Source organism: Cupressus sempervirens, chromosome 9 (genome assembly GCF_028749045.1).
Source record: "Cupressus sempervirens isolate cs-2001-9-10 chromosome 9, ASM2874904v1, whole genome shotgun sequence".
Taxonomy (NCBI): domain Eukaryota; kingdom Viridiplantae; phylum Streptophyta; class Pinopsida; order Cupressales; family Cupressaceae; genus Cupressus; species Cupressus sempervirens.
In genome coordinates this window covers 632329766-632401854 of record NC_143126.1, presented here as the reverse complement: position 1 = coordinate 632401854, position 72089 = coordinate 632329766, and the positions used below count along the sequence as shown (strand labels likewise).

At 34.4% G+C, this 72089-nt stretch overlaps 1 pseudogene; it reads left to right on the top strand.

Annotated features, from left to right (window-relative positions):
• Nucleotides 1–27794: 27794 nt before the first annotated feature.
• LOC149540304 (uncharacterized) lies at nucleotides 27795–28743 on the top strand (annotated as a pseudogene).
• The last annotated feature ends 43346 nt before the right edge of the window (nucleotides 28744–72089 follow it).

The following is a 72089-nucleotide window of genomic DNA, read 5'->3' as shown; positions in this document are numbered from 1 at the left end:
GAGCTCGTGAGGGCTATCAATGAACTGTCAAATGCTACAGGACAGTGATTCTGAGGCCTAAAATAACCTATCTCATTTTCAAGAGATCACATTCCGTTTGGATTCAGCACAGCGATCTCGCTCGATGCCAAAACTTGCAGTGTGCCTCAGTTCATAGGTGCACCATAGCATAACTTTGAAACCGCTGATCTTGGCATCAAATTGTCAGTGCCATTAGCTTCGGATGGGCGGGTGAACCCTAGTCACAACCTTGTTTTGGCCACAAAGAGCATCCATCATTTGCGGGCACCCCGTATCGAGGAGTCTCCAAGGTGCTCTAAGTGCATTTTGAGGTCAATCTTTCAAGGGTCATAACTCAGAGCTCGTGAGGGATGTTGATGGACTATCAAATGCTACAAGACGGTGATTCTAAGGCCTAAAATAACCTATCTCATTTTTGAGAGATCACATTCTATTTGGATTTAGCACAGCGATCTCGCTCAATGCCAAAACTCGTAGTGTGCCTCAATTCATAGGTGCACCATAGCGTAACTTTGAAACCGCTGATCTTGGCATCGAATTGTCAGTGCCATTAGCTCCGAATGGGTAGGTGAACCCTAGTCACACCCTTTTTCTAGCCACGAAGACCATCCATCATTTGCGGCCACCCTGTATCGAGGAGTCTCCAAGGTGCTCTAAGTGCATTTTGAGGTCAATCTTTCGAGGGTCATAACTCAGAGCTTGTGAGGGCTATCGATGAACTGTCAAATGCTACAGGACGGTGATACTAAGGCCTAAAATAAACTATCTCATTTTCAAGAGATCACATTCCATTTGGATTTAGCACAACAATCTCGCTCAATGCTAAAACTTGCAGTGTGCCTCAGTTCATAGGTGCACCATAGCGTAACTTTGAAACCGTTGATCTTGGCATCGAATCATCAGTGCCATTAGCTTCGAATGGGTGGATGAACCCTAGTCACACCCTTGTTCTGGCCACAAAGACCATCCATCATTTGCGGCCACCCTGTACCGAGGAGTCTTCAAGGTGCTCTAAGTGCATTTTGAGGTCGATCCTTCGAGGGTCATAACTCAGAGCTCATGAGGGCTATTGATGAACCGTTAGAGGAGACAAGTTTTTAAGGATGGAGTGGCTTAGTTTTTTTGCTAAAATAAGTTAGTGGGAAGGCTTTATTAGAGGGTCTTGGCCAAACTAGTGGGGTGTTTGCCCACTCTCTAATTTTAGAGACACGTAGGTTTTGGAGGGAGATTAGGGGAGCTCTACTACAACTATCCTTACCCTAGCTTGGACCAAGGTTGGTATCTCAAACTTGCTTCTTTTCCATTTCTTTCTTTTAGCATGGTTAAGCAAATATGCAAGTGTGTAGTTTATCAATGGAGTATGCATTGCATTGCATTGTGGAGTAGCATTCATGTGAGTGCTTGAATGGTGTTCATTCCATGTAGATTAGTGTGACACCATTGCACATCTTGTTGTATTGTGTGGAGTATTGTGAGTATGAGGTTTGGATTTCGTCTATTTCCTTGTTGTATTATGGGTGTTGATATTGTGTTGTGAAAATGTGATGTGCTCTTGAAAATTTCTTGTTTTATTTCTACTAGGTTTTGTTTTCTTGTTTTTTGCTTGAGTATTGTTATGGGTGTGGGACTTACACTCACCCTTGTGGGAAGGGAAGAGAAGTCCAGGGAGAAGGGCTTAATTTGGGTTCAAAAAATGTATTGAGAACCTTGGAGTATGGGCTCCATTGTATGCCATAACATTTCATATCTTGCTAGGGGTGATAAGGAAAGTATGGTGTAGAAAGGAAGTTTGAGGAGTTACAGCTGATGGTAGTGGGTTTGGAGGAGGAAATGTGGAGGCCTTGAGAGGGCATTAAATGGTTCATTTATGACAGCCCTGATAGGGCATGAAATTTGGTGAATTACGATAGCCCCAAGAGGGCATGAAAATTGTTTATTGCAAATATGGTTTGGTATGGCAAGTCTCCATTTTAGAACACACCTTCACCCTATGTTTATGGTTCCATCTGTGAAGCCATTGTGAAATAGTCTTGGGGGGAAATTGTTCAACTTTGAAATTTAATGTTTATGCATTGAAAGATTGTATGTGTATCCCAGTTTGAGCCTTGTTCCCTAGCGCGGGGGTGGTCTCTTTGAGGCCTATAGTTGGGTGGAAAGAACCCATGGTCCTTGTTATTTTGTTGTGTTGCATATGCAGATTTGTGTCCAAGGGAGCAATGGAAATGGCTTGGAATGATCATCTTGCAGATTGATGTTGGATGAGAAAACTTGACATTGTGCCCTCATTTGTGAAGGAGGATTCACCAGCTTGTTCATGTTCTCAATGATCATGTTGGACAATGTTCATGCTACTCATTGTCCATATCTTTCAATATCCGTGTTCCTTATGATTTTGAAAAGTCCCTTATGTTGCCCCATTTTGATAGAAGGAGATTGTATCATTGTTACCTAATGTACGTGTAGAAGAAATAATTGATATGGTTGTATATGCATGTTTCATTTGGAGTTTATATTGTTATGAAAGCATTGGTACGAGTCACAGATTTTCTTTGACATCATTGTTATCATTTGAAAATGTAAAAGAAAGTTTTCTCCTTGTGGTATTGTAAATGACTAGTTGATAATAACAATCCATAGATGTTATGTGATACCATTGATTGTATAAATTTAAAACATCGTAGATTGCTTACAATCTTGTTGTGCACTCAATAATTTGGAAGGAAATTTTTATGTTCATATCACATGCATGGATAACATTGATTTTAATTACCAAGCTTAATGAATTCTAAGCAAGGAAACCATCAAATTAATTTTATGAGATAACAAAATGAAGTTTGTTGTAAGAGAAGACATAATAAAATCTATGATATACATTGCTGTAGGCATGCATTTTCCTCTCTAGAAAATGTATGGTAAAGGCAAATAAATCCCTTCCTTAATACAAAGCAATAAAATATTAAAGAATATTCCCAGATTCTAGACTGCTATCCAATAAAAATAAAAATAATAATAGCATATAGAGACGAATGAGTGTCCTAGAATAATATATTTTCTAAGTGACAGAATGGTACACATTACAATCTTGTGACCTCTAAGTCACATCCAACACTCAAATAATAAATTAGTAATTAAATAAATAAAGGCATATTAGTGTGCATGTTAGAGAATATGACAAATTTAAATATTTAACTCAAAAATAAAATAAAAGCCAAGATTGATTGGATGTACATATAATAGGGTTTTAATATGAAGTAAGTTGTCGGGATGATGGGATTGGAGAATCAAGGATAAGGATGGATGGTGGATTAAAATAATAACTCAAATCTAGTTTTATCTAGTCAATAAAGCACATTGATATATTGATACATATATGTTAGAATGACAAGGTATGTTATATACAAACCTTATTTATATGCTTGCACCTAATCCTTGCATAAACAATTCATCTAACAAATTTAAATTGACACACTCAATACAATGGTGTAGTAGGATGTGTTTAAATACAAATCGTGAATTATTATTGAGTTAAGTACTTTGAATTGGCCCTTAGACTTACTAAGAGTTCCTCATTTTATGTGCTTACTAATTCGTACTATGAAACTACTTTGAATCTTAAAATGCTTTGATAATAATAATATTGATAGTGAGAAAGTCAGCTTATGGTGAATAGTTAGATGTAATTTAATGTAAAAAGGAAATGTAATAGTATAGTAATTATAGTAATTAAAATAGTAAATGTAAAAGCATGGCAATGTAGCTAGATTAGTTAGTAGTTGATGAGCTAGATAGTTAGTAATTGTCTTTTGTTAGAGTGAGTTTAATTTATGTATTGAAATAGTAATTTTTGTGTTTAGAAAACTGTAGTGAGTGCAAGTTTGGTGAGGAAGAAATGTTGATAGATAATAAGGATATATATTTTAATGATTAATGAATGTCTGTACATTGGTAATGAGGATAATAAGTAATTCTGATCCCCTTCCCTTACATGCTAGAATCACGACCTAGTCCATATGATACAACCGACATACCCTAATAGAATATTAGTATCAGAGGCTTGTCAGGATATGAATTACCTCACTAATTTATGAGTGTTGTATCTTGAACTTTCTCGTTTGACTCGTGATGCTAACTTGAACTAGACTGTCATCCAATCTATTTGAAAACCACCTGTGACTAAAATGTTAACACCTTCACACTATTCACACGAGTCTTGAACTCCTATTCAATGATAACCTTGTTTTACAATATGTAATTTCTTATGCAACTTCATAAGCTACAAAAAAAATAAAAAATTGTTGTGTTTTTACTAGTAAAATTTAGGGCATGACACATGATCCACAATAAATTGAACAATACTAGATACTAAATTAATATGTATATCATTGTGCACGTAAATGACAAAAATATATATCAAAATACATGTATCCATAGACAAAATTTTACACAAATATATATCAAAGATCATGTATCCATAGACAAAGTACTCAAATATATATATATATATATATATCAAAATACATAGATCCATATACAAAATGTGGCTGATCCTGCCATCAGAATGTGTATAATATCAATGTTTCTGTATACAATGTGGCATATGCCATCTCAAATGTCTCATGATGCATCTTATGAAATCTATACTATCCTAGGGTACTGGTGGATGATCAAAATGCAGCCTCTTCGCTGCACTAGGCGGATCTGATGCCTCCTACATAAACAAAAAAGGAAAACCCAAAGTTAGACTACTAAATTTATATGATTCTACGTATCTAACATTGAATTACTCAAATGCATAATGGTATTTTCCTATTGGAGATTAATACTATCAAAATTTCATAATAAATACCTCTCTCATCGACCTCCTGCACTGGTCAAGAGTCCTCTCGTATGCCCTCGACAATGCTGGTACCTCGCTGATTGTGGGCTATATATGTTCAAATACCTTTGTCAGATGAATCTGCAATTTAAACTATAACATTATAATTCATAGCATGATAAATTTATAACATATTTAATCATGAATTCAAACTACAACTTACTATTGTAGGCTCCTCTTCAGGAGTGAGTGGCCGCGTCATCAAATCTACATAACTGTCCCGTCGAACCTCATGTGCACTAGGAGTCTCCTATGATATACAAAATAGTAGTTGTTAATATCATGGAAATTAGTTTTGAATTTATTTATGAAGATAAGTGATACAGGAGCATCCCATGCTCATCAGGGGAACATTGAAGATCCAAGGCATTATAGAGGTCATGGAACATCTCTTGAAGTCAATTGGGCAATCCTTGCACCAATTATGGCTCATGGAAGCATACAAAGTTATAATGTTGGACTCATATGTGGAAGAAAGTTGTAATTGGGCATGAGATATGATTTTAGGATTTCATATGATAGATGATTCATTTGATAGGTTCATGTAGGTTGTCATGATCATATCTTGTCATTAGACAAGTCAAAACGTTCTAGAATTGAGTTTTGGAGTTTGAACAAGCAGGCCTTGGTTTTTAAGCCATTTTAAGGAGGGTTTTGAAGTTTGGGTGTTTAGGAGTGTGACCAAGACCTATAATCTTGAAAATCCTTAGTGTGCTAGTCCCTTTGTTGAAGCCTTGGTGTGTCTAATTCCTCCTTATGTGTCCTAGAGTTGAAAGGTACATAAGTGGTGTCCAGAGATTTCTTGGTGAGGAAAGAAAGATAATCAGTGAGTTGGCCCTTGGGAAGGAAGAAAACTTGTTGTGAAAATGCCTCCTAAAAATCAAATGGCTAGAGAACTTGAAGAATTGAGAGAAGAGTTGGAAAAAGAGAAAAGAGAGAGGAGAGAACTTGAAACATCTAGAGTGAGGGAAGAAAGACAGATGAGAAGAGAGAGGTTGAAGCTTATTGCAAGGATAGAATCCTTAGAAAAGGAAAGGCAAGAACCTAGAGGAGAAGAGGTTAGAGGAAGAAATCATGGAGAGAACCATGAAGAAGAAGAGGTTGGTAATGCAAGGCAAGAGCATGAGACAACAGATGATCCTAAAGAAAGGAGATTTATGAGAATCATTAAGGTAGTACAAGGTAATGGTGGGAAGAACCATATTGATTTTCCAAAATACCAGGGTAAAATGGATAGTGAAGAAGTTCTAGGGTGAATAGGGGCCCTTGAGAACTACTTTGATCTTGAAGACATAGAGGCAGATAAGAAGGTAAAAGTAGCAACAGCAAGACTGAGAGGAACATCACTCACTTGGTGGACTAGTGTTCAGAATGAGAGAGAGGAAAGGTGGTGCAGGGCACCTAACCTATGTGGCAGGGGGGAACACGTATCTATGTTGTCGAACACCTTGCCACTCCATGAAAGTGAGGATTCAAGTAGATTAGGAAGTTGGAATAAAGGTTTGGTCCATATTTTACAAGTTGTTCTATGTTTTGTAATAAAGGCACATGTAAGGCCCACAAGCATTTTGGTGTGGTTATAAACCAAGTGACTCCATGGGACCAAAAGGCCTTAGAATAGGGTATTTAGAGTCTAAACAGTATTAGCAAAAAGTGGTTGTTTGTTTGTTTTATGGTTGGGAACACCTATATGGTTGTTCCAACGGTCATGCAGACCTTTATATATGTCATATGTGATCTCAGTTGAAAGGGGGAGATCAGAGTGTACGGTGGTTTGGAGAAAAAACAATAAAAACTTCAATTTTCTGAAAATTTACTTAGTTGCATTTAATAAATACATATGACCAATTTTGAGTCAATGGAATAGTTTATAAAGTTAGGGAATGCATAAAAACTATAGTTTGAAATTTGAATTTCAAATTCAAACGGTCATATTAGTTTTGGAGGGAAAGTAGTAATTTGGTATTTGTTTGATTAAATAAACCTTTGTAACCAACTTGGTCGGTTGGACAGGTGCATATAAGCCTATTTAAGTTGTAATGAACATATGCAAGACATGAATCATTATTGGTACAGAAAAAATCACAGAAATTGTATATAACAACAATCATACTTTCCTCTACATCAATTAAAAAAATAAAAAATAAATGATACTTATACATACAATGGGGCTCTATGTGCGAATGAAAATCCCTGATGATCTAGAACGTCAAATCTGTACAGGCTCATCTGCAGTAGCCACACCCTATATACAATAAATAATGTAATCAAATGAGATTACCAAAAATATTTTACAAGAATGCATCAATATTTAATCAATTAGAAAACATCTAATTACCTTTCTTTTGTCAATGCATGTTGGCTCACCTCCCGCACTTTGTCCCCTCGGGGCAGGTGGTATCTGCAAGATAAAAGAAAGATTAGCAACCATATATGCTACAATATCAAATAGAAAAAAGAAATGCAAACACAACATAATGTACCGTAGATGTCTCAAGGCCAACTGAAATGGCCGAGAGTGTAGCATCATCTATCTGTCTAAGCTCCTCCTCGGTCATCAACTAAACATGAATGAAGATCACATACATGTAAAAGTTAGTATGGCTTAAAAATTAAAATTATTCTATTATAAAAATTAACTTTAAATCACATATGTCATAACAAAAAAAGTATACACGTACCGACACCGAAGGAGTCCATGCCTTTGCATTCTCCTCCTCTCTCGCATCAGGGTCTGTAGCCTCTACACGTGCGTCTGGTGTATCCTCGTCTAATACAAAATGATACTCAGGAAGATCACCTATGGGACCCAGGAAAATATTCTTGCATGTAATGCAAGTGTGAGGTACACAAACATGTGATGAGCTAGCCGATGATGAACTGGCACCAACATCATCAACACGAGGAGGCAGGACTAACCTAGCCTAAGATATCATTAGGCTACTCAGCCTATGAATGGCTCTGATGGTCTGAGAGCTAGCCTCTGCCATAATATTTGGATGCTGCACTCGAGGAGGGGGGGAGATATCAGGGGGGGGGGACAAAAGTGCCAAGTTTCTTCCGCTGGGAAGAGGGTCTATCCTGAGGAGCTCCTAGTCCTAAGCCCATGTTGGGCTTCATGCTCCAATAGTTCACTTTAAGTTTCAACACAAATTCTGCATATAATTTTCTAAGGAAATAAAATGGTATGTCTAAATTTCCATGTGGAGGGATATCAAAGACCATCCACCAACAGTCCCAAAAATTTGCACGTATTGCGTCATTTGTGCACCATTTAATCGATAGTTTGGTTTTTTTTGGGTCAACTGGTATACCCGTTTTTGGATTAGCAAAAAGGCTTGCCAAATCGTCTTTGGTTATGTTGAGGGCTGCGAACTCATCATAATCCAAACCATCATCAAACATCTGGTGCATTTCATCATGCCAACGAAGAGCGGCATTTTGTTGGTTTGTAAGGGTTTCAATGTTATCCACTATGGTGTTTAACGTGGATAACATAGGAGCCAGTGCAGGTACATTATTGTATGTTCTATGCAAACCTCTCAACTCAGTGAGATTTTCATTTATCAAATCCTCGATTCGAGGAGGGTTTTGAGGAGGTAGAGGATCATTTGGTGGACGGTTTTGTGGGGATACTGGATCGTTTGGTGGTGGGTTGCGAGGAATATTATTCCCTGCCTCAGTGTCATCATTTTGATCAGCCATTCCTATTGAATTGCAAAACGTAATATATATTTAAAAAAATCTAAATTTTAACCATTTTTGTCAAAAAAACCCTAGATTCAACTAAAACAAACAAAATCATGTTAAAATCTATTAAATTTAGGTTAAAAATGAGTCGGGGGGGGGAGCATACCTGATATCCGATATCCGATTTGGTATCTGATATCCGATCCGCGATGGCAATACTGGCCCAACTTTGCATAAAATAAGGGCTCACGAGTCTGTGATTTTATTTAATCCAATGCACAGGTATCGGATATCTGATACAACATCGGATATCCGATGTTATATCGAATATCCGATATGACATTACAATATATATAATATAACATATAATATATATTACATTTTATATATTTTTATATTATATTTTATATTTATTATATTAATTTACTATATATTATACTTTTTTATTATATATTATATTATAAGATATTACTTTTTATTATTATATTATATCTTATATATATATATATTATATTACATTACTATATATTATAATATATGAAATATTATATTATATTATTATAATATTATTATTATAGTATAATATTATACGATTATAATATAATAATAATAATATTAATATTAAATAATATATCATACTATTATATGAATTTAGTTATTAGTCGAATATTTCATTTAAAATCGGATATCCGATATTATCAGATATTCGATGTCAAATCGGATATTCGATATGATATTGGATATCCGACAAGGCTCAGCTTAACCTTCCAGGTTTGGTTTCTAGATAGGTAAAAAAAAGTCAGAGCGGATTTTGAAGCGCTTTTAGGCGTCTTCAAACTCTCTTTTTTTTCACATCACCACTTTTTGGCACACCATGATCCTGCACATACCCTATAGCTCAAGTGCACTATAGGGAAATTGTAGTATATTTTGAATTTCTCGAGCTTGTGGCTCAAGCTATCCAACCCATAGTATGACCGCCCTATACTATGATCATGTTATTAGGTGATTGCGCTATGCCTTGGATTGGGAAAAAAAAGTGACATCTTCTTGGTACTACATCTTTGTGCACTTACATTTTTTTTCCCCTTCCACAATTGTTTGATGTACCCATTACATAGGTTGCTAGTTTAAAATTGCATGATAAAAACTCTTGCTATTTTATCACTTATCTTACTATATAGTAATACTCACACAATCTACAAATGATAACAATTTGTCATAATTACCTACATGGAGATCTAAAATGTGTCTCACATGAAAAGTAGGAACTCCTTAAAGATGTAAGAGGATAAAGATTATGATTGTTTAATATAGTACCATGAGCACCACATAATTCTTATTGAACATGTGATCTAGAGAAAAAAATGTGAAAGAATAAAATATCCCCTTGGAAGGTGTATAATATAATATTGGGTTACACTTTTTTGCCTAAACTAATACTAAACTTTGAATTTTTGAGAAAACTTTTACTTTCAAATGCAAATTTCCATTTAACAGTTAGGAATTTGAAGATGAAGTAAATTAGAGATTTTAAGGATTTTCTATCTAGATTCTATATATATATATATATATATATATATATATATATACATATATATATGTATATATATATATATATATATGTATATATATATATATATATATATATATATATATATATATATGTATATATATATATATATACATATATATATGTATATATATATATATATATATATGTATATATATATATATAGTTTTTTTTAATTTAAAAAATTGGCTTTTATTGATTTTTTTTTCTCCCACGAAAATTGTATGTTATCAAAAACCTTATTTTGAAAGAGTGATGTTGCTTTTGAAACACAGTTTTTTTTTTTTTTTCCCAAACTAGATATCAATTTGATTCTTTCAAATTTAGTTTTCTAACATTCATATTGAAACTGTGGATGTGGTCTAATATCTTTATCCTTAGCATTTCATATTTTATCGGAGTTTAAAGTTGACATAACACTAATTTGGACATATGTGGCTTTTGACACATGTAACTTATTATATATTTACTCAATTTCAATTTTTGTATCTGATTGAAAGAGGACTCAAATACAGAGACTGTAGCTATTTTCAAAAAAATATTCTTTTAGTTACTATTTTTCCATAAGCGCCCAATATAGAGGTTTATATTTTTATAACGAACCTCTGTTCAATTCATGTAAAAAGATGTATACCTAAAAATTTGAAATGTATCAAATTAATAGTCATTAGAAAGGTCATTTAAAGTACTTCTCTAATGAAAAATAACATGTCTTAAGTTCTCCATCTGGATCTGGTAATTGAGCCTAGAAGCCATGAAAACACTAAAAATCTTCTAACATTTGGAGAAGAGTTGTAATTATCTTGTTTCGATAGAAAGTTAATTTCTACCAAAACTATAAACATTAGTTTTGATAGAAACAAAATCCTAAAGTTATTTTTAGAAACTAAAAGTGCGAAAAAATGTGGGTTGCGCATGTGGTTAATTAGCCTTAGGTAGCGTTGTGAGGTTTTCATACCATTGCCCCAAAATTTTTGGAGACCCCCTATTTTGGGCAAGCCTTGGCAATTTTTGCAGGTGTTGGGGAATTTTTCAGTTGCCTTAGCAAAATTTGGAGTTGTCTAGAGGTTTTTGAATAGGCAATTTTACACCTTGGATGCCTTCAGGCCACGAATGGATTTGGTTTGTTTTCACCTAGTGCGAAACTAGATTTTTTGAAACATGTAATTTCATCCTTAGGCCTAACAGGTTTTTAAAAGAAAACATTTTTTTATGGTTAAAATAATACCTAGCAGGATGAAATTGTAAATTTTGGACTTAGATAAATTTTGAAATTTTGATTGAATTGAACAAGCTTGAACATTTTCAAAAGAAATTTTAGATTTAATTGTTTTGGAAAGTTTTGAAATTTTTTCGTGAAAAGAATTTTTTATAGTAAAATTAAATTTAGAGTTTGAATTTCGATTGCCAGGAAAATGATTTATTTTGTTAAAAATTTGAGATTGTATTGCAAAATTGAAATTGGATTAAACTGCAAAATCTCATTAATTTGGTTGAAATTTTGCCTAGAAGATTTTAGAAATGTTGAAGGAAATTGGTAATTTGGAATTGAAAATTGATTTTTGGCTTGCTAGATTTGATTTTAATTATATTTAAATTACCAAAATGTTGTTAAATGAAAAATTTGACATCTCTTAGACTTACCTTATTTCTAATTTGCAATTCTGGGTCAAACTGGCAATTAAAAGGGTTAATTTTGCTATGAGGCTTAGTTGTTTTCATGTTCTATTTAAAACTAAGCCATTTTGGGTGTTTTAAGTTTTTGTTTCCCTCTAGGTAGATTACAAAAGTCAAAAAGAGGATATAAGAAGGGGCTTCCCCTCTCTTATTTCCTCATTCCATTTCCACTCCTCTTGCTTGGTGTTGAGCGATTTCTTCTTTTATAGTGATTTTGGCTCGAGGATTTCTATTTTTGGGTAGCAAATTTCTTCCTAGAGGCTAGGAAATTTTTTTGTAAGGAAAATTTATGGGTGAAGATCGGATTTTAGGCAAGACTGGATGCTTTTGGAGGTCTGATTTTCCTCCTAGAGTAGTGAATTTTTTCCTTCAGCTAGGGTGATTTTCTTTGATGGAGAGACAAGGTAATTTAAGGTCTAATTTTGCAAGTGTGGATGAATTTAGATGGAGAAATTTTTTATTTGGAGAAGACTTTTCTACTTAGGGCAATGACTTTCCTTCTAGTTGGGTGATTTTGGGAAGGAGGTTGAAATTTGGTAAAAGGAGTAGATTTTCATAGGTAATCCATTTGCTAGGGCATCACATTTTGGAGGATTGAAATTGTTGAGATCATATCTAAATTTGAAGAGGCTCGATTGTTGGTAGAAGACAAATTTAAGGTAAGATTTTTGTTCATCTTTAGAGGTGAAGATTGGTTTTAAAGGTAGATTTTATTTCTTGTTCTTACTTGTTTCATTTCACTTATTTTCCTCTTGCACTTTTCATCCACCACCTCATCTCCATTGATAGGCTAAAGTTGGGAGATATAAGTGTAGATTTCATGATAGGACATTTGGAGAGGCAGAAATAAGCTAGATCACCCTAGGATTGAAGTTGGGAGATATAAATGTAGTCTATCCTAAGGTAATGAAGATGCAAAAATAAGTGGTAGTCCCACCCCTAGGCTAGAGAAGCAATTATAAGTGTGGAGATACGATTCGGAGAGATAGAAAAAAGTTAGATTCCATCGATAGAAAGATGTTAGGAGACTTATAAGTGTAGTCCATATCATTTAGAGTGAAGAGGTAGAAATAAGTGTTTAGGATGGTGGATGTTAGTACAAGAAAGAATCCAAAGGGAATGAATACCAAAAAAGACAAGGAAGACATGATACCTAAGACAACCTTCTTCTAAAAAATGAGGCGAATAAGTGACACCAATATCAACACGATGAACATGGTATAGTTGAATGTTAGATTAAAGGACAATCCCCCCATGGCAAAGAAGATCTACAAGAGGGGAATTGTACACATAGCAAATTTCCCCCCTACTTTTCCTTGTCCATAATTGGTAATGGAGTGTGCATCCTAGTTTGATATTGTGAACAAGTCCATTAATTTTGATGAAGGGAAGAGAGTGTTAGCTAACATCAGTAGACAAGTGGTTGAAGAAGTAATCAATATTCCCCAGCATAAAGGCATGACAATGGTAATGATGAATCAAACAACCAAGTTCTTTTGGGATAATAAAGATGCCTACTTCATTCATCTAAAGAAAAATTGGTTACACGAAGGAAAAGAAGGGAGTTACCAAATCATCAAAGGTCACCAAGTTATCAAATTAGAGTATTGTGACCTTATTGTGCTTCTCAACCAAATTATGGGCATGGATCAAGATATGCAATTTGAGAACTAGATGTACTATTTTATTGTTGAAATTGAAAATGGAAAGAAAATTTTTGATTGGGTTAGAATTATAAGTGAAAATTTAGAGTTCCAACTGAGGACAATACAAATTCAAAAGCCATTCTACATGGGGTCCTACCTTTTCTATCTGATTATGAGACTATATGAACATCCTAGACTTAAGGCCTTAGGAGTGATTGACAATGGGCCAGGGCAATGTTTGGTGCATAAGTGCTATCTGTAGCTTCATTTGAACAACACCAAAGATTATAAGATGTTTTATGTTGTATTTTCTATGAAGACAGTAACAATATTACAAGGGACACCTCCTAGGAGGCTCTCATCGAAAGAGGAAGCAAAAGTTAAGAAGTATGGGAGTTGGTTCATCCAATTTCCACAATTCACATATATTAGAGTAGTAGGAAATATAATTTGTCCCAAGAGACTTCCAAGGTACCCACCCAAAGAAATAGTTTTGATGGAGTTGGCCAAGAACCTTGAGCATTATGACAAGATGATGAAACTTAGAGGTGAGATAGGGATTACCTTCTCATTTGGAATAGGCAATGATACTTGACCCAATGCTATCACCTTTGTAGTTGTAGAGAAGGAGTTAGAGCAGTATCATCTAGGATGGTATAGAGCAAGATAGGGATTCAATCTTAATTGTCTTATCAAGGCATCTCATGAAAGCACATTCAAAAATATTCCTTCTATAGAAGATTTTTGGACCAATGCACATGATGGCTTTCATGTAAGGAAGCTATCTTTCTCAAGGTTGTCACTAGGCATGATGAGGGCAATCAGATTGAGAGGCCTTGATATTCTCGATTAGCTAGAAGATGATGAAAATTTTCTAAGAGAAGATTATGATATAGTGGATGGAAAATAATTTGGTCCAATGGATTGGGATGATCATCAAGATCCTTCCTTATAGGTAGTTACAAGGACAATCGATCAACACGCTGAGTCATGGTACAATAAGAAGTCAAGACAATTACAAGGTCAAAAGGTAAGCTTTACTTATGCAAAGATGAAATCGAAGAAAGAAGGTCTAGCAGAGTCAATTGGACAGAAAGGTGGGGGTAGTAGCCAACAACAAAGAGTAGTTAAGAGCAAGAAGAGAAATTTGGAGGTTGAGAAAAGTAAAGAACATTAAGAGCCTCCAGGAAAGAGACATGATACACCACCATCAAGGGAGGGTTTAATTGAGGCTAGGAGCCAAGAGGTTAATACAAGTGGACAAAGGGTCGCAGTAGAGGTGAGCTCTAATTCAAAATCAAGTGGTTATAGTAGCAGTACCAAATACTCTCCTCTCTCAGAGAAACAACATGGAGATGATATGATAGTCACTACACTAGTAAAGAAAAGGATAGGCCAATTAATATTGAGGAAGTAAACTAGGTGCCTAAGGTTGTTGCTAATGTTTTGTTAGTCAAATTAAATCTAGATTTGGGGAGATGCACTGCACCACTATGGTTAAGGAAAATGCTTATGCCAAGAGGTGAGGCAGTGACTATCCAAACAACTGAAGATATTCAAGGGTTAGTGGAAAAGAAAAATAGTAATAAACATTAAAAAAAAAAAAAAAATGGTGGCAAAGGTAATCAGGAGTGATGATGAGGGTCATTGAAAGGTTCCTATTGCTATACCAAAGGTTAACAAGGCAGTGGATGAGATTGTAGCCCAAGAGTATGAGATAATAGAGTATGAATTGGGAATAATCATGGATGACATGGAGTGTGAGGAGATCCAGGAAGGCATGGTTTCAATTAGAGAAATGTTAAGAAAGGAAAATGAGAGGATTGTAAAGTTGGAGGTTAAAAACAAGTACTAGAGAGATTGCGAACCTATCCAACAGTTCCATCAGGCATCCCTTCCATAATACAGTGGGAACAACATAGAAGAGATATATGCTTAGCTACACAAAATCAAAGATTGGATCAGTGATATAATTCAAGATGAGAAAAATCTCTTGTTTTTCTCTATCTCAACATTTAGGTCATTGGTGGCTATTAGAGACAAATTCAAAACATTTGAAGGGGAGTGGAAGTATTTCCCTTCAATTAAGGACTTAGTTATTCCCAAGCTACAAGAAGTTATTAGGCTACCAGAGAGATATTTGGAGGGAACCAAGTTGGTGGATGAAGGAGGAAGGAGTATGATGGAGTCTTGGTATGTTTCCTTGACCATTAGATTGAGGATACTTGAAGAGATACAAAATGAGATTGCACAACATAGCCCATGCATTGACACTTCCACTTCAACCATGATGACTGATTTTGGGGTTGCACTTGATTTTAAAGATATCAAAGAGGAGAACATGAATAAGACAGAGTTTGTATCGAGATTGGATGAGTTTGGGAAGGTTTCCATTAAGAAGAATTAGTTGGAACCCTTGCCTCCCTCAATGTCTTTATTGGATATGTGAAATAATATGAGAAGGATCATGAGAAGACACTGCAAGCAGCAAGCAACATGATGATTTCAGCTTAGCTTAAGATGAAGCACATGTCTTGCCCTCCCATGAAGGAAGTCAAGGAAATCCTAGCAAATTTAATTGCCTTGGCTAAGAAGATGAAAGAAAAGGGTAGAATTATATTAGAGGATCAATTGATGTAAGCCCAAGTGGCAAATTCTCTATTCTTCTTGGGTAGGAAAGGTGTCTAATTTTGATTGGCTATCATTTTAGTGCCTTCTCATTGGTTGCCACTTTCCTTTTTTTTTTTTAGTGGTCCATTGATGAGGTGGCATCTTCTCATTGGTCGATGGGGTAGTAACCCTATTTAGGGTTTCTAGGATTTGATCTGGATCATTGATTTTTCCTCTTAATCTCTACCATTGGTTGTATTTTTGGCCCCTATATAAGGCCATTTGCCCTTATTTGTTAGGGTTGAAGAAAATTGTTGCTTATATAATACCAAAATTGTTTCTCTTATCATTCTTGTGTCTTGCATGGTGATTAAAAAGATTTGGTGTTATTGCATGATTTCTACTTTCAATAGTTTAAATTAAATTCCATTGAACTTGTTAAAGTAGATCTTATTTCAAGAAATTTGTTAAGCTAGAGTAAGAATAGATGGATAGTTGTATGGTGATATTAGTGGATTTTTGATAGGGATCCATAAACTAGGCCACTAGCATCCTAGCGGCTTGTTAGGAAGTCTTGCATGGTAATCTAGTCTTTTTACCCTTGAATCATTGTATCTATGGAGCTAGCATCACTAGCAAGCCTCATCAAATTTGATCCCCATCCATCTAATAATCTTTCCATTCATAGGAGTAGAAGTAAAGAAGAAATTAGTTTATTAGTTGGAGTTTGAAGGGAAAAGCTAGAAGTGAGATAAATTGGAAAATTAAATCGAGAAAGTCAAGTTAGTATACATTGCAAAGCTAGATTTCATCACCATCACAACAAAAGTCTGACATCCTTGAAGAACAATGTAAGCTTGCCTATGTGATTAACTAACAAATCACATTATATAGATGAGTTAGTATCCAAAAGTGTAAGGAACCTTGGATTTTTCTCATGTTCTTCATGAGTATTTACTTTTCAAGAGAGGGTTGAGTGTTTGGTATTCTATATCAAGTATTTAATTGCTATATGTTATGTAGTGGTATAAACTGACATCAACAGGTAGTTTCTATAAATCTTTTAATGTGTGTTTTTTTGACATAAATCATATTTCATGTTTGGCTTGGTAACTACAATAATTGTGTAGCTATCCTTAAAGAACTATAAATAACACTAAATAAATACTCCTTAATGTTATTGAATAAAGATGATAATATGTTCATTATATAGGGTTAAAAATTTAGGGTTTTTAGTTGAGGGCATATAAATTTGAGTATAGAGAGAGATGATGAAAGAGAGAAAGGAGATGTTTAAGTCATTAAAGCTTAGGGTATAGTGTTTCTAAGAGATTGGTAATGGTTTAGGGATTGGAGTTGAGGGATTAAGTCTTTGACGTTATAGAGGGATAGAGTGATAGGATGAGAGAGGGAAAGGGGATTTAGGGTATAGGGCTTAAGATTTAGGGTTTAGTTTAGTGTATATTAGGTTTATGGCTTAGGGTTTAGGGTTTAGAGAGAGAGAGAGAGAGAGAGAGAGAGAGAGAGAGAGAGAGAGAGAGAGAGAGAGAGAGAGAGAGAGAGAAAAGGGTGATAGAGTTAAGATATTAGCTCATATGATATAGTTTTCAGAGATTAGTATAAGATTTGAAGAATTATATTTTTTGGGTTGAGAATGGATAAGGATAGAGGGGTGTGTACATGAGAGTGGGGAGGGTTAGGACACGTAGCTTATGATATAATGTTTAGATACTAGTATATAGTTTGAGGTTAAAAGCTTAGGAGGGGGAGAGAGAGAGAGAGAGAGAGAGAGAGAGAGAGAGAGAGAGAGAGAGAGAGAGAGAGAGAGAGAGAGAGAGCTAGTATAGGATTTAGGAATTGGGATTGAGTTTGAGGGTTTTGGGATTTAAACATAAGGAGGGATAAAGTGAGAGGATGAGAGAGGGAGAGGTGTTTTATGGTTGAGAGAGATGTTTCAAGGCTTAGGACTTAGGATTTAAGAATTAGGGGGCATACTATATAGATTTTAGGGTTTAGAGGGGGGGAAAGTGGGCTTAGGGTTTTAGGTTGATGGCTAAGGTATTTGATCTTAGAGAGATGGAGAGAGATGATGGTGATTATTAAGGGCTTAAGACTTAGGATTTATGGTTTATGGAGTACTATTTAGGGAAGGAGTTTAGGGTTGAGAGAGAGAGAGAGAGAGAGAGATCAACATTACTCAACATTACTTACATAAATTTGTTCACCATGCATTGGTGAGATCAATATGGTCTACCCCAAGAGAAAAAGGGGACATAAATTCATCATAACATGTGTTACTCATTTCAAATAAAATGCTCAATCACAACATTCTTGAAAGATGACATCAAACATTATGCTTAGAAAAATATGAAATAACATTAATCAATTTGTAAAAAATATCCTCTAATGTAAACACCATGGTAATACCCATAAAAACTTCTTAACTCGTCCTCAAATGCATATTTGAATAAAAAAAGCATTATTCAATTAATATATTCTATTGAATGAATGAAATTGTAACATAGACAATGATGTGATAACTACATAAACCTTCTAAGCACCTCTACCAATTTGCATACCGAGTCTTGACAAACAAACTCATTGTCAACAAACAACAAATTACAACTTTGACCATTGAACCATTGAAGACTTGAAAAGGTCATACTACAACACTAATACATAGGCATCAAATTTAGAACCATAAGCCATCAACTTCTTGTGTAAAGGTATACTAAACATTCTCCCATAAGGACTACAAATACTCTATTAGACATAGTCTAGCTTCTCCTATTTTTATTTTCTTGAAGCATCACATACTCATCCAACATCATCATGAGACATCAGAAAAATATTTGAACACACATTTTTGAATCTCTATCATCTTTACACATAAGATAACTAGGCTTTCCATCATGACTTCATGCAATAAATGGACATCAATGTGAACACTAAATTCACATTACTAACAAATTATAACGTTTAAACTAATAATACTAATATACAAAAATATTTAAGATAAGAGCCTACCATACAATAGTAATTTGTGAGCTTTTCATGTGAGAGATCTTAGATTTGAGTCTATTTGAATTTAACATATAATATAATTAATTACAATAAATAATTATAATTAATGTAGTCTTCCACCCATTATCAATCTAAAAATAAAATAAAATATACAAGAATATTTAATAAAGTAAAAATTAAATTAAATGATTAAGCTGATAGGCTTATTGTGGGAGCTTTCCTCCCAAAAATTGCTCTTTTGCTAGAGATGTTGTAAGACCAATTTCTGGTTGATTTTTCAGTGATGTAAAAAAATTTCATTTTTAGAAATTTCTAAAATTTAAAGCTTTGTTTTAGAAATATAGTTTAAATTTCTATTTTTAGAACCAAAAACTTCTAATGTTTTACTACCTTAAATACTTATGATTTGAGCCTTTCATGGGAAATATTGTAACAAAAGTTTTCTCATTTAACACCTCTTACCTTGTGGCTCAATGGAGATATGTATCATGCTTTCCAATGCTAAATTTCAATCAAAAATTCCAATTGTGTTTCAATTTAAGATCTTTTGATTTATTTGGACTTGACTCTTAGAGTTTGTATTTTCTCTTCTAGTTGGCTTAAATCAATTTGAAATAACTTGGCATGATAAGTATTTTAATTGATATTTATGAGATTTAGACCATAGAGCATTTAATTTCATGGTAAATTAATTTTTAGGATTTATTATAGGCATATTTTATGAAAATTAAGTGCTCCATTTTATCATGGAGGCACATACTTTTTTCCTTGTCTTATTAAAATCTTAACTTGGAATAGCACGGAAAGTATTTTTGACTTGATTTGTATTCACTTTGTCTTATTACAACACCAACAATTTACTAACTAGCGCACTCATTATGCATAAATGGATAAAATTTTGTTCAAAGATGTCAATTTGTTGTGAAACAAAGGTTTTTGCATGATGTAATATTTTTTTCTTCTACATTTCTATATTTGACTTGTTTGAATTCTTTATGAAATCTTTGAAATGGTAACGGTTATTGTAATTTTCATCTAAAAAACAATTGAATATAGTAGCATCTTTATGCACATTAGATGTTGCGTATAGTGATAGTTCACTGGTCAATTCAATTTTACATTCAAACAAATTTAGCTTAATTGGATTGTAGGGCTTTTCCAAGATTTTTTTAAATTTTGAACATTTTCACAAAAATTGTACATCTTGTATTTATTTTAGGTGACAATATTTTGATATTTTGCAAATAGGAGATTGTCATATTTGTTGAAGGAGGATCTTAGAAAGATTTTTATTTTTTTTAGAAACATAAACAAACTTCATATTTCAACTATTTTATCTAGTTTGTGTTTATTTTTAGTTAATTTTGATTGATTTCGAACTTTAGATTGGTTCATTTCTAATTTACATTAGTTTTTTCCTTATTTTATAAAACATTTTAAATTACTTATTTTTTGAAAAAAGAGGGGTAAAAAATTATTATGACAGAAAGAAATACAATAAGGAGAGCTCAACAAGGAGCTCTATTCTGAGCAACAAGATCATCAAATTCTTGCACCATCTCAAAAGGAAGTTGCCCCCTATCCATAATATTCTAGCCCGAAGCATGACTAGAAGCCCATTTGGCTAAACAATTAGTAGCTTTGTTCTATACATGAGGAATGTACGTAAACCTAATGAACTCAAAAGAGGTACAAAAGAGAATAATTTGATTAACAATAGTGGCCAATTGCTAGCTAACATCCTCAATCTCCTATGAGGATTTAAGCAAGTTCACTACCACTTGGGAATTAGACTCATAGATAATCTTGCTCCATCCCCGCAAGAAACATTATTCCACAACATATAAAATAGCGTGAGCCTCCATGAGATTGTTAGTGTAATCACCCTTGTGTATTCAGAAAAGGAATTCAACATCACTAGAACTAAAATGAGCCACTCCCCCAATACTAGCAGTGCCAGGATTCCCTCGGGAAGAACCATCAGTGTTAATTTTTAGAAATCCATGGAGAGGAGGAGTCCAATGCCCATCCTAATTCACCCAACCTTTTGTCTAATGCCAAGGCAACCTAGACACTCTTGGTTACCTTTAAATTGCAACCCCATCCTAAAGATGAAATTGAAGAAATTGCATATAGAAAGATCAACCGGATCCATACCCCCATCTAGCATACACTTCACTTGAATAGTTTCTTGAAGAGAATGTGAGATCTTCCACCAAATATGTGCAACACCCAGTTGAACATCTTGGAAGATTTGACGATCCCTCTCTAGCCAGATATGCTAGAGCATGAATGATGGGCCAGCAATCCAAGCAGCATGGAGAGGGGAAGACTTGGAGGGAGCACTGCCCAAGCAGGCCCAAAACTTAGGAAAAGAGGAAGCATGTCTCCACCAAAGGTGCCATAGCTAAGTAGAAAAGGAGCAATGGAAGAATAGATGGGAGACAGACTCCTCCCCATTACCACACAAACCACAATAAGAGGGCCCCTGAAATCCATGTTTACAAAGATTGTCCCACGTAAGAAAGTGGTTGTGAGGCACTAGCCACATGAAAAAATTGCACTTGGACCAAGAAACTTTATTCCAAACTTGCTTCCACCAAGGGACCTCATCATTCCTAAATAGTTGTCTAGTTGTCTCCTGATACCCAACATAAACATAATATTTACCAGACAAGGTACCTCTCCAAGCCAAAACATCTGGACCTAGCAAAGAGGAACACTCTCTAGAGGCCAAAATCTAAGAAAGCTCCTGACAATCCACATCTATGCCTCTAGGAGGCCAATCAGAAGAGTGCTTCCATCTATAACCAACAATAGGTCCCAATTGATAAGAAGTCTTGTAATGAGCCACTTTATCCCATCTAGCAGCATAAAAAGAATCAAAAAGAGTCTGAATATGAGGGTACATGGATAATATGGATGGGAATCCATCCCAATCATCAGACCAAAACAAAGCCTCAGAACCTCCCTTACATATCCAGAACATACCTCTCTTGACTAACACAACACTAGTCTTCAAAGTATGCCAGACCATTGAGCCACAACCTTCAAGAGGAAGTGCAGAAACAAAGCAACGATCAACACCATGAAAATATTTATGGGTGATAATACGAGATCAAAGTTGATTTTGTCTAGAGCATCATCACCAATAAAGCTTAGCGGCCAATGCTTGACTACTCAAGAGAGCTAATCAAAGACCAAGACCACCCTCTTTTTTGGACCTACAAATAGTCTCCATCTACTCAAGCTCCATTTAGTGCTGCAAAAATTAACACTCCAAAGGAATTGCTGAGAAAGAGCATCAAACTCCTTGAGAAAGTAAACAAGAGCAGCCTGAACCATGCATCTATAAGTAGGAAAAGCTTAGATAATAGATTGAAGAAGAGTAACCCGAGCAGCAATAGAAAGGTATCTATGAGTCCAATGATTTATCTTATCCTAAAGCTTGGTAATCAAATTTTTCTAGAAGAGATGTGGTTGCCTAGAAACAACAATAGGGATGCCAAGATAACTCAAAGGAAGCAACCCAATTTGAAACATGTACAATACCAACAATCTTGTGTTGAGGATACCAGCAATCCTGTGCTGAATAGAATTAGGAGTGTTAAAAAAGTAAATGGAAGATTTGTGCTCATTAACTTTTTGGCTTCAAGGTGCCAAATAAATATCTAGAGTATGTCAAAAGGCCCCAGCTTCCTTGATCCTAGCAAAACCCACAAGAGTAGAATCATCAACAAATTGAAGGTGGGAAAGAGTAGGTAAACCATTACCCCACTACCACCCCTAAATAAATTCTAGGTGACCTGATACTTAATGAATCTAGCCAAGCCATTAGCCAAAATGATGAAAAGATATGGGGAGAGAGGGTCACCCTGGTGGAGGCCTCTAGAGGCATGAAATAGATGAGAAGGTTGACCATTAAGAAGAATAGAAAAAGAGACAGAATTAACACAACTCATAGTCCAACTCACCTAGTTAGAGCTAAAGCCAAAGGTAAGAAGAATACTCCTTAGGAAACTACATTTAACTCTATTGTAGGCCTTAGCCATATCTAGCTTAATAAACATTTCTCTCTCTCTCTTGAAGTAGCCATAGAGTGAATAGCCTTAGTAGCAATAACCACCCCATTCAAAATTTGTCTTCTAGCAACAAAACCACCTTGTTCTTCTAAGATAATAATGAGGAGACACTTTTTAAGTATCTCAACAATCAACTTAGTAATAACTTTGTAAACCACATTACATAAAGCAATTGGTCTAAAAAATTTCAATTGATTAGCACCCTCTCTTTTTGGAATAAGAGTTAAGAAAGTAGAAATCAAAGCCCAGAGCATCTGCTTGCTAGAATAGGATTCCTTAACCACCTCCAACAAATCATGATTAATGATGTCCCAAAATTCCTAAAAGAACTCAATTGGAAAGCCATTAAGACCAGGAGCCTTCCCCTTAGGCATGCCAAAGACCACCTCCTCCCGCTCTTCCAAAGATATTGGTCGCATGAGATAATCATTCATTTCTTGAGTGATAAGGGAAGGAATACAAGACAAAATAATATTTTCTTCATTATTAGCAGGAGGAGAGTCCTCAGAGAAGAGGGTAGAAAAGTACTGAGTAGTCTCCTGGAAAAAAGCTGGCAAGGAAGTCAATTGGATACCTTGAGAATTAACCAAAGAAGAAATATTGCTCTAATTCCGGCGAGATTGCACCATTTTATGAAAAAAAAACAATGTTTTGATCACTCTCCTAGAGCCAATCAACTCTAGCCTTTTTCTTCCAAAATTTTTTCTCTCGAAGTTCCCATTCTTCTAGAGCTTTAGAAGTAAGGGATTCAACCCTTCCAAGATCCTCTAAGAAACCTTGATCTCTAATCTACCTTGTGATGACATCAAGATCTTCTTGAGAAAGCCTCTTCATAGAGTGAAGGTTCCCAAAACATTGTCTATTCCATATCCTAAACTGGCTTTTAATAGACTGAAGCCTTTTAGAAAATGACAACATAGTAGTACCATATGTAGGAGCACCATCTTTCCACCAACATAAAACAAAATCATGAAGAGAGAAGTCACAAAGCCACATCAACTAGAACTTAAAGGGAGAATGCTTTGGAATATAAGCCCCAATAGCAAAAAAATTGATTGGCCAATGATTAGAACCCCTCTAATCTAGGATTTCCAAAGAGAGAGTAAGGGTTCACCTAACCTAGAAACCAGAAACAAGAAATCTGTCGAGACGTTCTGAGATAGTATCAACCCTAGTCCTTTGATTATTCCAAGTATAGAGACCATTAGAAGGCTTGACATCAAAGAGATGCAAAAGTGATATGTGTTGCCAAGAAGAGAAAAAGAAGACCCCAATCTAGCTAAATTGCCTTGCTTCTCCTCTAGAATTTTTTTTGAATTAGAGTCCCCTACTAATACCCATGGATGAAAAGGGTGACAATTCTTAACATATTGAATATGCCTCCAAAGTTCCTCCTTTCCCACAAAATCAAAAGGCACATACACATTAGTAATCATGATTACCTCTCCTAAGTCTAAAGCAGCAGACACCATAGAGAGTTGAGTGAGAAGACACCCAGCCAAGGGGAAAAATTTTCCACGGATCCCAAAAGATAGCTAAACCACCAGCACTACCCATAGCCCCAACACACTGGCATTGCCCACAAGTCCAAATACTAGAGGCATGTTGGACCATAGAATCCATAGAGAGCTTAGTCTCTTGGATATAAAAAACATCAAGAGAATGATCAACCACCAGATTCTGAATAGCCTTTTGTCTAGGGATGCTATTCAACCCCCTAACATTCCACGAGAGAATAATCATCACTGGGTAGAATGGGGAAAATGAGCATCCAATAGTTTCACTAACCCAGAGTATACCAATATATCTCCTATGAGTTTAATCTTCTCTTGGTCTGTTTTGCACCCATTCCTTAGAGGAGGAGTAAAGGAAACCTGCTTAAAGGGTCTATGCATCAGCCCCAAGGGGAGAGAAGACCCCTTACCCTTACCTGATTCTAACACATCCTTAACCAAGTTAGCCAGAACAACATCATTAGCCTCTGACACCATAGGTGTCACTAGAGCATCTAAAATAGGAGCTGCAGGAAAGTCATAGTTCTGATATACCACAACTTGAGATGCCCCACAAGCGTCATTAGGTACAAGTCCCTCATTTGGGAAAACTAGGTTAGAAGAGATAGTAGGAGGAATACCCTCCTCTAGAACCATACTATCTAGCACCTCAAAGCGATTAAAACCTAAATTAGATATTCTATCTTTCAAAGGCCTCTTCTGACCATGCACCTTAGCTCGTGGGCAAACAGGAGTAAATCCATCCTTATCCTGCATTTGAGCCTTTCCCTTTCTTGTAGTATCTTGTTGATTCTTCCCCTTGGTTGTATTATCCATCTGGGGTTGTCTTCTCCCTATAGTATTTGCCAAACCACCATCATTGCCAGCCGTAGAACCATCCACTCCTTTGGAAGTCAAATTACAAGGACACTGACACTGTAAATGGCCATACTGTAGATGCACTTTTAGTACACCATTTTCACCTCTCATGAAAAGAAATACCCTTAATGTGTTCCCTGATTTTGCTAACATGTTCTTATGAAGATTGAATTGGCTTGAAGATCCAAAATGCAAATTTCCAAATTCTTAAAGTTTGAGGAGTTCAGGATTCAAAGATTAGTCTCATGGCTTAAATTACCATAATCAATACAAGTTCCAAGATCAAGTGTGTTTGATATCAGGTTTCAATCAAAGGCTTCTAGTTTTGATGATCAAAGGATAATGATTGCTGATATGTATTCAAATTTCACTTATAACAGTGAAAGTGAAAAATGAACTCCGAAGGTAAAATTCTGCCAGTGAAGTCAAAGTCTCATTTTTCCGCCTGAAAAGAAAAAATGCAAAATCTCAATTTTAAGCGAAAAGGCATGAGTTTATAAGATCATGCTTGCATTTTCAATGTGACCCATGAACCAATTGATGCAAAATAGTGATCACAACAGAAAAAGCAGAAAACCTGATGTCATAGTCCATTCCCAATTTTCTCGCCATGGGAGAAGCTCATTTGGGACTTCCCACAAAGAAGAGGCTTTTGGATAGATGGTTCAATAGGGCCTAAATTTAAGCATGAAAACAATTTCTGCCATGAAATTCCTAGGAAAACACCATCCTCTAATTTACAAGAACATTTTCCTTTACGGCCTTCACCTTTCTCGGAACATTATTCCTCATCAGCATCAGATTATTCTGAAGATTATAACTCAACAGCATTAGATTCATTGGAAGTTAACTCCTTTGCTGCATATGATAGTCATTTTCAAGATTATTTATCATCGGCCTCAGAAAGTTCATCAAACTTACACTCATCTGAAGTAAAATCCTCATTGGCATCACATTCATCCCAGTTTTCTTACTCGTCATGGTCTGATTCATGTACGGTCTATTCCTCATCAAGTGAGGATAAATCTGAAAGGCAAGATTTGAATGAATTTAAAGACTGTGAGGAAATACAGCCTCCTCAGTGTTCATCTTCGAGTATGGCAAATACAGAATTGGATGACTGTCTTAAATCTCTTATTGGTATTGGTGTTGAATCTCTTCCACAAATCATAACACAAGTTTGTAAAGAGATTCCAGACTGCAGAATGTCACAAGGTGTGCAATTTATGCATAATTTATCGGTTTTGCTGCTCAATAATTCATCCAATTCAGGTAATCTGAGAAAATCTGACTTTCAAATTCTCCAGTCTATCATCTGCAATTTATCTCAGTGTCTTATGAAAAGTACAGTTGCTTCAAAATCAATAGACTTAGCTGCCTTCATGCTTGATAAAGAACTGGTTGCTGCCAAAATGGAGGAAACTGAAAAGGGCTGCTGTGCTGCTGAAGAAAAGGAAGATCTTGTTGAACAAAGGATTTTTCAAATGCCTCCAGAAGTTTGTCAGTCGCAAATGGCTAATATAGAGATGGAATTAAATATAATAAAATTTGAAATCAGGCGTCTCAGAACATAGCTTGAAATGGAGGGTTTAAAGAAGACTTGTGCAGGTACACATGAAAATGGAGAAATTGAAAATTTAGCAAACAAGAATTAATTAAACAATGGGACTTGTCCAGAATAGAATTTATGTATGTTGGAAAATGACTTTCTCTGCACACGTACGCTATATTCACAAGAAAGTAATCGGTTACCTGATTTGAACTTGGATCCAATAATAGATGATGGATCACTCATAGGTGAATGTCGCATGAAGAAATGTGAAGATGGTGCTATTTGTCAAAGCAATATTAGTGAGGAGACCATGACACCCATAGAGGATGAAGCCGAGCATTACAAGAATCGGCACTTAAATCTGGCACCTAAAATACCAAATGGAATGACCCAAGCACGAAGAAGTTGCTTTGGCGGAAAATGCCCTCCCATGTTCATTTTCCGCTGAGGAGATGCTATTTTCTAATTCTCCGCCAAAGAGGACATAGTCAAAACTCCGCCAAAGGCTTCATTTTAAGTGCATCACATGAAGCCAGCGAATAAAACCAGTGATGAGTTAAAGAATGCCATTTGTCACATGGACAGACGGGCCTCACAAGTTAAATTCAGACTGAGCTCAAACCATGTTCTCTCCGGCATTTCCGCAATGGTTGAAAGATGTGTTTCAGGAAATGCAGACCAAAAGGGGTCATTATCAACATCACAAAGAGTTAAAGGCAGCACAGGGAATCAAGTCAACTGCTCAGGGTCTTGAGCATGCCATAGCAGGAACTCAGTTATATGTTGTTGGACCTGATGATGATTTAGATGATGTTAAAGAAGAAGCAATGCAAGATATAAACAATGTAATGTCCCAGATTGACAAAACCGGGGAAGGAGTTTATGTTCAAACTTCAACTCTTGGATCTTTAGAAGCTTTACTTGAGTTTTTGAAGACCCCCGCTGTGAGCATCCCAGTTAGTGCAATTAGTATTGGGCCTGTCCATAAAAAGGATGTCATGCGTTCGTGTGTAATGCTTGAGAAAAAGAAAAAGAAAAAAAGAGTATACTACAATTTTGGCATTTGATGTCAAAATTACTCCTGAAGTTCGGGAGCTAGCAGATGAAGTTGGTGTCAAGATATTTGCAGCGGACATTGTTTATCATCTGTTTGACCAGTTTAAAGTATATATGGAAAATCTTAAGGAGGAAATTGAAAAGGAGGCTGTAGAAGATGCTGTTTTCTCCTGCGTCCTGAGTATTTTACCAAATTGTGTTTTCAACAAGAAGGATCCTATAATTGTTGGTGTTGATATTCTCGAAGGCATTGCAAGGATTGGTACACTATTATGTGTCCCCACAAAAGATTTCATAGATATTGGCAAGCTAGCCTCAATTGAGATCAATCATAAAGTTGACGACATGGCTAAGAAGGGTGAAAAAGTGGTCATGAAGATTGCTGGGAGCAACGCTGATGAAGCACATAAAATGTTTGGTAGGCATTTTGAGTTGGAGGATGAATTTGTGAGTCATCTCACTAGAAGATCTATAGATATATTGAAAGAAAACTATTGGGATGATTTTTCCAATGCTGATTGGAAACTTGTGGCGAAATTGAAAAAGTTGTTAAAAATTCCTTAATCTACCACTAATGGTGCATTCTAGGATGGACCTTTGGAGTTGAGCAAAACCTTTTGATGAAAAGGAGAAGATGAACTTGCAGGTGGTAGTGGTACCACCCGTGACCTCACTGCAAACTATAGTCAAACGCCCAAGCTGGGTATGACACCTTCGAGAATGCCAGGTGGGAAAGGAGATGCCATTATGATAAGAGGCTAAAAATCAAGCACGTTTAAGAGAGTCACAAACTCCACTTTTTTTTGGGAAGAAAACCTCGAGTTGCATCCTTCTGATTTCACGGGAGTCACTCCCAGAAAAAAAAAAGGCTCAGACTCTGAATCCTATTGGAACACTTCTGCATACTCCTGGAGCAATAGGTTTAACTCCTAGAATTGGAATGACTCCATCAAGAGTGATATCTACCTTTGGCATGACTCCTAGAGGGACTCCTATTCGAGATGAGCTTCGTATAAATAAAGGTATGGAAACTACTGACAGTTCCAAAACTGAAAGTCGAAGGCAAGCAGAGATAAGGAAGAGCTTGCAAGTTGGTTTAAGTGAACTTCCTGCACCACAGAATGAATATCGGATAGTTGTCCCTGAGTCTTCAACAGATGATATTGAAGTGACACAACAAATGGAATAAGACATGTCTGATAAATTCGCTAGAGAGAAAGCAGAAGCAGCTGCAAGACACGTAACATTGCTTAGAAAAGATATAAAAGGCTGCGGTAGATAGAAAATGGTCAAAATGTTTGACCATATGCAGATAACAAAATGAAATAAAGAACCCGAGCCCAAAGTTGTATTACCAAATCATTATCCCAATGGAATTATATATATTTGGGTACTGACGGCAAAGAATAAGAGCAAATCATTATGTCCATGCAGTGAAAGGAATGCATACAAAGGAAATGTGTCGAGCCGAGGATCTTCACTCGGATAAAACAATAAGGGCCTAAGCCGTATTTGGAAAGTGATGAGATCAAATGTGGCAATTAACATTTGAGAAGATAAAGAGTCCGAATCGAGCATTAGATGAGAGAAACATAAAGCATCCAATTGGCTCCCAATCATATGGTTCGGTTATCATAAAACCTATCAACTTAAAAGATTAGAGCCATTATGACATATTACGGATTACTCATCACAAGTGTCCAATCAATATTTGATTGCGTGTCAAATTTAGAGTTTCCTTCTCACATAAAGAACATCATCCACATCCATTGGAGGGAGGAATATGAATCACCAAGAATAGAAGTAAATATTTGATAATATAATTAATAGGATTGATTCCCAAGAGTTAAAAGTCATGGAAAATTATTTATTGGTAATCTTTTTCTATCAAAGGGGTCTTCTTTTTCTGCAAAAGTAGGTATTGCTGGAGTAGAGGGGAGGGCATTTGATTTTTCGATATTTTTGTTTATGCATTGGAGATTGATAATGAATTTTTGTAACAAATTTGGCTGAGATTGCGAGCAAATGTATTCAGAGTGTTGTGTTTGTTGTGTTTAAAACAAGAAAGGTTTTATTATGAATTAGAGTATTTGAGCATCACTTTCTCTGATTGCTTTCAATCGGAGTATTGTTATAATCGGTATTGAGCACTTTCTTGCATTCTTAGCTAAATGGTGAATGGGTGATATATTAGAGTACTGCCATTTGTTCCTATTGCAAGGATTAGTATGTTTAATCTTCATTTTCATTTCATGTTATTGCATTTGCATAATTAGCAACATCATTGCATTACCAATGTCGAGAAGTTATAGGAACTGTGGGTTCTTGGTATTGACTAGGTTTAGAAACTAAAATATGCCTGAGTTAGATCTACTAGTGTTGGCTTGGTTTTCCTCTTCTGCTTTTGGGTTAAGAACATACCTAATTAGTTTAGGAACTAGTAAATTCATTGAATATCATTTGATAAGGGAGCTGTACCTTTCAATTCAGAGAAAATCTATCAGCCTGAAGATAGATTATCCAACTATTGGTATCTGGTTGTTCTTTTAGATTTGGGCATTAGAGAGTTAAATTAAAAAGAAAAAATATGTTTACCAACACATACTCATGAAAAATCTGATATCAGAAAGGGAGGGATTCATAATCTAATTATTGCACACAGGGAGAAGCCCCAAGATAAATTTTCAAAGAATCTAGTAATGGGTTATTCAAATTAATTTCAACAAAAAATTCTAGCATAAGAAATAACCTCTCTATCAAGGGATTGATGCACAATTGTAGTTGGCTTTCCTAACAAAGCAGCAATTTGTCAAAGTATGTCTTCTCAGTAGAATTCTAGGGGAAGGCAAGGCAAGTGAACCCAAATTGGCACTATTGAAGGGAGATCCTTAGCAAAATTAAATCCTCAATGCCAGGGTTTGACAAATAACCCCACATGATTGTAGACATAAGGGGCTCCTTCAAAAACACGATCACGATCAGACATGCAAGAGAATACAACACAAAAGTAGCTATTCCCTACCAGCGTGATCTCCATATCACCTTCCACTTGCCATGAGCGACAGATCCATGTCTCAAGAGCAAATAGGAAAATTCAAATTCCAAGAAATTTGCATATCAAAGCATGCTTGGTCCAATATTCAATGTCCTCCATCACAGTCGCTGGAGGAATAACCAAAATAGAGTGATCATGGCTATGTGGAAAACAACCATTAATTTTTTTCATCTTGGAGCTCTCCCTTGAATAAGACAATTCAAATCTCATTGCATGCACAGTTGGAGAAGAACCATCTATCCTCACCAACACAGAAGAAATCCCAGGCCCTGCCATGTAAACAATAAAAAACCCCAATCTAAATTGTCTACAAAAGATTTCCAAAAACCAAAACCCACACAAACTTTGTCTAACAGTCGGCAATCAAAAAAGAATAGGGAATAATATCAGTAAAGGCAAAACAACAACCACAGGCTAGGGATTGTGCCCTAGCTCAATCAGCAGCCACCACATCTCATCGCTCTCTCCAAAAAACTTACTTTTTAATTTTAAATTTTTTTTTTTTTAACTTAGTTTTATTTTTAAGAATTAGTTTTATTTTCTTATTTAGATTTGTTTTCTTTCTAATCCACATGCAACCTCTTATGCATGAGACTTGGATCAATTAGGAGTCTTAATTTCTCTACCACTTTTTTCTATGACTCACCCCACATTTTGTAAGTTGTTACGGTTTTCAATTACATGTACTTTTTAAACTAGTTTGTATTTAGTATGTCTTTTATTTTATATTTTAATAATGAACATATTAGTAGCATTGATATTAATATTATATTATTATGTTGAGAGGCATATACAATGGGAAAAGCAAATTCCAGCACAAGAATATTTTAAGGAATAATTTGTGTAAGGAAAAAAGATTTGATGGGAGTTACAAAACAAATTTAATTTTAAAAATCAATTTAAAATAGTGAAATCCATTTGTCTTTCACAAAATAGTTTAAAAACAAATTAAGATGTGTAATGCCATTTTTTTGAAAAAGAGGGGTAAAATTTTATTAAGATAGAAAGGAATACAACAAGGAGAGCTCAACAAGGAGCTCAATCCTGAGCAAAAAGATTATCAAATTCTTGCACCATCTCAAAGGAAAGTTTTCCCCTATCCATAATATTCCAACCCAGATCATGACTAGAAGCCCATTTGGCTAAATAAGCAGCAGCTCTGTTCCATTCATAAGGAATATAAGTGAACCTAATGAGCTGAAAAGAGGTAGAGAGGAGAATAATTTGATTAACAATAGTGGCCAGTTGACAATTAACATCCTCAAGCTCCTACGAGGAAAGCAAGTTCACCACCACTTGGGAATCAAACTCACAGATAATCTTACTCCATCCCTGCAAGCAACACTGTTCCACAACATATAAAAAAAATTGAGCTTCCATGAGATTGTTAGTGTAATCACCCTTATGAACTGAGAAAAAGAATTTAACATCACCAAAACTACAACGAACTACTCTCCCAATACCAGCAAGGCCTGGATTCCCTCGGGAAGAACCATCAGTGTTAATTTTTAGAACTCCACAGGGAGGAGGAGTCCAATACCCATCTCGATTTACCCGACCTTTCCTCTAATGCTGAAGCTGGCTGGACACAGAAGGAAACCTTTGAGTTGCAGCCCCATCTTGAAGATGAAAATTGAGACGATTGCATATAGCAAGATCAACCGGATCCATACCCCCATCTAGCTCACACTTCACTTGAATAGTTTCCTAAAGAGAATGTGAGATCTTCCACCAAAGATGCAAAACACCAAGCCAAACATTGTAGAATATTCAACGATTCCTCTCCAACCAGATATGCCAAAGCATGAATGATGGGCCAACATTCCAAGCAGCATGAAGAGGAGAAGACTTGGAGGGAGCACTACCCAAGTGGGCCCAAAACTCTATCAAAGAGAAAGCATGCCTACAAGAGCAACCCCAAGCACTCCACCAAAGGTGCCATGGTTGAATAGAATAGGAGCAATGGAAGAATAGATGGGAGACAGACTCCTCCCCATTACCACACAAAACACAATAAAAGGGGCCCTGAAATCCATGTTTACAAAGATTATCCCATGTAAGATAGCAGTTGTGAGCCACTAGCTACATGAAAAAATTGCACTTGGACCAAGAAACTTTATTCCAAACTTGCTTCCACCAAGGGACCTCAACATCCCCAAATAATTGTCTAGTTATCTCTTGATACCTAGCAAAGACATGATATTTACTAGACAAGGTACCTCCCCAAGCCAAAACATCTAGACCTAGCAAATAGGAACACTCTCTAGAGGCTAGAATCTAAGAAAGCTCCTGATGATCCACGTCTATGCCTCTATGAGACCAATCAGAAGAATGCTTCCATCTATAACCAACAATAGGTCCCAATTGATAAGGAGTCTTGTAATGAGCCACTTTATCCCACCCAACAGCATGAAAAGAGTCACAAAGAGACTGAAGATGAGGGTACATGGATAAAATGGAAGGGAATCCATCCCAAGCATCAGACCAAAACAAAGCCTCAGAACCTCATTTACATATCTAGAAAAGACCCCTCTTGACTAACACCACACTTGTCTTCAAAGCACACCAAACCATTGAGCCACAACCTTCAAGAGGAAGTGCAGAAACAGAGCAATGATCAACACCATGAAAATATTTATGAGTGATAATACGAGCCCAAAGTTGATGTTGTCTAGAGCACCATCGCCAAGAAAGTTTAGCAGCCAATGCTTGACTACTCAAGAGAGTTGATCGAAGACCAAGACTCATAATTTTTAACAAATAGAAATAAAAAAGAAATTTAATGGGAGTTACAAATGAAATTTATTTTTAATAAAATATGTAATGCCATTTGGAAATCATAGTTATTAACATATAGAAATAGAAAAGAAATTTAATGAGAGTTACAAATGAATTTTTTTTAAAAAAAAAAATTTCAAAAAGCGAATGTCATTTGGCATTCACAAAAACTATAAAAAGATATATTTAAATATGCAATGCCATTTGGAAATCATAACTATTAAGAAACAAAATAGAAAAGAAATTTGATGGGAGTTACAATTTAAAAAAAAATCAATTTAACATAGAAAATGACTTTTGGCATTCAAGAAGCTTAAAAAAATAAAATAAGATAAATTGTCAAATAAGATTCTCAAAAAAATAAAATAGATAAAAATAAATATAAAATATGCCAAATGGCATTTTTCTTTTTTGGACTTGATGTTTCAATTATTTTATATTTCTTTTTTCTAGATTTTCTATTCTAGAAGTTAGAAAAGTATATAGGTAGATTTAGTAAGAAAATAAAATAAGAAATTAGATACATCTTAGTTTTTGAATTATAATTAGGATGTTTCTATGTTTTCTTTATATTTTTCTGTAAGAAATGTCATTATACTTAGTTATAAAAGAAAATATAGTAATATAGAAATCATTTAGATAACTATTTCTTGCCTTTTATTATTAATCATAATTAATGAGTTCTTTGAAAGTAATAGGAATACCATGAATGATAAATCGTATAGAAAAATAATTAAATATGATAAATATACAAATTCATCATCAAATTTTTGAATTTAATATTAATCTATAATCTATTGTGTATATGTATTTTAATTTCTTTTTCAAATATAATTGTGTTGTACTTTTTGACTGAATGTTTCAAATCACAACTTCTCCCTTAATTGAGACTTTAACTCTAAAAATAAATGTTCATGTTTCAAATCACAATATTACCTTAAATAAATTGAAAGTTACCCAATAAAATTGAGACTTGGCACTAATACTAAATTAAGTTGAAATTTAAATTTAATTATAACTTGAGAGAGAGAGAGAGATATCATAAGTCATGTTTAGTTAACTTTGACAGAAAGAGAAAGAGAAGGTACACAAGGGTGAGAGAGAGAGAGAGAGAGAGAGAGAGAGAGAGATTATGTTTTTAATAGAGAGTGAGGGTAGAGGGAGATTGAGTAGAGGAATAGAGAGAAAAACTCATATAATGTTTCTAATAGAACAGGGAGTAGAGCGAAATATGGGTGGAGGAGGGAGAGAGAGAGAAGGGGGGGAGGTACGGAGGGGGCATATCTAGAGAGAGACAAGGGATCCTATTATGTTTTCAATAAAGAGAGCTTAGCGATAGGGTTAGAGAGCGATATGAGAGTGAAATAAGGGGAGAGAGAGAGAGAGAGAGAGAGAGAGAGAGAGAGAGAGAGAGAGAGAGAGAGAGAGAGAGAGAGAGAGTAGGGACGGGGTAAAAGAGAGAGGGAGAGAAAGGGAGATAGATATTAGAAAACATATCTAGAGAGAGAGAGATGATAGTGAAATAAAGGGGGAGAGTGAGAGAATTTTATTAGAGGGAATAACTAGAGAGAGAGAGAGCGAGAGAGAGAGAGAGAGAGAGAGAGAGAGAGGCATATCTAGAGAGAGACAAGGAACCCTATTATGTTTTGAATAGAGAGAGAGAGCTTAGAGATAAGGTTAGAGAGAGTGATTGTGATGGTGAAATAAGGGAGAGAGAGAGAGAGAGAGAGAGAGAGAGAGAGAGAGAGAGAGAGAGAGAGGCATATCTAGAGAGAGACAAGGAACCCTATTATGTTTTGAATAGAGAGAGAGAGCTTAGAGATAAGGTTAGAGAGAGTGATTGTGATGGTGAAATAAGGGGAGAGAGAGAGAGAGGGGGGGGGGGGGGGGGGGGGGGGGTAGGGGGGGGGAAGGGTTGGGGAGGGCAGGAGAGATTGGGAGAGAGTAGGGAAGGGGTAAAAGAGAGAGGGATAGAAAGGAAGATAGATATTAGACAACATATCTAGAGAGAGGGAGATAATAGTGAAATAATGGGGGAGAGTGAGAGAGGTTTATTAGAGGGCATAACTAGAGGGAGAGAGAGGGGGGGGGGCGGGGGGATGATTAGGGGTCATATATAGAGAGGCAAGAGAATGGATAGGGGAGGGGGAAAGATTGAGAGAGAGTGGCAAAGGGGTAAAAGAGAGAGAGGGAGAAAGAGGGAGATAAATACTAGACAACATATCTAGAGAGATGGGTACAATAGTGAAATAATGGGGGAGAGTGAGAGAGGTTTATTACAGGGCATAATGAGAGAGAGAGATGAAGGGGAATTTCTAGAGAGTGACAAGGCACCCTATTATGTTTTCAATAGAGAGAGAGCTTAGAGACAGGGTTAGAAAGAGGGATCATGATAATGAAATAAGGAGGGGAGAGAGAGAGAGAGAGAGACAAAGAGAGATAGGGAGAGAGAGAGAGATTGAGAGAGAGTGGGGATGGGGTAAAAGAGAGAGGAATAGAAAGGGAGATAGATATTATAATACATATCTAGAGAGAGAGGGAGATAATAGTGAAATAATGGGGGAGAGTGAGAGAGTTTTATTAGAGAGAGAGAGAGAGAGAGAGAGAGAGGCAAGGGAAGGGGTAGGGGAGGGAGGGAGTGATTGAGAGAGTGTTGGGAAGGGGTAAAAGAGAGAGGGAGAAAAAAGGAGATAGGTATTAGACAACATATCTAGAGAGAGAGGGATAATAGTGAAATAATAGGGGAGAGAGAGGTTTATTAGAGGGCATAGCTAGAGAAAGAGAGAGAGGCATATCTAGAGAGAGACAAGGGACCCTATTATGTTTTCAATAGAGAGAGAGCTTAGAGATAGGGTTGGAGAGAGTGATACGATGGTGAAATAAGAGAGTGAGAGAGAGTGGGAAGGGGTAAAAGAGAGGGAGAGAAGGGGAGATAAATATTAGAAAACATATTTAGAGAGAGAGGGATGATAGTGAAATTATAGGGGAGAGTAAGAGAGGGCATTGTGTGTGTGTGTGTGTGTGTGTGTGTGTGTGTGTGTGTGTGAGAGAGAGAGAGAGAGAGAGAGAGAGAGAGAGAGAGAGGATGGGGTGATTAGAAGTCATATATAGAGAGGCGAGGGAAGGGGTAGGGGAGGGAGGGAGAGGTTGAGAGAGAGTTGGGAAGGGGTAAAAGAGAGAGGGAAAAAAAGGGAGATAGATATTAGACAATATATCTAGAGAGAGAGGGATAGTAAAATAATGGGGGAGAGAGAGGTTTATTAGAAGGCATATCTAGAGAGAGAGAAGGGACCCTATTATGTTTTCAATAGAGAATGAACTTAGAAATAGGGTTAGAGAGTGATGCAATGGTGAAATAAGGGGAGAGAGAGAGAAAGGTAGGAGGGAGGGAAAGATTGAGAGAGAGTGGGGAAGGGGTAAAAGAGAGGGAGAGAAAGGGAGATAGATATTATAAAATATATTTAGACAGAGGGGGATAATAGCGAAATAATAGGGAAGAGTAAGAGTAGATGGAATAATGTGTGTGAGTGTGTGAAAGAGAGAGAGGTAGTGGACAATAGAGGGAGGGAGGGAGGGAGGGAGAGAGAGAGAGAGAGAGAGAGAGAGAGAGAGAGAGAGAGAGAGAGAGAGAGAGAGAATAACGGGAAGATATATATATATATATAGAGAGAGAGAGAGAGAGAGAGAGAGAGAGAGAGAGAATGTTTTTAATAGATAGAGAAAGACTTTCATAGGTGGTAGCGAGAGAACATGATTAGGGGACATATCAAGAAAGAGAGGCAAGGGATCCTAATATATTTTTAATAGAAAGAGGACTTAGGGATTGGAGTAGAAAATGGGTTATTAGGGGTATATGTATAGAGGGATGTAATGGATAGTGGGGGGAGGCACAAATTGAGAAAGAGATGGGGGATGGGATAAAAAGGGATAAAAGAGATGGAGAGAGAGATTAGGGGGCATATATATATATATATATATATATATATATATATATGCCTAGAGTCATCCTTCTCGAGGCACCTATTTTAATTCAAATCCTAACCCACAGAATAAAAACCATAGGATTTAAATTAAGATAGGTTCCTCAAGAAGGATGACTCTAGGCACACACACACACACACACACACATATATATAAAAGCTAGTATTATAAATTAGTCTATATTAGTTTTCTTAAAAGATGTTCTATATTAATTTTTAAAAATTATTAATTTTAAAACTATTTAAAGTAGACATTATTTTTAATTGATTTTTTTAATTTAAATATGTAAATTATATTATACAATAAAATATATAATATATGTACATGTAGTCCTTAAAACAATAATCAAAGTAAAAAATAATATAAATTTAATATTCTTGATTGGCTATCAAAATTTGTTAAGTAAATAAAATTTAATATATATTCAAATAATGTAAAATATTTCATTTATATCATTTTTTCTTACAACTTATTATGAAGTCATATTGGAAATACTTTTGTTTCTTACCAAAATTGGAAAAATTATCATTTTTTTAAGTGTATCATGTGTCCTTAAATGAGGACTCATTTTGTGTCTCTTATGTTTGATTGTAATAAGATGTAAATTGGAGTAGAATGGTGAAACTAATCCTAATCAAATAAAATTTAAACATAATATGTAGATTAAAACATAATATGAAGCTCCTTCCAAATCCATTGAATATCATAGAGTTACAATATTTCTCATAAATTTTTAAAAATTTGCATTTAACTTCTACAAAGAATTATGACTAATCTATATTGATTTTTCAAGCTCTACTTGCATTATAGCGAACCTTATGCTCACTTGGTAGTCAAGCTACATTTTGTTTTTGCACATTTCATTTTGTCCATGTTCATTAAATTCCTTCTACATTTCAATTCTCAATAGAAATTCAATCTAGGATATTAAATATTATTTACTTTAACCAATTACACATCAATAAAATCTAGAGTTCCATTGTTGATCAAAAATCAATAAAGGAAATGAATTTGGAAAAGGAAAATGTAGATTAATCAACACTAATAAAAAAATGAACTAAGTAGTTATGCTTGAAACTTTCTTTGTATTTTATTTGATCCTTTTTAAATCTTCCTTAATATTATTTTATATGCTTGAAACTTTCTTTGTGTTGCACATACTCAAAAAAAGATGCAATAGGAGAAATCACCCATCTCACTCAACCAAATAACACAATTTGGTATCCACCTGCCTTGCATGGAAGTTGAGCTACTTAAAAGTGTTAGTCCTATAAATGATTATTGGTGTAGGTATGAGTTCCAACAAGAAGTTTCCACTCATATGCATGGTTTTCTATGGCTTCCAAATACACCAATGGACATGATCAACTAGAACAACTGATGCAAATTAGATTAGGCAAAGAAAATCACATTTCCATGACCAATGGTTACACTTCTATTAGTGGGCTGACCTTTTATTTGTTGATCTTATGTGCTAACTCTGACAATTTTTGGAGCACTCAATTGTAGCATTTGAGAGATTCAAAAAACTAGATTAAAAAATTTCAATTTCAATTGTAAGTTTATTTTTCATCAAGTTTATACCATATTTTTGACAGGATTGTAATAAATATATAGATTTTGTTTTCAACTGTTTGGTAACACTTTTTAAAGATTTAAATGGACGATTATTAAATTACCTTTACTACAATAAATGTTTTTTTTTTTTTTTAATGTTCCATTTATCACATGAATGAATGTCATTTTGTATTGATAACTTTATAATAAATACATGAGGTTTGATTTAACCCCCATTAGGTTGAAGTGATCCAAGCATCATATGTAGGCTTCCTGAGTTTAAGCCCAAAATTTAATTTTACAGGTATATTGCTCCATATCTCACTCATCACAAGGCAATTGGAAAAATCAAAGGATGAAGTCTTCTAGTCAAATTTCAAGGATTTATGCAACTTAAAAAAAAAAATTGCAATTGCCATCACAATTGAGGAAGTTCATCTTGACTTCCATTTTCAAGAAGTCTAAAAAAAAGTCAAACATGATTCTTTTTCAGATTTACGAAAAAACAGCAAAAGTTTCTCAAAAAAATTGTTGTTTTCGATCACAAAATATAAAGATCATGAATATCAAATGCTGAATTTTTTTAAAAAAAATCATTGTATTTTCGTTTTTTTTTTTGAAAAATGGTGCAATTTGTAGAGAGGATAGCCCTGTTCCATGAGATCTTGGTGAGAACACTACGAAGCAAAACTTATTTTTCAAAAAATATTTATTGGGTTGATAATAAAATCTCATGCTTGTGCTGTACGTCAATAGCAGAAGGCAAATCCTACCATTATGCCATTGATGTGATTGAAATGAAGTTTTAAGAGTTAATGTTAGTCCGAATTGAAGTTCTTAACAGCTGTCTTGAGAATCAAAGAAAAAATGTGCGTGGTCTGATAGAATCTCCTTCCACTTTCTCCTGGAGCCAAAGCAAAATAATTCATGATGAATAAGGTTGGAAAATCTAGTGACGTTTCAGTTTCAACTCCTGAATCAGAGCTTGACAAAACAATATGGAAATGGTAACATTCTAGTTTTAAAGAATTTGCAGAGGCGGCCGGAGAGAATAGGAATATGCACGCGGGCGGTCCCTGACGCGGCCTCGCTTCTTAACTGCTTTGACTTTTCCGATCTCTCTGTCGTTGGTTCCATCGCTAACCAAGAACTGAGCCCTCAAAATTTATTGCTCGGGGAATCGCTGAAACCGGCATACACAGCGCGGTGCATTCTTGTATGCCTTGTTGTGAATTGTGAATCTCCAGAGGCTTTATTGTTGTCTTTGACTCGTCGTAATCCAATTTTTTGGATTGATTTTGTGGAGTTGGAGGGGAAATGGGTATTTACAACTGTCATAACACAACATTGTAGAATTTTCAATAACAATAATCTTTATATAGCTTTAGAATTTGAATATCTTAGAGCAGATTATAAAGGAGAAGTGGAGAAAGGATTGGTGGTGACGGGGGAAGAGGAGAGAGTTATGGAGGCTTTCGCCCATTTATGTGCATTATTATCAGATTAATACATATACTCATGGGAAAGGTATTATTAGTTTCTGCCTACATAGTATAGCATCCAGTGTTAGTGAGCATTAAAATCAAATAATCAATTTGTAGCATAGTTTTAATATATTAGATTAAGAAGTGAACAACAATGAATATGGAGGATCGTATGTGGTTGGCTATCTTTCCTGTTGAACAATTTTCAAAAAATCAAAAACATCATTGATTTATTTGAAAATTTGAACATTTGATCTTATGATCTGCATAGTTTGTAGTAAAAAAAAACACAATATTGACTTTGTTTTGTCTTTATTGCATTTTGTAGAATTAGCTTGTATCATAGTATTATCTCTTAAGAATTAATTTTATGTCACATATGATGTGAACATATATTCATATTATCTGTTATTGTCAAATGACAACAACTCATTGTGATGAAAAGCAAATAAAGCTTTATGTTTCCCAGTTACAACTATAGAGTGATTATTATATTTCATATTTTTTGCACTAACTATTGACAATATAAGCCAATAAAAAAGAGCAAAATAAAAGTTTTTTAAATTGGAAGAAAATTGTAATTATAGACTTTTTGTTCAAATTTATGTTTTATTTTTCAACTTTTTTTTTTTGTATTTATGTAGTTTTAATTTATGTTGATTTATTTATAATCTATAAGACATTATTTATCTAGCATGTTCATAAAATAAATTTATTGATGTTTAATAATATTCTATTTAAAGTAATAAAGTGTTGGCATTAAAAATAGATATTTAATAAAAATAGATAGGTAAAGAAGAATGATTTTTTATTTGACTTTTTTTATTAAAGGTTTAGAAGTTATGCATTATGCAAGATTTGATCGGGGGCTTGTTTAAAATTATTTAACTTAATCAATAGGTCAAATGTCTATTGACTTCACTTGCATTTGAGTAAATGTATTTTTGGACATATTGTCTTACTCTTCAGTAGCCATGTTGTAATATAATTTCTCAGATGTAAATTGTACATTTTATCTAATTAGAAAATGTCATTTAAAAGATTTTTTTATAAAAAATTGCTATTGAATATATTTATATAAACATTTATTGGAGATCTCATTGAATGGTTTCTTTGGGTAGTTTCTATAGGACTACTTAACTTATTTACCTATGAGGTTAAAACTTAGTTGTTTTAAGAGTGTTCATAGATGACATTTTTAGATAAATTCTTACATTTTGGAGATTAATTAAGATGAATTAAATGAAAGAATTGAAATGGAAAAGCCATGTATTTTTCTTTCAACTACATTTTCTTTCAAGTTTTCTAAGTATACCAAATTATATGTATTTATGTACACCCTACAACTATATTAGTAAATAGCACTAATATATTTTTCCAAATTATTATGGGAACTAATGTTTTCTTTAGCCCTTGTCTATTAATTTGTTTAAGAAAAAAATTAATTTCTAAAGTTTGAAAATTTATTATTTATTATTTATATTTATGTTCATTAATTCCTTATTTTTAATTTTGCTCCATGCGAATTTTGTTAGGATTTAAATTATTTTTTTCATTTTAAAAAAAAGGGAAAAAAGTGGATAAACACTTAATTATATTTATTAGTGACGTTAATGGTTGCCATCCTTTTGAAATGCATGCACATGTAGGTAAGAGATTTTAATTTTAATAGTGATAGAGGGCCACACCACTCTAACAACTCACAACCAAGAATGCAACAATATAGAGACCAAGAAAAAAAATGCTTCACAAATAATTTTATTATACTTGAAAAATCCTTACAACACCCACAAGATGATATCAAGCTTCTCCTTCCACAACTTCTACTTCTCAAGTTTCTACTCCTCAAGCTTGATTACAAATGATAATAAGCCTTGCTTAAATAGGCACTTCTAACCCAAGACATTACAAACACAACCAATGTGGGATAAAAGGTAAATACAACTATCTTTAAATAAATATTAAATTCCCACCTAAGCACCCAACAAATACTAAATACATGATTTATCCAAAACCTTCTAGAATTTCCACCTACATACCTCGATTAATGGAATGACAACTATTTTCCTATTTATGCCACCCATGCACCTCGAAAATAGAAATTCCTCTTTTCCTTTATTCTTATTTTCTATTTTCAATTATTTCTCCTCTAATTTTTGTCACTTTCTCTCTCCTCCAGATTTTTTTTTTTTCAATTTTTTTAATTTTACATTCAACATGTCTCCCCTTTATTTAAGATGCTCCTGCATTAGACTCTCCAGGTCTGAAAAGATGTTCTAATAGCTGGAAGAACATCTTTCGAGATTCAGCACATAAATCCCAAATTGGTTCTTCACATATATGTCCTCCAAATCTTCAACTTGCACACTCTTTCCCTTGTTTTCTTCTTCTCCTTTACATCCACCATAGGTGTTCCATAGGTCTGCTTCCCATGCTGATTTTCAATCTTCTCAAAATTTGCCAACTCAACTCGACTGCCAACACTTAGGTTTCTCCTACCAAGCACTTCATTCTGCAAAGGAATCAAGGAAAACTTCCTACCACCTTTCTCAATAGTAAACACATTCCTAACACAATCATGCATAGCCCTGCAATCATAGTGCCAAGGTCTACCAAGTAACACATGACAACTATTCATATCCACAATATCACACAATACTTGATCCTTATATTGCCCAATCTGAAAATCAACAAGGCATTGCTCCCTCACTTCCAAAGCATGCTCACCTTGCAACTAGCCAATCCTATAAGGACAAGGATGTCTCAATCTCTTCAAACCAAGTTTTTGAACCTTCTCCTCAGCAACAAGGTTATCAGTACTACCACTATCTATAATCACCTTGCAAACTTTCCCACTAGACTTACAACAAGTTTTGAACAAACTAGTCCTCTGACAAGAATCCAATGTCTTCTTACCCATTAGTACTCGTCGAGCCAAAAAACTTTCTCCTTCCTCGGGCTGATTTTCCTGGACTTCAACCTCATTCACAATAGTAGTTGTCCTACCAATAGAACATTCAAAAGATCTATGCCCTTCTTGACCACACTTGAAACAATTACCTCTGAATACACCTCCACTTGTCCTTCTTCTTTGTTCCATAGGTTTTGGTTCACCTTCTGCTTTTGGTTTAGCTTGTACCGAACTATCCTGCTTCTCCTTCCCTCGAGAACTACCTTGATTCTTCCTCTTTATCTTTTCCTCCACTCTCAAAGCATACTGATAAGCATCCTCCACTGTGGAAATATTTAGCATACCAACCTCATCCTGAATATTGAATCTCAAACCATTAATATACCGTGCTACCTTCTCCTTTGACAATTCTCTATGCCCAGACCGAATAGTCAACTTGTAGAACTCCTCAGTGTAATCCTTCACAGTCATATCCTTCTATTTTAGATTCTGCAACCTCTTAAACAATTCAAGTTCATAATTAGCTGGAATGAACTTTGCCTTTAACTTAGTCACCATCAATTTCCATCTAGTGATCTTCATTTCACCTTCCTCTTCTCTATCTCTTTGCAGTTCCTTCCACCAAAGAGCAGCATGTCCCTTCAACTTAGTTTGTGCCAACCTTACTCTCAATGGATCTTCAATACCCTCAAGCTCAAAGTAGTCCTCTAATTCACCAATCCAATCAATCAGGTCTTCAGGATTCAAAGTACCTGAAAAATTAGAAACCTCCATCTTATGCTTCAGCTTCAACTGAGATCCAGGTTGAGCAAACTGAGTAGTCCTAATTCCAATAGGTCTCTCCTCATGATCACTTTTATCCTCACTAGCAGCTTCAAAGTCTTCGGCAACTTCGTCATATCTGTCTTCAGTACCCACATGCCTAGGTACACCACCCAAAGCACTCACAATTTTTAGCAATCATGTCACTCTTCATCAATGCAATCTCTGATTTGACCTCTGCTCTTATCTTCTCTAAGATTCTTTCTTCCATCGCTTCACTAAGCTCATCATTTTTCTTGGGGTCCAATCTTCTTGGAGGCATCTTCCAAAAATTTAGAAAACCCTAAGCAAAACAAATCCACCAATCTAAAAGATCAATCAGCCACAAGATCAACCTTCTCTGCAAATCCTGGTGTAAACTGCCTCATGTTCGGCGATCTGTCCACACACTCAAGAACTCCTGCTCTGATAAAATTCACCCAACCAAGGTCCTGGTACAAACTGCCTCACACTTCGGCAATCTGCTTGTACACTCAGGATCTCCTGCTCTGATACCACTTGATAGAGGGCCACACCACTCTAACAACTCACAACCAAGAATGCAACAATATAGAGACCAAGAAAAAAAAATGCTTCACAAATAATTTTATTATACTTGAAAAATCCTTACAACACCCACAAGATGATATCAAGCTTCTCCTTGAGCTTCTCCTTCCACAACTTCTACTTCTCAAGTTTCTACTCCTCAAGCTTGATTACAAATGATAATAAGCCTTGCTTAAATAGGCACTTCTAACCCAAGACATTACAAACACAACTAATGTGGGATAAAAGGTAAATACAACTATCTTTAAATAAATATTAAATTCCCACCTAAGCACCCAACAAATACTAAATACATGATTTATCCAAAATCTTCTAGAATTTCCACCTACATACCTCGATTAATGGAATGACAACTATTTTCCTATTTATGCCACCCATGCACCTCGAAAATAGAAATTCCTCTTTTCCTTTATTCTTATTTTCTATTTTCAATTATTTCTCCTCTAATTTTCGTCACTTTCTCTCTCCTCCAGATTTTTTTTTTTTTTTTCCTTCAATTTTTTTAATTTTACATTCAACATGTCTCCCCTTTATTTAAGATGCTCCTACATCAAATAGCTAATTGCTTGAGGATTTTGAGCTAGTGCTCAATCTATAAAAATTTTCCTTTCTGAGGACTTCTAGCCTTTATGTGATAATTCAAGAATATTTGTAGAGAAGTGAGAACTTTTCTTGCAAATTTACTTTTGAATTTATTAGGTACATCAAACCTCCACTATTGTAATAGTGGAAAACATTAAAACTTTTTTCTATAACTTGTGCTCCCTATGTATATAAGGTATTATGGTGGCATCTATGATCATAGTCTATCTTCTCTTGTTGACTTCTTTCTATGTTAGTGTAGAACTAGCATTGGCCAAGGATTTAAATTTCTAATAGTTATTTTCTTTTGCGCTTACAATTAGAGTGAATCCTATAATATTTTGGATTGTTTCACTTTTGTGAAGTTAGTTGAAAGTACAACGTGAAAAAAATAGCAATATGAAATTAAACACACAACACAAGTGTTGATCATGGTTCACCACAACTTATGGTTATGTCGACACTGATATGGGGAAATCTCTTATTTATTTAACTTGTATTTACATCACAACTATAACTTCAACTTGTTGAATACAAGGTATCATGAAGCCTCCAATTACATACATTTATAAAGACTCTCAAGAATTGAAGTCATAAAGATTTGGAAGGAAACATAATAAAAATCATAATGATAAAATATCAAGGTTGTTGGGATTCACACATATACAAAAAAAACTCCCACTTCAAGTCCAACTATTGTAATGTTAGACTCCCCTACATTCCCCTATTGTTATTTCTTTGCAATGTCGAAAGAGGTTAAGAAAAACTCAAATTTTCCTAATGGAACAACCTCTATAAGTGCATCAATTGGATTATCCTTGGTTTTAATCTTAATGACTTAAAGTTTTCCCTCCTCAAGTTTTCTTTGAATGAAACTACAACAAAATTCAATATGCTTAGTCTTGTTATGAAACACTACATTCTTTGCTAAATCAATGACACATTTATTATTACAAAACAAAGAAAACCTTACTATGGACAATCAAAATCACCAAACAAATGTTGCAACTAGATCAACTCTTTTTCCCCTTATAGTGAGAGTAAGATATTCAACCTTAGTAGATGAAAGTGAGACCACTTGTTGCAACTTTGATGCTCAAGTGATTGTAAATTGCTCCAATAAATGTATCACATAACCAGTAATAAATCTTCTATTATCTTAATTCTCAGCCATATCTAAATCAATGTATCCTTGTGATGATGCATCCTTTCCACCAAACCACAACACAAAATTAGAAGTACCCTTAAAATACTTCAAGATCCATTTAACCACATCCTAATGATGTTTACCTAGATTACTCATAAATCTTCATAAAACTCCCACTACTTGGGCTATATCCAAATGAGTGCATACCATCACATGCATAAGGTTGCCAACTATTGAAGAATATGAAATGATCTTCATACAGTTTTGTTTCTCTTATTTCTTGGGACACATGGTTGAAGATAATTGGAATTTATTAGCAAGAGGAGTGTTGAGCTGTTTGGCATTTTCCATGCTTAATATTTCCAAAAGGTTAGTCTCTACGCTTATGTTGCCTATTAGTGTCCAAACACTTAGTCATTTACTAAGCAAGGATGAAACGTCATCATTGTGATCGAGTCATCTAGTAAAGGTGAAGTACACAAGGACTTGTTTATTTTGCATCACATGTCGAGCAAGTTAGAGATTGTCCAGCACACCAATTTAGACCAAGTGCATATATAAGACAATCTATTATAGTTGAGACTGAGTAAACATAAAAGATCAAACATTTAAAAGTTGAGTGCCAGCATGACTGTTAGTTATGATTGAGTATCAGAACATTCAAATGCTGAGCAAACCAATTTTGTCATATGAGTTTGTAATTGCACAAACACCTATGTAAACCATTTTTGCCTAACTTCTTCATGCATTTAATGATTGTAGAGATATTTAAGATGGATTTAATGCATCTTTACAAGAGGTAATGATCCCAAGGTAAGAAAATTAACCAATCAAAAAATTAGAAGGGAAACGATAAAATAGATGAATTGTGAACCATTGATTATGATCCAAAACTTTAAAAGATTGTTTATTTGAAGAGGGTTCTAACCCTAGGATTAATATAGAGGGATGAACAAGTCTGTGTTTGAATGAATGGGTGAATGTGCAAGTGAAGAAGTGAACAAGGATAGACTAGAGCAAGAAAGGCTAAGTCTAAAAGGAGTTCAGACAAAGCAATCCAAGAACTGACGGACAAAATGGAGATATCAGATTAAGAGATCAAATTAAGACATTGGACAAAGGGGATCTAGAATCTTCTTTCAAAGCATACCAAGGTCAGGTAGTGAATCAATTTTAATAGATTGAGTTAGGGTAATTCTCTTAACTGAGTGATCCTAATAGATCTATGTAAATATCATAATAGAGTCCTTACTTGATTGTAAGTGTAAAATCCTTTAATAGGGTAAGACCTAACACTCCTAAAATCTTTTAATAGGGAAGACCAATCATAAGGAAGATCATATATTATGACCAAACATTATAACACTAATAGGTAAACTTTATTGTTGTGACAGAGAAGATTTGTGGGTTTTATCGCCACTCTAGTTTTACCTTCACATCAAAGTGTTTTTGGGTAACCAAATCATTTGTGTTATGTGTTGAATCTTTCATGGATATGATGTTTTCATTTACATTTTAGCATTACAATTTTGATGTTAGATCTAAGATATGAGATGTATTAGGTGTGAAATTAGTATTTTGTTATTGTAAATGAAATTTTGAGATCCTAATTCATCCTGCCCCCTCTCAATATGTTGTTTCCCATTAAACCATTCCAACAATTGGTATCAAAGCTTAGTTCTCTTGGAAGAAGCCTAACAAATTGAGAAGATCATATATTGGAGATGGAAAAATATCTAATGGGAAAAGCCATTAAGAACCAAATTATTTAAATCCAAATCATATTGCAACAACTTGAAGAAGTGAGAGAAGAGTTAAGAAAATCCTTAGTGAAAGGAGAGTTGGCAATTCAACAAAATGATACAAAATACCAAGAAGTTCATACAGAAGAATTAATTAACAATAGAAAGACCAGTGATAGAAATGCAACAATAGCATAATTACTAGAGCAGAACAACATTCTAAGAAAAGAGGTAGAAGAACTCAAGAGAGAATAAGAAACCCAATCAGTAAGACTATGTGAAGTGATAGAGGAAAAGAAGAAAGCAGATGAAGACAATATCATGGCTAAAGAAGATAAAAGATAGATGGCAACCAGACTTGAAAAAAAATCATTTGAAGTACAAAATCTTACAAAAAATTAGTTAGATATGATGGATTTTATGTTTTCTTCTACTAGGAAAAGCCTAGAATGTGAGACAACTTTTGGATTTCAAAAATGCTATGCCATTTTAAAATTATTTTCAATCAATATGGCAATCAATACTTTACAGACATCTTCATTAGAAATTAACTAATAAATACTTATCAAACTCATAATTTGACACCAATTATATCGATGGAATCTTGAGAGTGTTCTCAAAAAACCCTTTTCGTTTCATTGAATTTGGATGAAAAAAATATTGTCAAATGGCTAGTTGAAGTTTGAATGTTAGCAAAACATGGCTCAAGCACATTTTTTGAGTTGACCAAAAAGGTTTAGTAAATACCAAGCCTAATCAAGTACCCACTCTGAGATTGGGTACTCGAAATTTGGCAGCAAAATATAAAATTTCAAATTTGAGGTATTCGGGACCAATTGTAACTTTTACACCAAAAGTCTTACAAACATAATTAAATATGTTTTACATTTAAGATACAATGATATTTGAATATTATTATTATATATTTTATTATTATATATCATATAATAAATTTTATTGTTGTAATATTATATATGGTATTAAATATGATTAGATAGTATATTAGGATCATAGTACTATATATTAATATATAGTATTTTATATTATCTGTAATATTCTATATTATCTATACTATTATAGATATTATATAATATTTAAAACATATCATTAAATATACTACTATAATATATATTTTAAAATAGTATTAGAAATTATTACATAGTATTATATAGTTTATTAGATTACAATATGTCCCAAGGTGTCCTAGGAATCTAGGCACATATGTTGTGATGATATGGGTTGATGAGGGTCGTAGGTTACCTTTGACCCATATGATTGATTACAATATGTCCCTAGGGGTCCTAAGACCACCAAGGACACATCTTGTGATGAAATGGGTCGAAGGGGGTCATAGGTTATCCTACAACTCCCTTTAACCCATACAATAAATTTCAAAATGTTCCCAGGGTCCCTAGGAACCCTAGGGACACATGTCATGATGAAATGCATCAAAAGGGGTCATAGGTTATCTTACGACCCTTTTTGACCCATACGATTGATTACAATATGTCCTTAGGGGTCCTAGGACCCCTAGTGACACATGTCATTATTAAATGGGTCAAAAGGGGTCCTAGGTTAGCCTACAACCCCCTTCAACCATACAATCAATTACAATATGTCCCAAGGAGTCCTATGATCCCTAGGGACACATGTCATGGTGAAATGGGTTGAAAGGGGTTGTCCATTAGCTTATGACCCCCTTTGACCCATACACTCAATAATGATATGTCCCTAGGGGTCCTAGGACCCCTAGGGACACATGTCATGATGAAATGGGTCAAAGGGGGTCATAGGTTAGCCTACAACCCTATTTGACCCATACAATCAATTACAAACCTATTCAACCTGTACAATAAATTACAATATGTCCCTAGGTGTCTTAGGACCCCTAGGGACACATGTCATGATGAAATGGATGAAAGGGGGTCATAGGTTAGCCTATGACCCCATTTGACCCATACGATTGATTATGATATGTCCCTAGGGTCCTAGGACCCCTAGGGATACATGTTATGATGAAATGGGTCAAAAGGGGTTTTAAGTTAGCCTATGACCCCATTCAACCCATTCAATTAATTATGATATGTCCCTAGGGGTCCTAGGACCCCCGTGAACATATGTCATGATGAAATGGTTCAAAGGGGGATGAACACATGTTAAGGAAGATCAAAAGAAAAAGATATTTTTTACTATTATTAATGCTAATCATTAAGCCCTATTAGATAACCTAAAGTAGAAAGAGGACCCTACAGGAACACATGACAAGGTATATCTACTTCTTATGTTCTTTTGTTAATAATAATTAAATAAACCAATGATTATCTTATTTAAATTTAATTAACTTATTATTATGTAGTCATAATACTGATATTTTTTATGATATTGAAATGTAGGTACATCATGAAGTAAAGCCATGCATGAAGATAAAAACCAAATAAGGAGCAAAATGAGGAAAAAATTATTCTATTTTTGACACTATAATTTTTGGTAGTTTTGTATTGATGTGATAATGATGAAACATTAGAGATATTGAACATACAAACTTGTTGATTTAATGTAAGAAACATGAATGTTTTTTCTTAATGTTATTAATGTGGAGGGAGGTAAAAAATGATGTTTTTAATTAATAGTAACACAAAACTTGCACTACGCCTTATGCTAAAAACTTGAGGGAGCTAAAAATGATGTTTTTACTTAATATTAACCCTAGTGACAACCTGTTCTGACCATGAAGATCCTATAGTGTTCATGGCCACGCCATATTGAAGAGTCTTCAAGATGCTCTAAGTACGTTTGGAGATTGATCTTTTGAGGATTGTAACTCAAATGTTGTGAGGGCTATTGGTGAAACATTGAATGCTACGGGATAGTGATGTCAAGGTCTAAGATAAATTATCTCACCTTGGAGAGATCACATTTTGTTTGGATTTGGCATAGCAATCTCACCCAATACTGATACTTGTATTGTTCCTTAGTTCATTGGTCCATCACTATGTAACTTTGAAACCACATCTTATTGTGGCATCAAATCATCAGTGTTATTAGCTCTAGATGAGTTGGTGAAAGCTAGTGACACCCTTGCTCTGACCATAGAGATCCTACAATGTTCACAACCAACCCGTACTAAAGAGTCTCTAAGATGCTCTAAGTGCATTTGGAGATTGATATTCCAAGGGTCGTAACTCAAAGCTCATGAGGGGCATTGGTGAAATCTCAAATTCTATAGGATGTTGATGTCATGGTCTACTATAACTTCTCTTATTTCAAAGAGATCACATTCTGTTTTGATTTGGCATAGAAATCTCGCCTGATACCAAAACTTGCAGTGTGCCTCAGTTTATTTTTGTATAACTACATCACTTTGAAACTGCTCATCGTTGCATTGAATCATGAGTGCCATTAGCTCTAGATGGATGGGTGAACCCCAGTGACACCCTTGTTCTGACTATGGAGAGCCTACAACATTTGTAGCCACCCTGTACCAAAGAGTCTCTAAGATACTCTAAGTGCATTTGGAGATCAATTTTCTGAGGGTCCTAACTTGGAGTTCATGAGGGCTATCCACAAAATTTCAAATGGTACAGGATGGTAATATCAAAGTCTACAATAACCTTTCTCATTTCAAAGAGATCACATTCTATTTGGATTTGGCACAATGATCTCACCTGATGCCAAAACTTGCAATGTGTCTGAGTTCATCAATGCATCAATGTGTAACTTTGAAACCACTGATCATGGCATCATATCATCACTATAATTAACTTTGGATGGGTGGATGAAACATAGCGACACCCTTTTTATGACCATAGAGAGCCCACAACATTTGTGACAACCCACTACTACATTTGGGCCTGAATTGTGATGATAGACAATAACCCATTGCCCAATTGACATCATGAGGAATTGGCTCCTATCAAATGGGTGTTAGTCTTTTGCTATCACAAGTTGTGATAGGAATGCCAACTATCACAATTATGATAACTAGAGATCTCATAAATTGGGCTAATGTACTAGCAAACTATTCATTTTCACCATCATAATTATGACAAAAATATATCAAAGACACCATCGCAATTGTGATGTCTGTGTGAAAGAAATGCTATGGGCCCCATGGTAGGCCATTGGAAACATCTATCATAATTGAGATGGGAATGTGGTAGGAATGTTGTGGGATCGACGACATGTTGTATTAATAAAAAAATTGGCAACAAACATTGAATAGCTATGATGCAATCATAGGTGTGTTGGAAGCATGAATGCTGATGATATTCTTGTGGGGGAGTATTGTAGAAACATGATGATATGTTACATTCATGACTATGTTTCTCATTGATGTCAACATATGAGTTTTCTATGGTATCTAACAGAAGAACAATGGTAAAGATCAAGTTGTTATAGATAGATCATTGAGTACTTTTAGTAGCAAGGTTAAGGGGAGAATGTACTATGCACCTAGTATACATATCTAACCTTGAAATCATAAGATATTAAGTCTAGAAGAAGTTATGCAATTTTTTCTGAAGATTACTCTGAGATAGAGTTTACAAAGGCATATTTTGGTAAACTTTTTATATCTCTTAGTAGATTTGTTATTCTGAGAAGCCGAAGTTAAAGAAGTGAAGAAGACATGTTGATGATAATGTGGCTAAGTTTTCTCATCATAATGTTACATGTACAAAAAGTTATTTAAGTTGCAAGGCAAAAGGTTAATGTTATTGCTAAGTGTAACATGTTCTTAATGTGGTCCTATAGTAATTAATTGAGAAGGTGTAACATCCTCAGGGAACTATTTTATGGATTTAGTATAAAGGAAGAACATTTTCCTTTATCATGTATGGATGAATGTGAATGATTGTAAGCAACACAAAGAGAGAAAGTGAAGGAAACGTCATTGCCAAGGTTTTATTATGTGATATGAAGTTTGATACTTAGATCTGAGGTTTGTGACCTAGTCTACAAGGTCTGACAGTGATTGGTCTAGTTGACAGGACAGAGGAAAGAAGTTAAAGTATAGTATATACATCTATTCTACAGAGGAATAGTTGAGAGATTAGTTGGATAGTGAGTTCGGTGGTCTTGCCCCAGAAGCTATTTTGTTAGTGGGTCCTTTTGTCTTCTACAACTCCTAATAAGGTTAGAATCTTCTAACAAGGATTCAAAGTCTCTTAACAAGAACTCATATGTACTAAATGTTGTAATAGAATCCTAACAGGGTCCATCCTCCAACAAAGAATATTTATATTAGTACATCATCTTGTGGGCATCATTCCCACCAGGGTTTTTCCTCTGATCAAGGGTTTCGCTAGTTAACATATTTGGTATAATTTTCTATGTGCATCTTGTTATGGTTGTTGTTTACTTTGATTGAATGGATAAGATTGTTTAAGGTTGATAAATGTTTTAATTATTGGATAACTGATTCACCCCCCCAAGTGATCTTGGTGGACTATTATTTCTAATAATTGGTATCAAAGCATCAAGTCCTAGAAGATAAAGTTTAACAACTTTGAGAGATCCATGGAAAACATGTTTAGGAAAGATAGTCTAAAGTTCAATGGAACAATTTATGATAGCTAGAAGGAAAAGATGAAGACACATCTATTATGTATAGGTCGATGATATTGGATCTTGACAAAATTGGCAAAGACAATCATTGTTGAATGTGATTTGGAAACTTGTACTTAGGAAGAGAGAGATCTTTTCATGTTTGACATGAGAGCTAGAGAAGCACTATTGTCTGCACTTCCTGAAATTGAATATAACTAGGTAAAATCACTTGATACTTCTCATTTAGGAAAGATTTGGAAAACAATTTTGAAGGTGATGAACATTCTAAGAAATTGAGGCTACAAAGTTGCATTTGTGCATTTCAAGATGCTAAAATGATGGAAGATGAATCTATAAGAACATATGTAGGAAAAATATCAAAAATTATTATAGGTGTTAGATCTCAAGGAGGAACCAAAGAAAATGATGAGGTAATATGGAAGATATTGAAGAGCTTAACACCACTGTTTAAGTCAGTAGTTCAAATGATATAGTTGTTGATATCTTGTACCAAATATTTCACAAAGGAGACATTGCTTGGGAGACTTTAAACAATTGAGAATGAGTTTAGACAAATCGAAGAACTAACAAGAACATGAACAACTTTCAGTGCCTTGAATATTCAACCTAGTTTATCAAGGAGCACAAGTACTAGAGGAGACTTTGCTGGCTATAGAAGATTTGACAAGGATAGAAAAATTGAAGGAGTAGCCCTTCTTGTAAGAAGAGAAAAGTATGGTAAGAAAATCTTTAAATGTTGGACTTGCAATTATGCATCAAGCATCCTAAAAGAGAGAAAAAGTATAAAGGAAATTTCAAACCTAGAAGAGATAGAGAGTGTCTGTATGCAAATGAAGAAGATGATTCTGATGAACAAGCAATAAGTGTTAGTGATGATGAAATAGGATTTGTAGCAATTAAAGAAGAAAGTCTAGAGAGAATAGCTTTGGTATCATAGGTTGAAAAGAAATTTGATTGGATAATGACAATGGTTTTTCACATCATATTATTGGTGAGAACAAGTTTGTTGACTTCAAAAGTCATGATGGAGGCATTATTGGAGTTGGAAACAATGCAACATACCATGTTAAAGGTACTAGATCTATAACTCTTGATGGTAAAACTAACACTAAGGATGTATATTTTGTTGATACTTTGAAGCACACTCTTTTGAGTGTTGGACAACTAGTGGATAAAGGTTATTAGTTGCAGTTCACAGAAAATAAATGCATGATCAGAGACAAAGATGGAAAGGTAATTGGAAAAGGAACTAGATCTAGAGGTAATGTATTTTAGTTGAATCCTTCTGAAATAAAATGTTTGGTTGCAAAGGTAGATGACACTTGGTTATGGCATAAGAGATTGTTTCATATAAACTTTGACAGTATTGTGAAGATTAGTAGTATGTTTGCAGTTAGATATTTTCCTAAGATTATAAAGACTACTAACACATTTTTCAAGGAATGTGTTTTGGAAAAGCATAATAGAAGTTTTTTTCCTAGCAAGAAGTTTACTACTACAAAAAAATTGGAGATTGTACATGTTGGCGCTCAAAATTGTAGCCCAAATTTTGAGCACCATTGAGATTTTGAGCCCTATAAACACTTTTTTGATGCACATGTACCCAACTGTCAAGTTATGGCCTAAGAGGTGTTCAATGCTTCTAACACCCTGCATTTAGCCTGTCTAAGTGTTCCATGAAGTTAAATTTCCATTCCGAGCTATTCTGTAAGATCCTGTTTTGAGCAATTGTTAAATTTGCATTTTTACCCCGTGTCAAACGACGATAGGAGGCTGTGTTTGCCATTGAATATCTCGCACCCAGAAAGGTTTCATGACTTACCGCTTTGAGAATGTCTAGTGTCCATACTCGAGAACCTATGTTTCATATTTTGAGTCATTTTGAGTTCGTTTGACTAGGTTTTGAATCCTTCAAAGTTGGTTAGTTATTGTTTTCATGCTTTTGCAATTAATTCTGAATTCTGGGAGGCCCTGTTTGACATGCTATAACTTTGACCCAGTTGACCAAAATGCTAAACTTATTTTTTTGTTGTATTGTAGAGGTCAGACACTTGTTATGTTTCAAGTTTCAGCTTATGATGAATCTATTTGATCAAATTTCAAATGCGATTCCAAACACAATTTGCAACTTTTTACTGGTGTCAACATTTGGAGATTTGTCAGAACCCCTATTTGGGATGTCATAACTTGAGATCTGTGATGGGTGAGACTGAATGGATTGTACCTCTGTGTTGTCCTCTGAAAATTCTCCAAGTGTGTCAGTCTGCAAGTCTTGATGAATCCGCATGCACACTTTTCCAGGTCAATTCCATTTGCAAAAAAATGATTTCTTGCCTTTGTTTCCATCTATAAAATCTGAGTAGCCTGCTTTGAATGCTCGCCATTTGTGCCTAGTTATTTTTCATGAGCCTAAATTGTAGATTCATACTGTCCTCATGACAAAGAACCAATGCCCCAATTTTCATCTTCCCAAGTGTCAGTTTGCCCAGTTTTCAAAGCCAAATCCAAACCCAATTTATTGCTTTCTGACATGTTTTCTTGCAGGTAATTCTGAGAAGTCAACTTTGACATTGAATATCTTTTGACCTCAAATTTTTCATGAGACGAGATTCGATAGGGTGAAGGCATGTGGAACAGAGAACTAGTGGGTCAGATTTCAGAGCCTAGTTAGGTGTTTGGGTCAATTTTTAAGGCCAGTCAAAGGACCCTCTGACATTAAATTGGTAGTTTGAAAATTAATAAAAAATGAGTTTTAAATGATAATTCAGCAGTCGAATTGGTTTACAGTTAGTCTAAAAAGGTTGGTGGATTAGTTGGATGAGTCAGGTGTTTGAAAATGAATTTTTTTTTTTAGCCAGACCCACTTTAGGGTCTGACTAAATTCATCAAATTTGTGACAGCCAGTAGGATTTTAAGATGGCTTTATGTGCTTGATCTTTGGAAGTATGGGATTATCACGATTGTATGCTCAAGGGACAATTCAGAGTTACTACATGGAAAGCAAGGAATTGAAAAGACTATTAGAATTTCATGGAAGCCTGCTAGGGAGTCATCCTTTGGTTTGCCATCAAGGAGTATCATTCATAAATCACATAAAGAGATTTAGAAGGCACCAACAAAATTTGGGATCTACATTTGGCATGTGATCGATTCAATGATTAGAATTCTATTAAGTTGCTTGCAAGATTATTGGCGAAGAACTTTTAATGTAAAATAAGGAGAAGCATCCCACAACAGTAGAGGGTACATTTATAATGTGATAAAAAATTCAAATCACCCACGCATTGAAACATAAAACAACACCGGCAATAATATCCATAGATGAGATGGATGCTATAAGTGCCAAAATGAGTGCCAAGCAAGTTAGAGGGATTTCCACGCAAACAAGGGAGTGAAGTCCAGTTAAAGGCATAGTGCCCACTTCTAAGAAAGAGACAACTGTTACTGGCATTGTATCTATTTGTACTCATTTTGATTCATCTATTTTAAATTTTATATAGGGCTTTTCTATTGAGAAGCAAAGCACCTTGCGCTAAGCTCTAAAATAATATACAAGAAGGATTGAGGTTGATCTTGTATGAATGTTTTATACATCCCTGCTTGCGGCATCTTCAAAACAAAATTGGAGAATGGATGCCGCTAGTCAAACTCACGCATCAAACAAATGGAAGTTGCTATATTAGGAAGTAGATAAAGTGTCCACACTAAATAAACGGGAGTTTCCATCAAAATAAAAGAGCCCAAGGCAAGCATGTTAAATCATAGGGGGTGGATTAAATTCAACGACTATGGAGAATAAATAGGAACATCAATCATAAGCAAAACCTCAGACAAGCAATAGATGGAATATGCAACAAAGTAAGTTATGACTACTGCAAGTATGCAAATGATGGCCCTAATTCAAATACTACACTTGCTAGAGTTTCACTATACTTCGAGGATTCTCGCAATGCAATGGAGAAAGAAAGGGAGAAGATGCATCACACACTTGGTATTCAGGTTGCAAAGCCCTTACATGCAATGGTTATGGGAGCACCTTTGGAGGATGTACAACACTTGACATAGCATTATGATTGAATATGGCAGGAAGTGGAAGCTCAGAGAGCAGAGGCTGGAAGGCGACTGAAGTCTAAGGAAACTAGTGGAATAATAGATAATGCAATGAAACTGTAGGCTACAGAATCAAAGTTGGCAGATCATATATCTACAATGTTAGCACTCGAGAAAGAGGCAGCTTCTGCTATGATGGTTGTTGAAGCTCAATAAAAACCACTTACTCTTCAACGACTTATTGCAAATGGTGGAGGCAAAAAGATCCTACCATCAGTATGTGGCAGAAGTTCTTAACAAACTGCATGCTCAGATGGCTATAGAGCATTAATGCAAGGAAGCCCACACAGGAGTCAGTTGGGGGATTAATCCCACATTGCCCAGGTGCGGTTTCCTTAGATGTTTAAATACACTTTGTGTAAATAGTATGGTGTGAATAAAAGAGTTGCCTTTTATAAGGCAAAGAAGTGCGCAGGTGGGGCCCACTCATCCATCCAGCTAGAAGTAAGAGATAAAATTTTAACCAAAAGCACAGTCCAAAAATGGTGACGTCAGCAACAACAAGCGATTAGAAAGTTGAAAAATCTGTTACCACGCTACTTCGCAAGCCAAAACATGCACGATTTTCTAGCTAGCGACATAGCGAGTCGTCAGAAAACCTTGAAAACCAGCGAAGGCAATTGTGGGTCTTGAGGGTGATGTGGTGAGCAAGTTTAGCAGATGCATGAGATCATGACACATGGCAGATTGTGTGGTTCTCACTATGTTGCCAAATGGAAGATGCACGAGATTTACCATAGCAACATAGTGAGGGTTGCTGAGATCGTGACACGTGGTGCCCAGTTGTATAAGCTCAAGCTAGTCATGTGATGACACATGGCAGGATGGTCAAACTATGTTTGACCCAAAATGAAACTTGAGAGGGAAAATTTCAAGAGTTTTAAAAAGTTTTTTTTAAAAAGATTTTTCTCAGAGGATCCACATGCAATCATCAGATTCTTTTTAAGTAAAGCCTAAAACTTTTAATATAGTTGAAACTATATTAAAGGATAATTTTTTTGCAATAATGAATATGGAAGTCATGAGATGTAGGTTCGAACTTCAAACAAGCATAACCTATGCAATTTTTCTCGAAAACTAGCACTTCAATACACCACCGAAACTGGGAGAATCCAAATTTTCCATTTTTCAGATCAGTTTTTGCATAGGTGTTCACCAGTTCATGCTACAAGGCAATTTTTGAAATTTGGGGCATTGACTACAGAACAGGCAAATTTCAACATTGATCATTAGAATTGGTTAGAGGGCAGTTCTAGAGGCTTGTCGGGATCTAAATGTGGAGAAAATCAACTCTAAGCAGTTTTCTTGCATTTTGGAGGTCACTTTGAACTGATTTTCACTTTTTACATTCAGTTCATTTTTATGTCAAAATCAGTTACATTATTTTATCATTAGGTTGCTGAGATATTTGATGCCCTTGAGAGGTAAAATGAAAAGATCTTGATTCACCATGGAGGAGAGAGATTAGAGAGAGTCTTCTAATGGCAAAGAGAGGGAATTTCAAGTGGACAGATGTCAATTGCAGATTCAATCCGGAAATTCCTTCCTCTATATCAATCTCATTCTTTTTCATGGTACAGGTTCTAGTTTTTCGAAAAAGAACCACTCACTACTGTGATACCAGGTCTTGGTTCTAGTTTTTGATGTGTTCCCATGACTATGACACCATTTCTTTCAGCATAATTCTCTCATGTGAATAGCAGTAGGAAGGAATATATAGATAGTTCAGATCTAGTAGGTGTTTTCATGTTTTCATTTCATGCATTTGGTTGTATTGTTTCACGGAAATTAATACAAAGAACAACAAACTCATTAGTTTCATTCTAATTCTCTTCTCCCTTTATCAGTGATCTTCAATGTTTTATGATCTTTGAACAAAGAGCTTAGGTTGTAGTTGCAGTCGCTTAAGGCTATATGTTATCTCATTATTGCTTATGACTCAAGAAGTTATGTAAATGCTTCAAGGAATTAATAGGGTTGCAAGTTTACTGATGGGCATATCATGTAAGAATGAGGTTCAGATTGAGCACAGATATCTATTTACAAGGTAAATAGATAGATCGAATATCTAAATATATAAATAAGTATCAGATATCCACATGTATGGACTTGATTCATAGATTTGTCCCATGGATTAGGCACTGATCAGTTACAGGATCATTAAAGTCTTATTGCTACATATCTGAGGGTTTGTGAATTCAACATTATTAATCAAATGTGTTTTACCCTTTCATGTCGAAGGACCTAAATGTAATACCCTCTCTCAACTTCTGATATTCATAGATCTGCATTTAGCTACTATAGGTCCATGTCATTTCATAAGTCTTTAGGAGAAATAAGGGGTTTTAATCTACTTAATAGATTCAGGGATATGTTTTTGCACTAGTATGGTATCATTTGAATCTAAAGTCTAACTGCCTAGGTTTAGCAGAGCCTAAAGTAGAAGAAGGGTCATGCCTTATAGTTGGCCTGTTGCCAGAAATGACATGTTGAAAATGGGAGTTAGCTACCCCTAGATATGTCAGTTTCTCAGTGGGATAATTGAAAACCCTCCAGCATTTTCAAACACCTATAGTACATATAGATATGAACAGTCCTATAAAGACTAAAGGATTCTATGGTGAAAGGTATTTCATAATTTTAGTTGATAACTTTTCTAGAATGATGCAGGTTGCATTTCTTAAAGAAAAATTGGAGGCATTTGATAAATTCAAGATATTCAAGAGTAGAGTTGAGAATGAATCAAGTATGAAGATTAAATGTTAAAGATCAGATAGAGGAGGAGAGTTTACTTCAATTGAGTTTAACATCTTTTTTGAAGCTAATGGAATCAAAAGACAATTACCATCTCTGAGAACTCTTGAACATAATGGCATAGCAAAGAGAAGAAATAGGTTAGTAACCGAAGAAGCAAGAGCTATGCTAGCTAAGAATGATGTATCCATGATGTTTTGGAGAGAAGCTATGAATACAAAAATCTACACTTTGAACAAAGTGCAAGTCAGGAAAGACACAAACAAGACCCCTTATGAACTATGGTTTGGTCACTCACCTACAGTTAAGTATTTCAAAAATTTTGGCAGTAAGTGTTATATCAAAAGAGATGATGATATTGGTAAGTTTGATGCTAGAAGTTATGAAGGTATATTTTTTAGTTATTTATTGAAAAGCAAGGCTTATATATGTTATAATATGAGAACTAAGACTATTATGGAAAGTGAAAATATAAGAGTTGATGAGAGATTTAGGATACAAAAAAGAATAGTTGAATATTGTATGATCTTAAATGATGTATCTGTGTGGAACAAGATTAGACAATGCCAACATTAGTGAATTAGCACATATATGCGAACATAAAGCATATTCATGAAACATTAGAATGAAAACTTGAAATGATAGAAAATCGAAAGATAATGAAATTGAAGAAAAAAATATCAAATTAAGTTGTTCAAGAGTGTCTCATGTCTCCTTAACTATGATGGCTAATTTTTTCTCAGATCAAGCATCTTAGTGACATCCTAGAATGAGATATTGTGGTATTATGATGAAACTAATACAATATGTAATTATGATGATGAAAATACAAAATGATATGCAACTTAATGATGAAAACTAAATATGCAAACTATTGAATAAATAACATGAAACTATGCAATGAACTTGAAATGCCTATAATAACAATGCATGAAATTAGAACTTTCTCAAAATACTCTAGAATTGTAACTATAATAAAAATGCATGAAAATGTGATGATTAAATTTCTCTATAATAATAATGCATAAAAACTTGATGGATTAAATTTCTCTATAATAACAATGCATAAAAACTTGATGATTCAACTCTCAAAATGCCTTGTATTTATAGATTTTTTAAGGGGCTAGGGTAAGGTTTGGTTTTTACGAAGGGTAAAAGTTAAATAATAAAATAATAATATCCATGAACCCATTTCGAATAAAATATTCATTATGGAGAATCCACTGTAAATATTAAATTATTATTTTGGGTCCATTTTGAATAAAATAATAATGTCCATGAGATTCACTTTGAATAAAATATTCATAATGGAGAATCCCACTTCAAATATTAAATTATTATTTTGGGTCCATTTGGATTAAAATACGATTTTGGAGATATTTGAATATGAAATTGATTTTTGAGGATAAATGCCCATTTTAATTTCTTTATAATTGAATTTCATGTGTAAATTTCAAATGGGTTCAAATAGTTGATTAATTTAAATTTTTGATTTAATTCAAATTTGATTGATTTACCCTCAATTCTCCAAAATACATATGATTTTAACCTTAAAAACCCTTACTAAATTGGTGAAAGCCTTGATTAAAAGACATACCCAACTTTGGGTGTCTACAAATGCTCCTCTTTGAACTAATATGTGTAGCATATTGGTTCAAATAATGCTCTAGAATCACTAGGTTTTGATCCAAGTTGAAAAACTTGATAATTTGATGATCTAAAGAAAAAAAAAAACAAAAAACTTGGATGCCCTTTTTTGATTGGTTGGAGTAGAATAAATTGAATGTTTGCAGAAGTTGGATTAGAAACTAAGATAGATGATGGTTGATATTGATATGTTTCCCCCTCAAAAATGAAATTGGAAAAATCCAATTGTATTTCTAAAAAATGATGATGAAAATACTATAGAACATGATAAGAGTGGTTGTGCTGAAGAACTGGATCATACAAAAACCTAAAATAACATAATAGTGTAATCACTAAGTGATATGAAAGATCAATCAAATAGGTCAAATAGATAAAATATTCCTGTCTCATGATTCAAAGTTAGGAAAATAAACATGTCCTATCTCAAGATATAGAGGCAGACAAATACTAGTTCAAGATAGAACCATTAGCTGGATAGCCAGCTATGGTTGACTTAGATTGATGTAGGATAATCACTTGGAATGAAAAATTGATACAATTTTTTTGGAAATTTGTGAAAACAAGCTCATGGAGGAAAACTTAGGTACTTTAGTGCAAATATTGCACATAGCAGATATTAAATTTGATTTGGGTGGTTTGGATGAATTTGATTTAGACAATGGTTTCATCAATGAAACTAGAGAGAAGATAGTGTTTTTTATCAAATGCAAAGAGATGGGATGGATGTAGTGGCTCAAATATTGGTGTAGTAGAAATAGGAGAGAATTCTAATGAGTTAGGTGACACCAATCATATGAGGTATCTGATCAAAACAAAAAGGCGTGGGTGCCTTTAATGAGCAAGAATTTACAGAGCAAGCAAAGATTGTTTTGGTGCCCCTAGTGATCAGATCCACCAACGATGATAGTGGATAGATTGTTTTGATTGAGCATGGGTGCACCATAAGGTTTGATGATGAATCAAGGATAAAGGACTTTTATTGGACACATTGGTAGACTGATGATGTTGTTGTTGACAAGATAGTGTCTTTGATATAAAGTGTCCATGGCATCATGAATAGAGTGTAAACCTCAAAATTTATACCAACTCTTTGAAAATAATTTTTGGATGAGGCAAACTAAGAATTAAATGAATGAAATACAAACCTATGCAACATGAAATGCTACACATAATTAAGATGGAACTAATTGTCACTTTTGAAAGAGATGCCTTTTAATTTTCATCATTAAGCACTAAAAACATGATGTTATACAATTACCACTAGTTTAACCATGGCAATATGAATACTTTATCATTCTGTTCAAACAAACAAAAAGAAAACTATGTACCAGGCATGAAAACTATGTACAAAAAAGAAAACTATTTATAGTAATTACCAATATTTATAATAAATTACAAAATTGCCATAGTATTTAACAAACACCACAAATAGAAAACAAAGAAAAGATCCATGATTTCATCCTGGTGTCTCCAGTCTTGGACATCATTGAGTCACTAGAAATCATGGTATAAGAGACAAAAAAACATTTTTCAATCCTTTATAGTTGTGGTTGTGTGTGAAGCAAGTATAATATACAACATATGTGCAATAAATGGGAAAGTGGTCCCCACTTGGTAGAATTAGTGTGTACAATAAACAATTGTGCAATAAACAACAAGTGGGGAATGCCCCCAGTTGGAAACCCAAATGTCCCACCTCCATGAGGAGGTCATCCATTCTTTTGTTGTAGCTTTTTGATTTTTGATTTTTTTTTTTTTTTTTGTGATTTTTTGGTGTTTTGATATTTTGATTTTTTTTTTGGTTTTTTGATCTCAAGAAAGATCACATTATTTTCTCCCTAGTGTTTAGCACAATGTAAGGCAACATGGATTAAAAAACTAGTGGATAAGATGGATTAATCAGGGCTTTCACCAAATTAGCAAGGGTTTTAAGGTTAAAATCATATGTATTTTGGAGAATTGAGGATAAATCAATCAAATTTGAATTAAATAAAAAATTCAAATTAATCAACTATTTGAACCCATTTGAAATTTACACATGAAATTCAATTTTAAAGAAATTAAAATGGGCATTTATCCTCAAAAATCAATTTTATATTCAAATTTTTCCAAAATTATATTTTTATCAAAGTGGGATCATGAAAATCATATTTTAGTCAAAATAGACCCAAAATAATAATTTAATATTTGAAGTGGGACTCTCCATTATGAATACTTTATTCAAAGTTGATCTCATGGATATTGTTATGTTATTCAAATAATAATTTAATAATTGAGTGAATTCTCCATAATGAATATTTTATTCAAAATGGGTTCATGGATATTATTATTTTATTATTTAACCTTTTACCCTTGGTAAAAACCAAACCTTACCCTAGCCCTTTGAAAAATCTATAAATACAAGGCATTTTGAGAGTTGAAGGGGGGAGTTTTTATGCATTGTTATTATAGTTTCATTTATCAATCAAGTTTTTATGCATTGTTATTATAGTTGCATATCATTTTGTATTGTCGTCATCATAATTACATATTGTATTTAGTTTCATTTTCATCCCACAATATACCATTCTAGGATGTCATTGAGATGCTTGATCTGAGAGCAATTTAGCCATCGTAGTTAGGAAGACATGAGATGCTCTTGAAAGACTTAATTTGATAATTTGGTCTTAATTTCATTATTTGTGGATTTGCTATCATTTCAAGTTTTCATTCTAATGTTTCATGAATATGTGTTACATTGATATATATGTGCTTTAACTATTTGCATTGTCTAAGTTTGTTCTACACAGGTACATCATTCAAGAGCATACAAAATGACGTCTACTGTGGGGCAAGAAAGCCTCATCATCTTGTTTTTTTTGCAAGTTTGAAGATGCTTCAAGAAGACATCGAACAATCATCATGTTAGAATGAGAATTTGAGAGACCTCTTTCTCTTCTCCATCTTATTTTTCTTCTATTTCTCATCTTATTCTTCTTTCTCATGTTCTAAAAAAAAACAAAATTGATCAAAATTCCATTTTATAAATTTTTAATGATTTTTCATAAAAAATCATAAAAAGTAGATCAAATCATTGAATTTTGGTCTAAAATTTTTATAGAAGGTTCTGGACAATAGCATGAAATCATATGCCAAATTTTAGATTTTTTGATAAAAGCTCTATTCTATATAATTTTTAAATATTTTTTCATATATGAATTATTTGAGGCCACCAAACAACTAATTTCACTCTGAAATGTTTATTGGAGGTTCTGTAAAATGACTTGCAACTACTTTAAAACAATTAGATTTTTTGGAGCAACAATTATTTTTTATCATTATTTTATGATTTTCATAAACAAAATTCATTTATTATCTAAATCAATGAATTTTAGTTTTAAAATTTTATTGTAGGTTTGGGATGATTTCAAGAGCCTACAATAATTTTTTTTGACTTTTTAGATCCAATCTCTATTTGTTATAATTTTGTTAATGATTTTCATTAAAAAATTCATGTATCACCCACATCATGGAATTTTAATTTGAATCTTCTATTGCAAGTTTGGGATGCATTCATGAGCTTATAATAAAAATTTCAATCTTTTTAGATTAAATCTCTATTTTAATTTTAATTTTTAAATTATTTTCATTAAAAAATTCATTTATCACCCAAATCATGGAATTGTAATTTGAAAATTGTATTGCAAATTTGGGATGCTATCAAGAGTATTCAATTAAAAATTTAGATGTGAGAAAAGCATATGTCAAAGACAAACTCATAAAAAAATTGCTAAATCATTCTTGCAAGATGTGTAGCTAAAGACCAAAAAAATAAAATAGGTTGGAGACCCTTAAAAATGTGCCTAGCATTTGCTAGCTTCAAACAAGGTAAGCCTAAACCTTTTGTTATCTTTAAATTGTAGCAGTTGAACATTGTATACTTAGATAAGTAAAAGAAGTTGATCTCTAAAACTTCATTGGAATTAGGCCTATGCTCTCAACTCTTTGAGTTGACCAAAATGCTAAATGTTCCAAAGAAGTCTATAGAGATCAATTTGGGAAAGAAAAAAAAAGATAGACTAAATAGGAGCTTGATGTCTTCTCTAGTTTAAAGGCTTGTAAATGAACAATCTATGTTTGGCGTGTTTGACGAATCAAAGTAGTAGGGATATGGTTTCATTCTTTTAGGGTGATCAAATCCCCCAACCTACTTTTGACTCCTATTTCCCTATTTTTTATAGGTAGATTACATAGTCATAGAAAGGCATACCTCCTAAGAATTTGACTTAAAGAGGCCAGTGAGAGGGAAAGCTTTTGACTTGCATTCGTAATGAGATGCAAGGCAATAGTGTTCAAAAGATAGCCTTCCTCAAGTAGTCTCCCAAGAGATTGTGCAAAACCTCCCTGGCATTGGTGGGAAGCTCTCTTTTAAGAGAGGTAAATTTGAACATTATTGGATAATCTACCACTAAAACCTTGTAGTTGCCATCTTGTTAGAGCCAATTGATAAGAAGCCATTTTGCATTTTCTAGGCTTGTGATTTGAATTGTAATTGTTGCATTTGAATATGATGCTAAATGTTTAAATGAAAAAATAAAAAATTCAAACTTTTAGCTAAAAGTGGGCAAAATTTTCAAAAAGAACATCCTCCAATTAAAGACCTTACTTAATATCCTCCAATTGAAAACAAACATTAAAGACCATCCTATGAAAAAATTGAACAAAAATCAACTCCTTTTATTTCAAATGGTTTAATCTTAATTTCAAAATTGATCTTGAGTGAATTGTTAAGGAAATTCAAAACATTGTCAAAGATTGAAATCCAACATTGCAAGTTGTGTTTATCCTATCACATAATCAATCTACCTATTTGGTTCTTAGCCTCAACATCAAGGTATGTATTCCTTCTGATGCTAAAACTTATCAGATTTTTTTACAAGAAATTTTTGTTGTTGTAATCAGTTAACAATTCCTTTTGGAAACAACACAGTTGCATTAATAAAACACTTTCTCTGACATTGGGATGTTTACCTTGACACTATCCATTGCATAATCAAAAAACACCAAACATTTAAACAATGGAGGATCCTCAAATTTATAAATTCTTTGACGAAATTAAGGATATGAAGATCATGCTTGCCAAACTTAAAGCCATAGAGGATGGAAAGAAAACTTTGCAAAATAAGTCTTCCTTCCATTCCACTTCTCCTTCTACATCTAATCAGAATTCACTATCTTCTTCAAATAGATAAATTCCATAGTATGTCTATCCAATCAGCAAACAAGAGGCTACACTCTGATCTCATAATGAGAATCTTATTTACATGCAAGAATATTTTTAAAAAAACCAAGTATTCTTACAAAATAATCTTTACTCCTTTGGGAATACCTTGTAAACTAAACTTGAAAACAATTCTTGCAAAAGATCTCATTATCTTATCTTAAATAAAATTCAGAAAAGAAGACTATTCTTGAGCAAGATCAGATTGATGACACTATGTCTAGCACCTCTTCCAATAGTAATGCATCTCCCACAACATCAAATCTAGAAAGTGTCACTACACCCATTGCAAAACCTATCACTTCTTATAATCACTATGTGTATCCTCAAGGGCTACCTCTAAAAGAAACTCAAGCTAGAAAAGATTGGGTTGTAAGTCTATTTACTACTTGTAAGACTATAGATCATAGACCTTCATGCACTTCTATGCCTATCATGTCCACTCCAAGTAGTTCTTCTTCTAAACTTGAAGAACCTACCATGCATACCCAAGAAATAGATTTGGATATAGATTCAGATATTCCATCATCCTCAGAAGTGGTTTCATGTCAAGAGGAATATGTAAATGATGAAGAAACAAGTGTTGATCAAGATCAAGATCCCTTCATCCCCTTTCATTTCTTCCAAGATGTCCTCCATCCATTCGAAGAGATAGATCATCCTCCATCTCCAATTTCCCATCCATTTCCTAAGTAAGATCAAGATACCATTTCCAATGAGCCTACTAAAGATCAAGTGATAAGCATACTTTCTATGTTATCCAAAGGTCTTTGTCAAGATCAAAGTATCCCCTAGTCACCTTGTGATCCTCCATTTCCCCACAAAATTCCTTCTTTGTTCCTAATCCTTTGAATAAATATCTTCAAGATTCAATTAAATTTATCAAAGACATTGCTCCTATCAAAGCTTTTCATGAGCTTATTGATTATAAAGAAATGTATCCTAAAGATGAGAGCCTCGATCATGTTGCTCACACTCAAGATGTCAATATCCCTATCCATTCTCCATTTTCATCTTCCAAATTAATCTTTGGTCCTTATATATAAAATCCTCCAAACATTTCATCCATGTTAGGACCCTATATCCATCCATCCAAACCAAAACCTTCAAACCATCCATCTATATTGAGACATGTTCCTCCATCTCCTCTACTTCAAGATCAACAAATATTTTTTTCTTTGAGAAACTTCCATCCACCCAACCATCTAAACTAGTCATTTTAGCCTTCTAAATTCACAAATCCTAAGTCATTTTGAAATAATTTGGATGTTCAACATAAAAAATACAAGAATCCATGTAAAAATGTAGATCACTGTGTCTTCTCTAATCGACATGTGACTACAAATTCAAAAGAAAGATTCAAGAGACCCAAAAGGTCCACTTACCAAAGAACAAAAATGAAGCAAATATGGGTTCCTAAACACATTGTTGAAGATATCTATCCTAAAATATCCATAGAAACAAAGAAAGTATGGGTTCTTACACCCATTGCCAAAAAAATGCAATGAACAAAAATTAAGAAAATATGGGTTCCTAAACCCATTCTTGAAGAAATGCATTCTAAAGCATCCAAAGGCAAGAAAGAATCAAAATCCATATGGATTCCCAAGTCTCTTTTGAAAGACCTGAATATTAAAAATAGAGCAAAGTTGACATTCAAGCTTCCAAAGAGACTTCCATGCCATTTTCTTCCAAACAACTTCCAACACTTTCCACTCCATCATCTTTCAAAAGTATTCTGCCATCTCCTACATCTATACCTCAAGCTATTTCATCCATATCTACTCCATCATCCCACTACCCTTCAAGGTGTGTTTCTTTTTTGACCTTGCCCACTTTTGCACCTACCCTTCTATAATCTTTTGAAGCATATAATTCCCTATTATCCATCCTCCTATTTGTTTAGAGGCTACAACCTTACCTCCCATTTGCCCCTATATTCTCTACCATCTTCCTTTCCTCACCTTATCAACATCTTTGAGCATACCTTTTAGTGACCCTAACACATCTTAACATATCATTTAAAAAGGATCATTATTCAAAGAGAAAAGGGCTTTGAGTCCTTCAAAAAAGAAAAAAATGAAAAGAAAAAAAAGAAAAAAAGGAAAAAAAAAAGTTCCTTTGTAAAAACTTGGTAAACAAGCACCTTGGTAGAAAAAGTAAAGAAAAATAAATCCATCCTATGGTGAAAACCACTTCTTGTGGCACTTTGGACAAGTACCATGATGAAAACCTAGTAAAGAGGCATCATGCGCAATTCTTACATCATCCATCTATCCACTCTTTCACCTTTGCTCTTGACAAAGTTGAGCTATCTATGAGCATTGACTATCTTATCCCTATCACAATCTTGCATATCCCACATTTGATAGCCTCCATACTTAGGTCCATCCTAGTAAATGTATCCTATTGCTATCCTAACCATTGAACCCTTGGTCTTGATCAACGAAAAAATAAGGGGAAAAGAAAAATGTGGTTCTTACAAAGCTCTTGACATGTTCACACTTTTGGAACCACATGCCTTCATGACATTTTTTCATTCGACTATATTGTTATCTAGCTTGTCAACTTGAATTGCTTATCCAAAACAAGCTTCATATGACATTACTACCTTTTCTTAGTTTCGGTAATCTTGAAGAGATAGTCATTAAGGATAACATCCACCTACTTTGACATTTTTACTTATCCATCTTACCCACCAGCTTGTTAATATATACCGTCCTATTCCATGGTAGACATTGCAGGCAAAATAATGTGATCTTGCTTGAGAATTGGTAATCTTCAAAAACCAAAAAATTCAAAAAAAAATTACAAAAATTCAAAAATTCATAAAAAATAAAAAAATCAAATACCAAAAAAAATTAAAATATCAAAACAACAAAAAAATACCAAAATTTCCAAAATTTCCAAAAAAAATCCCAAATTTTCAAAAATTAAAATTAAAAAAATTCAAAAACATTTATTAAAACTTCAAAAAATTAAAAAAACCATATATTCCAAAAAAAAAAAAAAACCAAAAAAAAAAACCAAAAAAAAACCCCAAACATTGATTTTTCATCTTCATTTTCTATCAAGTGAAGTATTCATTGTCATTTTCTTTTTGATGATCCGATGTTTTCATATATGTCTAGTGTCCATTTATAAGTGCCTCCTCTAGATTTGAAGGGCATGTGTACCTTGATCAATTTTATATGAAAATATTGGTGAGGTCCCAATTTAAGATTCTTGAAATACTTCATTACGTCAAACCCACATTTTCAATACATCATACATCATACAAATGTTTTGGGAACAAAATAAATTGTCGATTTTATTTCTTTAATAAATGATCACTACTTGCAGAACATCAAAATGACAACACAAGAACGTTTTTTTACACAACTCCACACAACTCGAAAAAATAGAAAAGGTGAGTGCTCATTAAGCTCCTCCTCATGGAGGTTGGAGATTCAGATTTCCTGCTAGGGGCATTTGCTCTTGCACAGTCTGAGATGATGAAGCTCTTAGCATTAGTCTTGCACCTTCCCAGATTGTATCCATCAAAATCAAAATATGGCCTTAGGGCCATACGGCCTCTGCATGAAATCCAAGGCAAAAAAATTTAAAAATTGAAAAAAAAATTATTTTGCATGGTTTTAAGCGTGGAGGTTAGAAAATCCCAGCAGAACTGCTAGTAGTTACCACTACGATCACCATTGGCGGCCACCGCAAGTGGTTTTTGCTGATAGTCTGCCTAGCAGCCTGCAATGGCTCTGCTAGTGGCCTTTTGCCCACCCATTTCCTGGTCGTCGCTTTGTTGGCGGTGCGGTTTTTTTTGGGAATTTTTAATTTTTATTAAAAAAATAAATTTTTGAGCATTCTAGGGGCGCTATAGTTTTTTTCTGTACCTTGAGCATATAGATGTATTTTTTTGATCTAAAAAATACACCAAAAATTTGGTTATGGGACAAAGACATTGGTGTAGGT